At 52.6% G+C, this 58241-nt stretch overlaps 6 protein-coding genes across 11 annotated transcripts; 3 read left to right on the top strand and 3 right to left on the bottom strand.

Annotated features, from left to right (window-relative positions):
• Positions 1–3510: 3510 nt before the first annotated feature.
• Positions 3511–6759, top strand: CTSW (cathepsin W). Its single transcript, XM_068978328.1, has 10 exons — positions 3511–3597; positions 3870–3954; positions 4752–4865; positions 5236–5387; positions 5517–5613; positions 5704–5784; positions 5887–6012; positions 6209–6273; positions 6358–6567; positions 6649–6759. The coding sequence occupies exons 1-10, from the start codon at positions 3511–3513 to the stop codon at positions 6757–6759; spliced, it is 1128 nt and encodes a 375-aa protein (XP_068834429.1).
• A 326-nt stretch (positions 6760–7085) lies between these two features.
• FIBP (FGF1 intracellular binding protein) lies at positions 7086–11104 on the bottom strand. Of its 2 annotated transcripts, none has more exons than XM_068977718.1 (10): positions 10956–11104; positions 10558–10756; positions 10231–10357; positions 9206–9306; positions 8558–8712; positions 8179–8287; positions 8038–8101; positions 7718–7804; positions 7534–7631; positions 7086–7204 (listed from the first exon to the last, which is right to left on the bottom strand). In XM_068977718.1, exons 1-10 carry the CDS (start codon positions 11038–11040, stop codon positions 7135–7137), a joined length of 1095 nt encoding a protein of 364 aa, XP_068833819.1. In that variant the 5' UTR covers positions 11041–11104; the 3' UTR covers positions 7086–7134. The 2 variants fall into 2 exon arrangements, with proteins under 2 accessions (XP_068833819.1, XP_068833820.1); XM_068977719.1 differs by having other exon boundaries at positions 8579–8712.
• Positions 11105–13422: 2318 nt separating this feature from the next.
• CCDC85B (coiled-coil domain containing 85B) lies at positions 13423–14381 on the top strand. Its single transcript, XM_068978204.1, has one exon. It carries the CDS (start codon positions 13554–13556, stop codon positions 14160–14162), a length of 609 nt encoding a protein of 202 aa, XP_068834305.1. The 5' UTR covers positions 13423–13553; the 3' UTR covers positions 14163–14381.
• Positions 14382–15552: 1171 nt separating this feature from the next.
• FOSL1 (FOS like 1, AP-1 transcription factor subunit) lies at positions 15553–21349 on the bottom strand. 5 transcript variants are annotated; one of them, XM_068978539.1, is made up of 4 exons: positions 21216–21349; positions 18803–19000; positions 16465–16572; positions 15553–16048 (listed from the first exon to the last, which is right to left on the bottom strand). In XM_068978539.1, exons 1-4 carry the CDS (start codon positions 21303–21305, stop codon positions 15629–15631), a joined length of 816 nt encoding a protein of 271 aa, XP_068834640.1. In that variant the 5' UTR covers positions 21306–21349; the 3' UTR covers positions 15553–15628. The 5 variants fall into 5 exon arrangements, with proteins under 5 accessions (XP_068834640.1, XP_068834641.1, XP_068834643.1 ...); XM_068978544.1 differs by having other exon boundaries at positions 15956–16048; positions 16465–16567; XM_068978540.1 differs by lacking the exon at positions 16465–16572.
• A 12581-nt stretch (positions 21350–33930) lies between these two features.
• On the bottom strand, positions 33931–36359 carry C8H11orf68 (chromosome 8 C11orf68 homolog). The gene is made up of 2 exons (XM_068978203.1): positions 36238–36359; positions 33931–35277 (listed from the first exon to the last, which is right to left on the bottom strand). Exons 1-2 carry the CDS (start codon positions 36357–36359, stop codon positions 34521–34523), a joined length of 879 nt encoding a protein of 292 aa, XP_068834304.1. The 3' UTR covers positions 33931–34520.
• A 316-nt stretch (positions 36360–36675) lies between these two features.
• DRAP1 (DR1 associated protein 1) lies at positions 36676–38749 on the top strand. Its single transcript, XM_068978469.1, has 7 exons — positions 36676–36805; positions 37049–37121; positions 37230–37323; positions 37581–37700; positions 37821–37914; positions 38123–38211; positions 38551–38749. The coding sequence occupies exons 1-7, from the start codon at positions 36764–36766 to the stop codon at positions 38654–38656; spliced, it is 618 nt and encodes a 205-aa protein (XP_068834570.1). The 5' UTR covers positions 36676–36763; the 3' UTR covers positions 38657–38749.
• The last annotated feature ends 19492 nt before the right edge of the window (positions 38750–58241 follow it).

The following is a 58241-nucleotide window of genomic DNA, read 5'->3' as shown; positions in this document are numbered from 1 at the left end:
GCTCCCGGGTCCAGAACTGTCCATCTCGGTCCCTTCTCCCCTCCATCCCTAGGGCTGTAGTCAGCCAGGCGGTCCCTTCACTCCAGAACGGCCTCCTCCGAGACCTCAGTCCACGAGACTACATCAGTTTGGGGCGGGGGCGGCAATTCACTTTTGGCCCAGAATGAATGGAAGCCCCTGAGAAGGCGGGCAGGGCTGAACTCGGGCGTGCTGGACGCCAGGGTCCGGGTCCGGTGCCCTCGCCTGCCTGGCCATCCTCCCGCCAGCGTCCCCCGCTACCCACACATCCCGCCCCCAGTCCCCGGGTTTCTGCCTACTCCCGAAGCAGCGGGAGAGCCCTAAGGGGCGGGGCTTGGGCGGAGATGGCCCCCAGGAAGGGGCGGGGTCTTGCCCTGCCCACGTCTCAGGGCGGGGCCAGACGGGAAAGGGCTGCGTGTCCAGGGATTTCCCTCCTGGAAGCAGGCGGCGTGCGGGAAATGCCGAGTCCTCGGTTCCCTTTCCCACCCCTGTTTATCCTCACAGTCACCCTCATTAGCAGCCCTGTCCGGTGAGTAGGAGAGGACGTGCCGATGGGTCCTAGGATGAGCCTTCAGGATTCAGTGTGAACTGCAAAGCACCCTCCCACCTCCAAATACTTCCCAGCACCACCACCCGCCAGCGGTGGGGGAGAGGAGGCTAAAAATAATAAGTCTTTAAAACCCAAAAGACAGTAACAAGTGCTGGAGAGGATATGGAGAAATTGGAACCCTCACACTGTGAGTGGGAATGTAAGATGGGGCGGCTGCTGTGGAAAACAGTCTGGCAGTTCCTCAAAAATGTTAGCACATGACCCAGCAATTTCACTTCTAGGTGTATATACACAGGGGGATTGAAAACATATGTCCAAACACACACACAAATCTGTACACAGTGTTCATAGTAACACTATTCATAAGTGTTGAAAATATAGAACCAAAGGAATGTTCATCTATTGATGAAAGGAGAAACAAAAAATGACGATAGAATATTATTCTGCCATAAAAAGGAATGAAGTACTGATATGTGCTACAACATGGATGAATCTCGAACATGACACCAGTTGAAAGAAGCCCGACAGAAAAGGCCACGTATTCCATTTTTATGACACAACCAGAATAGGCAAATCTGAAAAACAAAGTAGGTTAGTGATTGCCAGGGGAGAGGAGAATGTGAGAATGACTTCTGATGGGTATGGGATTTCTTTTGGGGTGATGAGAATGCTCTGAAATTAGACAGTGGTGATGGTTGCACAGTTATGCAAGTTCATGAAAAATCACGGAATTATCTAAGCACTTTAAAATAGTAAATTTTATGGTATGTGAATTATACCTCCATAAAACTTATTTATTTAGACTGTGCTGGGTCTTCACTGCTGCTGGAGGGCTTTCTCTAGTTGCACTGAATGGGCTTCCCACTGCGGTGGCTTCTCTTGTTGCGGAGCACAGGCTCTAGGGTACGCAGGCTTCATTCAGTAGGTGCAACTCCCAGGCTCTAGAGCATAGGCTCAATAGTTGTGGCTGACGGGCTCAGTTGCCCTGCAGCTTGTGGGATCTTCCCAGGCCAGGAATTGAACCTGCATCTCAACCACTGGGCAAGCAGGAAGGAACCTAGCGCTGTTATTTTAAACCTCCAGCTCTGGGGCTGACGGGGGGCCCTTAGTCATAGGTCATACATGGCTAAAACCAGCTTGGGAGACATGACTGGGAACTAGAATCATGGAGCCAGGTACCCTTCTGTAGATAATCTGCCTACTGCAGTTTTTCAATTTATTTATTTATTTATGGCTGTGCTGGGTCTTTGGTGCTGCGTGCGGGCTTTCTCTGGTTGCAGTGAGCCGGGCTTCTCTTCTTTGTGGTGTACGGGCTTTTCATGGAAGTGGCTTCTCTTGTTGCAAAGCACAGGATTTAGGGGCACAGGCTTCAGTAGTTGCAGCACATAGGCTCAGTAGTTTTGGCTCCCAGGCTCTAGAGCACAGGCTCGGCAGTTGAGGTTTGCAGCGTTAGTTGTCCCTCTGCATGTGGCATCTTCCTGGATTCCAGGGATTGAACCCATGTTCCCAGGATGGGCAGACAGATTCTTATCCACTGAACCACCAGGGAAGTCCTCTACTGCGTTTTAATAAAGTCAGCATCATTCTCTTTTTTTTTTTCCCCAGGGGAGACCCTTGGCTTACTACATGGTATGTGTTTTGGGAGGATCAAAAAAGGGGATCACAATCCAGGATAGAGGATGCTTGGGGCTGGTGCACGGGGATGATCCAGAGAGATGATATGGGGTGGGAGGTGGGAGGGGGGTTCAGGATTGGGAACTCATGTACACCTGTGGCGGATCCATGTCAATGTATGGCAAAACCAATACAGTATTGTAAAGCAAAATAAAGAAAATAAATAAATTTTTTTTAAAAGGGGATCACAAAAGGGTCCCTTTTGTACAGCAAAAAGGGACCTCACGGCTTTGGGAAGATTCCCAATGAACGAAGAAATGAGGTAATCAGCACATGAATGAATGGATCCCTTCCCCTGGCTCCCATCCCCATGGAAACCCCAGAAAACCAGTTCTTTTTCTCGCCTGTCTCTGGTCTTGGATGCTGGTTCTCAGACTGAAGCTCCATGTGAGAGCCCCTGAACCCACTTCAAGGCACAAGTGACAGGTGTTAAACACCCCTGCCCAGGCCTCAGCCTCCAGCCTGGCTCTGTCTGAGGTGCCAATCCTGCTATCTTCCTGCTTCCTGAAGCCCATTCACATACCCCTTCCCCGTCCCCAGACTGTGACAAGAATGAAGAACAGAGGTCGGAGCTGCCACTTGCTGTCCCCTGGACCCTGAACTTTTTTAGTTTAAAAAAAAAAAAGGACTAATCACTAAGCCAGCAAATCCCCCCTTAGCCAGCTCTGCATGCGGCCCCTTCCTGGGTGCTGAGGATACGAGCAAGGCAGACACATCCGGTGTGGCTGGGATGCGGACGCCCAGTAGACACAGGCACACTGGGGGCTCAAGGGGCTGCAGGTTATACCACAGGATAGGCGAGCTTCATGGATGTGATGACCCCTGAGCCGACTGAGCTTTGTAGTAGGGTGAGCAAGAATGCTTCCTGGGGGGTGCTGACCACCATTCACACCCCCCCATCATTAGGGCCTGTGGCTCCCATAGCCCTGTTTCCCCCTCCAGGTACCAATGGCCCTATATTGTCACTGTCCACTTAGCATCTGTCTCCTCCCGTCTCCTTAAGGCCAGATCCATCTCCACATCCTTAGGACTGCCCAGGACAGGGTTGGCAGAGAGTCTCTGTTGAATAAAGACAACAGGTGGAGTGGGGTACTGGCAGGCAGGGGCTGTGCCGGGACAGAAGCCTGAAGCCCTCTTGTGCATGTGTGCGGGGGTCCTCCTCCCCCTCCTGACCTGGTTTCCCTTTTGTGGTTTCTCCAGCTCCACCCTCTCAGCCCCTCCACCTTGGTCTGCAGTTTCCTGCCCCAGACACTCTAGTCTGCCGCATCATGGCACCAACCGTCCATCTCTCCTGCCTCCTGGCCCTGCTGGTGGCAGGCCTGGCTCAAGGCATCAAGGGCTCCCTCAGGGGCCAGGTAAGTGTCCCCAACTTTCTCCCCATGCCTGGGGCTCACCCCGGCAGAAACAGGGCTTTGTTCCTATTTCTCAGAGGGAGTGACTGAGACTGAGGGGATGACCCACGTGCTCAGGTCCACACAGGGAGAGAAGCGGGTGAACCGGCTGCTCCCCTAGTCCAGTCCCAGCTCGGGTGGGAGCTGAGGTGTGGTCCCGGCCATGACTCCTCACCTCACCCCCTCCCCACTGCTCTTTTTACACCCCCCGCCCCCGGCCCTGCACCGCCACCCAGGACTCAGGTCCCCAGCCACTGGAGCTGAAAGAGGTCTTCAGATTGTTTCAGATGCAGTACAACCGGAGTTATCCAAATCCAGCAGGTATCCCGGGGCACGTGCGTCTCCAGTCCAAACCCCTGCTCTCATTTAACAGGCAAGGAAATTCAGGCTCAGGCTGGGGAATGCATTTGGCCAAAGCCACTCAGGACAGTGACGCAGGGCTGGGAGTGTACTCCCTGGTTTCCCAAATGCACAAGCGGGGACAAGATCCTCCTTGGCTATGAACCTGGAGGGAGGTGGTAGCTGTTGGGGGTTTGACTGGTCTGAGAGGATGGTCATGTCCAGAGCCACTTTCCTGTGACTGCAGCAGCAGGAAACTGCTAGTCATCCAGCAAGCACCCAGGGTTACCCATTTTGTGGACTCCCTCTCCACCCCCATGTGTTGCCAGCCCTGGTCCTGCCCTCTGGATCTCATCTCCCATGGGGGAGGTCTGTGGGCACCTTTCAGCCCGACTTCCTGTGCCAGGGACTTGCCCAACCCTCCCCTGCGATGTTCCAGCCACAGACTTGCGGCCAGAGGTGTGAAGTAGAGACAGAGATGACCTGGCAGGAAGTTGGTCTCTGACCACCCACCTTTCCTTTGTCACTAGCCTTCCGACCTTTCACTTGGCTTCTTCCCCAGGTGGGCAGATACTCTCTACCTGCCTTCAACAAAACCCCAACCCAGGGGGGCTGGGGAGCCACTTCCTTGGTCCAGGTGTCTGTAGCAGGGTCTGCAAGGACCATAGGAAAGGAGCCAGTGCTTACCTGGGAGAGTGTGGGGGGGAAGCCAAACTGATGGCCGCTTCCTGTCCCTGGGGGCTTGCGAGCCAGCCTAGGACAACCTCCTTTCGGTCTAGAGCACGCCCGCCGCCTGGACATCTTCGCCCAAAACCTGGCCAAGGCTCAGCGGCTGCAGGAGGAGGACCTGGGCACGGCCGAGTTTGGGGTGACTCAATTCAGTGACCTCACAGGTACTGGACTCCTGGCAATGGGTGGTAGGCAGGGAAGAGGATATTCCCCAGCAGATACCAGGCTGACTTGGCTTCTGTTCCCCAGAGGGACTCCCGAGGGCCAGAGGCCTGGGGGTTTGCCCTGAATCTGAGATCAGAGCAGGAACTCTGTGGAGGCCTGGGTGGTAGCCCAGCTCACAGAGACACTGGGTGCAGGACTGTGCACCCCAGCAAGGAACGTGGCCTCCCTCCAGGCCTCAGGGTCCTTATCTTTCTGCCTCCCAGGGCATTACAGGGACTCAAATGGCTCAGGATGTGGATGGCTGGGGTAGGAGGCAGAATGGGGGGGAGGGGTCAAAACAGTGAACTTCATGGCCCCATGTGTCCCCAGAGGAGGAGTTTGTCCAGCTTTATGGAAGCCGGCTGGCTGGAGAGGCCCTAGGTGTGAGCAGAAAGGTGGGGTCTGAAGAGTGGGGGGAGTCACAGCCTCCGACCTGTGACTGGAGGAACAAACCTAACACCATCTCACCTGTCAGGAACCAGGTATCTGCCTCCACCCCAAGCCCAGCAGCCTGGCCCAATCCAGCCCCAGGGCGGGGGTGGTGTGGGGAGGCAGGGAGGAGAGGGCCTGCAGTCTACCCACCCCCACCACCGCCATCCTTTCACCACCAGGGAAACTGCAACTGTTGCTGGGCCATGGCAGCAGCAGGCAACATTGAGGCCCTGTGGGCCATCAGCTCCCATCACCCTGTGGAGGTCTCCGTGCAGCGTATGGCTGGGGGCAGGGGTGGGCGTGGGGGGCCAAAGGAGGCGGGGGTGCCTGAGGCCTGGGCACACACATTGTCCCTCCTGGCACCAGAGCTGCTCGACTGTGACCGCTGCGGGAACGGCTGCAAGGGTGGCTTCGTCTGGGATGCGTTCCTCACTGTCCTCAATAACAGTGAGTGCCTGGCTGCTCTGGGCAGTCATGGTGGGGGAAGGATGGGGTGGGTACTGTTCCCGAGCTGAACTGAGCCTCCTCCTGGGTCTCGCTTATCTCTAGGCGGCCTGGCCAGTGAGAAGGACTATCCATTTGTTGGGAGTGGCAAAACCCACAGGTGCCTGGCTGAGAAGCACAAGAAGGTGGCCTGGATCCAGGATTTCATAATGCTGCAGGCCGGCGAGCAGAGTGCGGGCAGGATGGGGACACAGGCGGGCACAGGGGGGAGATGGACAGGGACAGACGGGGCTACAGACAGAGACAGAGGGATCTCTGGGGGCGGGGGCTAGAGGGTGGGAAAGAGGAAGGGATAGACAGAGATGCCCATGAGCCGAGAGCAGGGGATGAAGGAGCAGCAGGGCTAGATGGCACCTTCCACCCCCAGGCATCGCCAGGCACTTGGCCACCCAAGGCCCCATCACCGTGACCATCAATGTGAAGCTACTGCAGGTGAGATAAGGTAGGGAGTGGGGCGGGGGGAGAGGGGTGTATATAGGGGATGTGGCCCCAGACTCGGCCTCTCTGCCCCTGCAGCAATACCAGAAGGGTGTGATCAAGGCCACACCTACCACCTGTGACCCCAGACATGTGGATCATTCTGTCCTGCTGGTGGGTTTTGGTAAAACCAAGTCGGTGGAGGGGAGGCAGGGGAAGGCGGCCTCGTTCGGATCCTACACTCGCCCTCGCCGCTCCATGGCATACTGGACCCTGAAGAACTCCTGGGGGCCTCACTGGGGTGAGGAGGTGAGTGTGGTCTATTGGGGGCAGACAGGGCAGGACAGACCTCTCCCCGCTGTCTGGCGCTGATGGGCCCTAACTTCTTAGGGCTATTTCCGGCTGCATCGAGGGAGTAACACCTGCGGCATCACCAAGTACCCGGTCACTGCCAGAGTGGACATACCTAAGAAGAAGCAACAAGTCTCTTGCCCTCCCTGAGGCTGCCTGGCTGCCCCTTGGCTCTCTCCTGCTGTGCCAATTACCTTCCTCTGCCACCTGCCCCAAGGTTTTTGCCTAGTCTCCCAGTATTCTTGCTGGGGATTGAATAAAGCAAGACAAGACCCCTGTCTTTGGAGTGGACACGGCTGGGGTGGGGAAATGGATGGGGAGCGAGTAGATACTGTTCTCTGACATGTCCTTGTCCCTGTGGGGTCAACGGACACATACATCCTCATACACCGTGACACTCAAAGAGATGTACGTGTGCAACGGGCACACACATCCATGCGCGGACCCATGTGTGTACCCACTCACAGCCTCCTCCAAAGTCATGGCAACTTTATTGTCAGTGTGGCCAGGGTGGGGGGAGGGGCCTCAGTCATGATAGAGGCGCAGGAGGCAGCCACGGAGGGTGCCCATGTAGCGGTCCCAGAGCGCCTGGTGCCTGCAATGGTAACAGTTAGGGTGTTGGCTGATGTTGACTGGATCCCCATGACCCTGCTCCACGTGCTCTCAACACCTTCACTCGTTTAATCCTCACAGGATTCCTATAAGCCTTACTGCTGTCACCCCCAGCTTATGTCTGAAGGAACGGAGGCACACAGAGAGAAAGGAACTTGTCAAGATCAGGTCAGTTTCTCAGTGATGGAGCTGAGACTCTGGTCAACAGAGTGACTTCCAACCCCAGGACCAAAGAACAGGGAACTCAGAGTCTGCAGGAGGGCTGGGCCCCAGCAGGAGGCCAGCACGATAAAGAAGCCTGAGATCTCTCACCGGAAGCCATCCAGGGAGTGGACCGAAGCCGAATACTGATTCAGGAAGAGACGCACGTCATTCAACGGCCAGTGGTCGGAGCGGCAGGGTTCCACGAACTGTGGGTCCAAGGTAACATCCAGCACTGGTACAGCCCAGGGACAGGCCAGGATGGGGTCAGAGGGCAGCCAGCAGGACAACTCACCTTCTCCACGAGGTCTACAAACAGGTCTCTGACATCCTTATTGTGGGTCAGCTTGGCGGCCACATTCACCAGCCCCCGGGACAGGTTCTGTGGGGGAGGGAGCCTGGGAGTTCTGCCTGCTGTCTGAGAGGCTGGGGGCTGAGACCACATCTATCCACCTCCCTCAATCAAGTAATTCCCCAGCATTTAAGAGCTGGCTCCCCCCAGGGGCAGGCAGAGGGAACAGCAGCACCACCTAAGGCCAACAGCAGAGCCGCTGTGGGGCAGGGCTCTGGATGCTGAAGATGCCCCAGGGACAGAGGCTGGACTGGGCCACAGACCTTGAAGTTGGCTTCCATCTCTGAAAAGACACCAAGCTTCCCCCGGAGGGCAGTGCACACCAGGCTGAAGGAAGACAGGGTCAAGGCCCGCGCCGCCTGGGCGCCCACCTCAGGCCCCGCCCCACAGACCCCTAGGGTCACCTCTTGTGCAGGTCTAGAAGGTCCTTGTCAGCCACAAGCACCTTGAGCTCCTTCAAGTCCTGGAGAAACTCCTTGTCTAAGTCCATGTCCATGTCATCCACCTGGGAGTCTAAGTGAGGCCGATGAAGGGAATTGAGGTGCGAGATTAAAAAATGCCTCCTGTGATAACCTGAGCCTTCCACCCTACCACTTCATGGCATCCCACAAGACAAAAGAGCACGCTGGGTGTGAGAGAGCTGGAGGGACTGGCCCCAAGCCAGAGAGACGCTATGGGTCCCTTGTCTGCAGAGAAGCTGTGTGTGGCGGCGCTGGGCCATGAGCAGAAGCGGCTGGGCAGGGGCCCTGAAGAAGAAAGGCTGCTGGGAACGGGGGCCTGCACCTGGGTCAGTGGGGGCCTCACCGACGGCTCCGAGGGTCCAGTTCTGGATCATGAGCTCAGCACAGAAGGCAAAGTCCCCAAAGCTCAGATACTGCAGTTTTTTCTTCCCTGTCTCAAAGCGATTGTTGGCAAAGAAGACGATGGCTGCATAGTCCCTGCGGGGTGGGGAGCGGGGGGTGGGGTGTCCATCAAGGCTTGAAATTCCTTCTTACCAAGCAGCTCTCAGCTACAACATCAGCGGGACCTCTGTGTTCTGGCCTCTCTCTACCCTAACTCACTGTGTGACGGGTTTCAAGTCACATCTCTCTGGGCCTCCTCCTCTGGGCAAAGAGAAGGTTTCAGCCTGGGTCTCCTAAGGGACACGGTGGGAGACCACAGGGTAACAGCGACCATTTAGTGAGTACTTACTAAGCCCCAAGGGCTGTGCCATCATGAGCTTTACCCATGGCACCTCACAACAGTCCAGCTGGTGAGTGGCCAGGCTAGGATTTGAACCCAGGCCAGTCTGAACCAAAGTACAGCCCAAGAGAGGGATAACCATTGCCCCCCCTACAGCATGGAGGTCATGTGGCTTGGGGCAGAAAATAAAGGTCAGCTTCAGGGCACAAGGAAGGAGTGTGCAGGAGGGGGAGGCAGTTGGCCCCTCACCTGGCCAGCCGATCGGACAGGAGGAAGTGCTGCTGGATGTTATCCACCAGGGAGCCCCGCATTTCCTCCACCACCTTGAAGACGCGCTTAAAGTTGTCAAACTGCAGGGCAGTTAGAGGAGGAGGAAGGACTGGTCAGGTTGCTCACCCAATAAACTGTTTGGTGAGTATCCCTCTGTCACTGAACCACCTATCCAATCACCAGACACTGATGGAGTATTTGTTATTGCTTCAACAAACTATTACCTCCTGCATTGGCAGGTGGATTCTTTACCAATATGCCACCTGGAAAGCCCCATTAATTATTAATATCTCTTACCAATTCCCCAAATGTTCACCAGCTTCTACCATCTTGCCTTGGATAAATGTTTACTCACTCTTATCAATAAATTCACCCCTATTTTAGCATCATGCTCTCTAGTTCTTCACTAGTTTGTGCTGAAAATGGCCTTCCTGGCTAAGCCCTAGAAACTCGAAAAAGAGCAAATACTAAGCCATCTTGGGGAGCTCACAGGAGTCACAGAGGAAAATGCTAAAGGCCCACTAGAAGGGTTACTTCTTCCTGGCACCACTGGCAAGGCTTTTGGAGAAGGTGGTATATGACCACCCCCCTCAACCCCTGACCCTGCCTTAGATTTCAAGGGGTATATATGTCCTAAAATAATACCTTGGAAAAATAATACAGGTAGGGGCAGATGAGCAAAAGAAAGCCAGGGGCTGGGGAGTCTAGAGAAGGAGGCAGGGACAGGATGATAGGAGGGTCTGAAGGTCGAGACCAAGGAATGTGGCTGCTATAGGAAAGAATGGGAGCCATTCAAAGTTCGTGAGCAGAAGAAAGCTAAGGTAAAAATGTAGGCTTCTGAGAGGTCACTCTGGCTCAAGAGTAGGGGATGGCTTGGAAGGGGCAAAAAGAGAGGAGAGTGGAAATGAAGGCACTGCCACAGAAGTGTTGGAGTGGGCTGGAGGTGAGGCAGGAACCAAAGGGATGGCGCAGAGGGGCGGGCTGCAGATGGGTGCAGTGTCCACCTGTCTCCGGCAGCTCTTGAGGGTGATGCCTGTTTTGGTGCTGATATCATCCAGGTCTTTCTTGGTGCCCTTGGACAGCTTTTTGCCCAGCACCTCCCGCACGAAGGCCTCGTCAAAGGCATAATACCTGTGGGGAGTTGGGGACACTACTGACTTTCCATAAAAAGAGGGGAGAGGAGAGCTGGCAGGACCTGGGTTTGGCCCCTTCTGCTCTCAACTTTCTCCCGGCTTGGGTAAGTCCCGACCGTCCCCGGGCCTCATCGTCAGCCTGCAAAATGGATACATGGTCAGACTGGTTGGCGTCCCCACCACCCGCCAGGTGAGCACCTCTCAATGAGCAGCGCCTGTCGAGAGGGCGGGATCTGGAAAATGAGCTGGTGAAGCAGCTTGGGCGGCGCGTGGAGCAGGCGCTCGAGCATGTGGAAAGTCCGGTAGTGGTCCATGGTGTCGCTCTGCAGCACCGCTGCTGTGGCGCCGGTCTGCTCCAGAATTCCCGAGCGCACCCTCAGAGCCACCGCGTCGCTCACTGGGAAGCGAGCGCTGGCATCAGGCCCCGCCCCGCCGACCCTAGAAATTCTTCAGGGATTTCAGCCCCGAGCCCCAGGCATTTCATACTCCCAGGCCTCTGCCCACTGCCCTATAGGATGCCTAGTCCTGGTTCGGCCCCCTCTCCCATTCAAAACAACCGCTCCGCCAGACTGGCTACCCGTCAGCCCCCCACAGACCCGAATAACCGTCCAGCCAAAGGCGATACACGTCCTCGTCGATGAGGGTCGTGTTCCCCACGAAGATGTCCAGCTCGCTGGTCATGGCGACGCCCGGACCCGGGCGCTACCGCAGCGCCCCAGCAGGAGCGAGCACTGCCCGGGCCCGGCGCGCCGCCGCCGGGCCACTTCCGGGAGCACTGACATTCGTCTCCCGGCACCCGGAGCCAGAAGAGGACCACTTCCGGGACAGAGCTAGTCTGGGCAGGAGCCGCGAGGAAAGAGGCTGAAGCGGAGACGGTTGGGTAGCCCCTCCTCCCAGCGGGAGGGGGAGTCTCGGGTTCCTCGGTTCCAAGCCCAGCCCAGCCCACCCCACCCTCACGCCGGCCGGGTTTGCAGGAGGGCATCCAGAGCCAAGGCCTCTGGCTAGTTGCCCCTGTCCCGGCAACCTTCACCCTCAAATCCTCCTGGTTGTTCTGTGCCCTTTTGCGGGGAGCCCCACTACTTTGACCTGTATCCTGAATGTAGGAGCTCCACAGGGCTCTATGGGGTTCCTTGGTGGCTCAGCGATAAAAAATCCACCCGCCAATACAGGAGATGCTAGTTCGACCCTTGGATCGGGAAGATCCCCTGGAGAAGGAAATAGCTACCCACTCCAGTATTCTTGCCTGGGCAGTCCTTGGGGTCGTGAGAGTCGGACACGACTGAGGGACTAAACAACAGGGCTCTATCCTGAATCTTTTTTATGCAAAAAAAGTTGTCTGGCCCGTCTTCAAGGGCCCTTGCTGAGGGCCCCTGAGTCCATCCTGCAGATGAGCCCCTCTCCTGAACATGGGGTACCTACTCCCATGGTTTTAAGCCAACCGCCCCACCGCCACCCCTCCAACTAATGATCTCCCTGATACAGCTTAGAGCTCTGTCTGGAAGTCCACATCCACCAATCTGTAACTCTTTCCACTCTGTTCCCCACAGCCAGACCTGTTGGTTTCCTTATCTGTTCAGCAGCCCCTACATCCACCCTGTTCTCATACCAGAAATCTGGGCTTTCTCCCAGACTCTTCTCTCTCCACATTCAAGTCTGCTGATTTGCCTCCTGAATATTTCTAGTATCTGTTTTGTCCTCTCCACCCCCACTGTCGTGTCCAAGCCCAGTCCTTCTGCATAGCTCTCCTTGCCCACTGACACATTGTTCTCAGTAATCTTTCTGCCTACATCCCCTCCCTGTGGTCCATCCCCTCCCTGTGGTCCATCCCACACAGAGCAGCCCAATCAACCTTTTTTAAAAATGTATTTTCAAAAATGTTACTCCCCTGCTGAAATCCTTACTGGTCTGTGTAAATGCTCCATCTTAGTATTTAAAGCCCTTAAGAATTTGGCTTCTGACTGCCATTGTTGCCTTCCTCTCTTACCACTTTCTCTAAGAACTGCCTTTCCAAAACAAACACGAAAAACCAGTTTACTCTGGCTGTTCCTAAAGCATGGTGGCTCTTTCAGTCCCCAGACTTTCATCGTGCTATTCTCTCTTCCTCAAATAGCTCTCTCATGACTTGGCAAAGTCCTATACATCTTTCAGGGTCCCCTCAGGTAGCACCTCTTTGGGGAAAGCTTCCCAGGTGGCCTTAGAACCTGCCTGCCAATGCAGGAGACATGAGATGTGGGTTCCATCCCGAGGTCGGGAGGCTCCCCTGAAGGAGGGCATGGCACCCCACTCCAGTATTCTTGCCTCGAGAATCCCCATGGACAGAGGAGCCTGCCAGGCTACAGTCCGTAGAGTCGCAGAATCTGACACGTCTGAGGCGACTTAGCACGCACTTTGTGGGTGGGGGCAGCCCCTCAAAATGTGGTCTTCCTCCATTTGCTTCTTCATCGCAGCTTGTCGCCTCTGCCAGATCAAGACCTCTTTAAGGACAGTATAAGGATATGACTCAAGTTTATTTCTGCATAGCCCTTACACACAATAAAAGTTTACTGAACAAACAGATCCGTGTATGCCCCTCCCACCGGACAGGAAACGGTCTGTGCTCAGAGTAGGCTGATGATGTGAGCCAGGACGTTTGGACTTCAGTTTCCAAGGACTGAAAGCGATGCTCAGTGAGTGGAGACTCTACAGTTTGAGCAAAGCTGGGAAGGATGGAAAGGCGATCCGTCTGGATTTTGTCAGAGGGTGGGTGGCAGAGTCGCGGGTCGACACTGGAATCTTGGTTCTCAGTGGGAGCCGAGAGGCCTGGGCTCGAGCTTGATGCGGTTTAGAACTGGAAGGTACGAAGCGCCTAGTTTAGGGCTCACTGGCACCGAGGACGGGGACACGGATACTGAGTCAGCGAGCATCAGAAACACCGCGGTCCGAAGTGGGCGGGGAAAGGCTTCATTCTGGGAGCCTGGACCCCACCCCTTTCCGAGGGCGCTAGCCCGGATTGGCTGTTTGTCCTTGACGTCACGGGGCCCCTCCCCGGCGCGCGCCCCGCCGCGTGCCCGCCCCCTCGCGGGCGCTGCATCCTACGCTAGCTCCGCCACAGCTTGTCCACTGAGCGGGTGCCTGAGCCCCAGCGGCGGGGAGGTCGTCGTGGGGCTCCTGGGCCGCGGCGGCGGGCAGGCGATGCTCCAGAGGCTTAGGCAGCCATGGAGGCCGAGACGGGTGGCCTGGAGGAGCTGACGGATGAAGAGATGGCGGCTCTGGGCAAGGAGGAGCTGGTGCGGCGCCTGCGGCGGGAGGAGGCGGCGCGCCTGGCGGCTCTGGTGCAGCGCGGCCGCCTCATGCAGGAGGTGAATCGGCAGCTACAGGGTCACCTGGGCGAGATCCGCGAGCTCAAGCAGCTCAACCGGCGCCTACAGGCCGAGAACCGCGAGCTGCGCGACCTCTGCTGCTTCCTGGACTCGGAGCGCCAGCGCGGGCGGCGTGCCGCGCGCCAGTGGCAGCTCTTCGGGACCCAAGCATCCCGAGCCGTGCGCGAGGATCTAGGCGGTTGTTGGCAGAAGCTGGCCGAGCTGGAAGGCCGCCAGGAGGAGCTGCTGCGGGAGAACCTGGCGCTCAAGGAGCTCTGTCTGGCTCTGGGCGAAGAGTGGGGTCCCCGAGGCGGCTCCGGCGTCTCGGGGGGCTCTGGCGCTGGGCCGACACCCGAGCTGGCCTTGCCCCCCTGCGGTCCTCGTGACCTGGGCGATGGAAGCTCCAGTACCGGCAGCGTGGGCAGCCCCGATCAGTTGCCCCTGGCCTGCTCCCCAGATGATTGAGGGCACAGCTTCCCGCCGAAGCCCACCCGGATTGCTCCTCAAGCGACGAGACTGCGGTGGACCTGGGGACCCGGACGCCGCCCCAGCTGCGCACGAAGGGCCGATGGAATGGACTTAGAAACCCTAACACTGAGGAAGGCCCCTGGCTCTCGCTGGCGGGGCAGTAGGGGGACTGGAGGCTGGAGTGGTGGGACTTACTGGGGGCTGGGTGGAGGCTAATAAACTGAGGCGGAAGCAGAGCCCATGGCCCGGGCGCGTCTGTTTGGAAATCGCCGGAGTTGAGACAAGGGCAGGGACCATTGGGGGGTACCATTCCCATCTGCAGGGACTGTAGAACTAAGGTGGCTGACTCCCGCATATTACCTCGGTCCTGGGGCGGGATGTGGGACAGTGGTGAGCCATTGGCTCCCCCCATCAGGCCCCAGGACAGGCCGTGATCCGGCCCCAGAAGTGGCTCCAGCTCCCTTCCCGGTTCCTTCCTGTCCAAGACAATGGGGCAGGAAGCAGGTGCCGGGGGCCTAAAACCCACTCAGCCGCCTCTCGAGAGGCTGGAAGGGGCCTAACAGCGCCCTCCGGTGGCACACGCCGGAGCACTGTGGGTCCCCCACCGGAAGGAGGATAATCCTCTTGGCTTGGCACCTCACAGCACTTCTCTTCCTCTTCTCAGTCCTGGAGATGAGGCAGAACAGATGTAGCCTCATTTGTCAGATAAGAAAATCGAGGAGGTCCAGAAATATCATTTTGTCCAAGGTCAGGTAGTGAGTTGGTGGAGCTGAAATGGGAGCCTGAGGCTTCTGGTTCCAAATGGTCTCCCTTTAGCCTCTGGGTCCAACGAGAGCAGGCTAGAGCTTCAAGCCTTTTATTCCATTTTGGCAGGTTTGTATAAAAATACTCTTTTTAGGAAAATAAATAGCAGCTGCCCACGCTGTGGAGGCTTGGAGCTAAAGTCTTCTCAGAGCTGGGGGCTGCAGGTCAGCTCTGGCACTCTCCTGAGCCGTTCCTTTTAGGAGGCGCTGGCAGAGTGTCCTGGCTCAATAACCTGGTGCTGCTGGCAGTGGGGCTAGGTGAGTTAGTGTTCTAGGCTGGTAGAGTATCATCTTCTGTCAGGGGTAGGGTTGGGTGGATCACAGGAAGAGATGATGAAGACCATAGGGGTGATCTGCAGAGGATTAGGGCTCCAGAGGACCTCAGAATCTACAAAGTCCCTTGGGAGCTGCCTGGAATTTTCTCCAACAAATGGGAACTATTTTGTCTCGGATTTAGTGCAAATTGTGCTAGAGGCCAGCTCTGGAGAACCAGTGGGCAGCTTTGGCTCTACTAGGAAGCAAAATATGCTCAGTCTTGTCTGGAGGGATGGAGAAGAATCTGCTGGGGTTGAATATGGGATATGATCCAGGCCAGCTGGACCAATGAGCAGGGAAATACTGGTTAGGGTGGCACCCACAGGGAGGGGGAGCTGGGGTACCTCATAAGGCCAAGAGGGTTGGGGAGCCCAGGGGATCAGAAGAGGGGTCCCCACTGCTGCTGCTACTCTTGCGATGGGCTGAGGCACAGGGCTCTGGCGTGCTGGGGTAGGTGAAGACCAGACTGGGGGTGAAAGGAGTCAGGGAGGGTGTGGTCATGAGCGTGGGAGTGTGCAATGCTTCGGGTTCAAGTACAGGCCCTGGAGAAAGAGAGATACATGGCACAGGGCGGGAGGGGCCTGGCGGGCTGCTGGTGCCGCTGGCACCACCTGTGCAGCTGGTTTCGCTCTCTTTGGCCCCTTCTGGGATTTTGCAGATGGGGCGGTGGGCTTCGAGCACCAGCTCCAGGCGCTCCTTCTGCTTCTGCAGCTCCTCAATTTCTCGCTGCAGTCCAGATTTCTCATCCTCCAGTTTGTCGGTCTCCTGTGGATGATAAGGAAAGGAGTCAAGAAGAGGGCTGAATGTCGCAGAGCCTCCCGCGGTGGTAGTGATTGGCAGGTTGGGGCGGGGGGGAGGGGAGGCTGGGGGGAGTAGAGAGTCTCCATCAAGTCTGGACTACAATTCCCATGAGCCCATGGGAGAAAATGGGCACGGTTCCCATCAGGCTCGGGGGCACCTTCGAAGGGTATTGTCCGGCCTGCTTCAGCTCTGCTGTGTTCAGAGCGAGACACGCTCCAACTAATTTTTAACCACTTTTTCCTGGTCGCAGTGCCACTCCAACGGGGAGCTTGGGGGAGGGGATGTATCTAAAGGCGCCCCCTGCGGCCCTTGGGAACTGGGGACCCTCTGAGGTTGGGTGGGCCAGGACCAGGGCACCCTCTGCACTTGCTGGTGCTCACCGCCTGCAGGAAGTCGGTCAGTTCTTTCCTCCGGTTCCTACACTTGGCCGCGGCTAGCTTGTTCCTCTCCCGCCTCACTCGACGGCGTTCCTCCTCCTCGGGGCTGATCTGGGGGAAGGAGGGTTGCAGAGCAGTGAGGTGGACTTTGTGCTGCCGGCCCAGTGGTAGGACCCTGGCGGGTCCTCAGATTGCACTCTGGGGACCTCCCCAACCTGACCGGTTCCGTATTTAGTAAACTTGGATTAGTCAAATTTCCTCCTCGCTCCCCGCTTTTGCTTCCTGTGATTCCTCTGGGAATGTCTTCCCTGCTGCTGCTGCTGCTGCTGCTGCTAAGTCGTGTCGGTTGTGTCCGACTCTGTGCAATCCCATAGACGGCAGCCCACCAGGCTCCTCCGTCCCTGGGATTCTCCAGGCAAGAACACTGGAGTGGGTTGCCATTTCCTTCTCCAGTGCATGCAAGTGAAAAGTGAAAGTGAAGTCGCTCAGTCGTGCCTGACTTAGCGACCCCACGGACAATGTCCTCCCTGTCCCTCTATAAATCCTAAGCCTCCTCTCCCAGGACTCAACTGAGATCCCTCAGGCCACCACGACCCTTTCTGGAAGTCTTCTTTCATTCCACAGCTATAAGTGGCTGTTGCAGCCACTCTTTTTCAAAGGAACCTCATTCTTTTCAGTCACTCGATAACCAAACCTCCTCTTCCCCAGAGGATGTAAGCACTAAGAGGGGCTAATGAGAGCTTCTATGTAGTTATTTATTGGGAACCTACTGTGTGCCAGCTAAGTGCTTTACATGAATCCTTAACCCAGCTTCTCTTATAAGGAGCCAAAGGCCAGGGATGATGAATAACTTGTTTGTGGTTACAGAGCAGAAATTAAAATCCATGCACTCTGGGGTCCAGAGTGGTCCCCAGTGGTTCCCTGGTGGTCCAGTGGTTAAGAATCTGCTTTGCAATGCCAGGGACACTGGTTTGATCCCTGGTCCAGGAAGATTCCACATGCTGCAGAGCAACTAAGCCTGTGTACCACAACTACTGAGCCAGCGCTCTAGAGCCTGTGCTCCACAACAAGAGAGGCCAACACAATGAGAAACCTGCACAACCACAAGGAAAAGTAGCCCCTGCTTGCTGCAGCTAGAGAAAGCTTGGCAGCAACGAAGATCCACCAAAGCCAAAAAATAAAATACATAAGTCTTCTAAAAAATCGATGCACTCTATTTAACACTGAGAAAGGGGCCAGCTGATGGACACCACCTCTCCCGAAAAGGAGCCCATTCATAGCCCATCTAGGAGTACCCAGGATCAAAGAGACGGGGCTGAAGGAAGTCCAGGAGCCTGCCTCTGGGGCTTACACCATGGTCTCCTTCCATCTGGTCACAAAAGCCAGCCATTCTTTTTCTGAAAAGCTGCCCCTGACTAATCACACATCTTTCTCAGGATTCTAACTGTCTGTTCCATCCTCTACCCTGCTGTCAGAGCAAACTCATTAAGAGGCAGCCCTCACCTACTACAGTCTCAGATACTGAAATGCCCCAGGGACAGGAAAGAGGAACCAGTCCCTTAAAGACCCTCTTAATCATTTATTTGGGCAAAGACTTTATTACTAGCAGTGAGCAGCCAAAAACCCTGGTTTGGAAGGCAAGCTTTCCTAGTTCTTTCAACGTCAAGCCTTCTCTTACCTCCTGGTGAGACACTGTGGCTTGGTGGGTATGATCTGACTTTAGAATTGGAAAGTCCTGTCTCATTACTCACTCCTTGTGTGACTTTGGGCAAGTGACTATCTCTCTGTGCCTTCATCTCCTTAGCTGTAAAATGGGGGAAAGCCAGGGTTCATTCCCAAGAGGGTTTTTGTGAGGATTAAATGAGTTAGAGAAATGGAGAGAGTAGCTGAAGGAAACCCTTTCTATTCTCTTCTCAGCAACACAGACAGCATAAGCCCACCCTCTCCGTACCTGTCATCAGGTGGAGCCCCTCTACTGCCCCCACAGCTTTCCACATATACACCTTACATGTTCTCACCTCTACCTCCATTTCTGCTCCTGCCATCCCCTCTACCTGGAATGTCTTTTCTATCATCTTTCTCCCTATGCAAATCCTACCCATCCTTCTAGGCTAATATGCCTCCACCTCCAGGAAGCCTTCCCTGATCCAAAAGTGACTGCATTGTCCTCTGGGTCTCCCAGGGGCTCTCATCACTTTTTGTCTTGGCCAATAATAATCAGTGGACCTATTCTCTCCACACCCCTTCTCAGCTTGTGTTCTGCTTCTGGACAAGAGTTTATTTTCTGCACCTCAGCTCCCCTGTGGACTCGAGAACCTTCGTGAGCTCCTCTGCTTCTTACCTGTTCACAGGGCCGGCGACGTACCCCTGGAGTTGGGCCCAGGGCCCGGATGACTCCTGGCCGGGGCTGCGGGGGACTGTACGGGGGATAGGCCAGAGGCCTGGGGTAGCTGCTGGGTCCCAGGAAGTGAGGCTGAACCATCCACTGAAGCTCCTGGTTGCCACTCACAGTGTTGATGCTTGGCACGAGGTGGAACTTCTGAGGGATAAGACATGGAGGGCCAGGCATAAGGTCTGTGTGAATTGAGGGGCTTCCAGTAATAAAGTGTGAATTCCAGGTGCTGTCCCAGCCACTTTAAAAATACTGACTCCTTATAATTTGCACAGCAGTATCTTCATTTTAAGGGCTTCCCTGGTGGCTCAGCGATAAAGAATCTGCCTGCATTTCTGATGCCAATGCAGGAGATGCAGGTTTGACCCCTGAGTCAGGGAGATATCACTTGGTGGAGAAAAAGGCAACCCACTCCAGTATTCTTGCCTGGAGAATCCCATGGACAGGGGAGCCTGGTGGGCTGCAGTCCATGGGGTTGCAAAGAGTCGGACACGACTTAGTGACTAAACAACAACAAATCTTCATTTTCAGACAGGAAAACAGTTGTCCCTAGACAGACAGTCAATAAGTGGGAAGTGAGGTTTGGGCCCAGGTGGTCAGGGTCTTACCAACTCCTGCACCCTGCTTGAGTCCCATCTGCACAAAGAAGATAATGACAGCCCCAGGAAGACACCCTGGGGAAGGAAATGGCAACCTGCTCCAGCATTCTTCCCTGGGAAATCCCATGAACAGAGCAGCCTGCCAGGCTACAGTCCATGGGATCGAAAAAAGTCAGACACAACTGAGCAACTAAGCACAAGTTCAAGGGTGACTATGAGAATCAGGTAAGAGAATGTGTGGGCGACAGAGCCTGGCAAGTGGCAGGTACCCAACATACAGGGGCCATGGTAGGCAAGAGCCACTGCTCTGGGTTCAAGCTAGCCCAGTTCTGATCTTAGCTCAGCCATTTACTGGCTGTCAGGGTAAATTATTTATCCTCAATATGCCTCAATTTCCTTGTTTTTAATATTGTCATAGGTGAGGATCATTTCCCTGATGCCAAGAGGTACCCTTCAGTAGCTCTGAGGTCACAGTTTAATTGACAAATTAAAAAAAAAAATAGTGGCACAAAATAACAGGTTTTAAAATCAATGGGGTCTTAGATTCTGTGAAACAAGGTAAAAAATGAGGTGGAAAGTGCCCAGCACAATGCAAGACTGCACAATATGCGCTGCTACGATTCTTTCAGCCAGAAATGTGAGGAATGGGTTGAGATAGGGACTCAGTGTTCCGGAGGAGAACTGAGTTCAAGCCCTGGGGCTGGGCCCTGGGTGTGGGCACCCAGCCGTCCGGGAAGGTCCCTCAAGCCCAGGCAAGTCTAGACAGCAGTGTCCCCGGCTCAGCGCTGCGGGCCCAGTGGCCCAATGACCCTAGTTCCCGGCCTACGTACCGCCGGCGGCATCTCCCGCTCCCGACGTTGTCAGGGCCCGGGCCGCTCCGGGCCAGGAAGGGAGGGGCGCCCGGTGTGAGTCACCCACCGTGACTCGGCCGCCGTGACTCGGCGGAACGGACGCCGCTCCTTCCCTCCCCTAGCGACACGTGCTCAAGCCCCTCGACAGGAAATGGGCACCTGCAGCCTCCCGGGTCCCCCCAACCGGCAGCGGGCGCCGTTCGGTGTCGAGAGTCGGGGGCGCGGGAGTTGCCGGTTGCATGACCCCGCGCACGTCCTGGCACCTCGCGGCCTCCACGCGCCCCAACCCGTAAAGGAGTCAAGAGCCAGTCTCCCGGAGCCCACCAGCTCCACTGCGGCTGGACGGGAATGAGGACTTGGCGATGAGGTGGCGAGGGACAAACAGGCAGGCACACGGACGACCACAGACAGACTGCCCAGGATTCCCAGTCTGTCTGGGCAAGCCGGCTGGGGGAGCCAGTTCGTGGGGACCTCTCGGCCGCGGCTCAGACTCCGGACCTCGGAAATGTCGTCCGAGATGGATCGGACCCTCTCTGATCCGGTCGGGTCTGGGACTAATGCCGGGCCAAAGAGGTCCCCTTCCGAAGCAGATGGGACAAAGAAATTAACGGTGAACAGGAGGAAGGAGAGGAGGTAACAGAGACGGAGGGACAGAGAGACAACGGACAGAGGGGAAGGGGGACGCGCGCTTGGGCCGATGCTCGCAGAGATGTGTTCTTCCCGCCGAGCGTGCTCTGCTGAGCTGTGGGGCAGAAAGTGCCTTTGGACAGCGGAGAGTGGGCAGGATTCGCTGCCGCCGCGAGACCTGGTCCCTCCCCCGGTTCCCGGTCCCAGTCCCCAAGTGTGCCGGAGAGGCCCGCGCTCTCCTCGGCGCTGTCCACCTGTGGACTCCAGGTGTCTGGTTCCTCTCACCTGCTGGCCTGTGGCCGGGGGCTGCGTCGGGCCGCCGTACGCACCGCCGGCGCCGGAGCTCGGTCCGGGTTCCCCGTAGTCTCGGAACATGCCCTGGGTTGGCGGCTCTGTGGGGTCCGCGTCGGCGGCTTCGGTTCTGACTCACTCGCTCCTCGCGGAGTCTTTTCTTTTTATGAATGAAAAGTCCTCGGGCTGAACCACTTCTACTGGGGGGGTGGGCGGGGGAGGGCGGACTTTTCGCCGCGGCTCTGGTCACCTCCAGGCTCCACCTCTCCAGACGCGCCGCCTTTTATCAATCCGCCCTGAACTCTTCTGTCGCCTCCCACAGTCCAGTAGCCGACTGACTCTCGGTGGGGAAAAGGGGCGGATCTGGCGGCTCCCAGGGACAGCCGCGGGCCCGCCCCCTCTGACGTAGCTGCCCAAACATGGTGCGATTTCCTCGCCGCGCCCAGGTGGAGCGAAGGATTCCCCCGCGGACCTACGCACCTGCAAGCTGCCGGGCGCCCCGCCCCGCCCCGCCTAGCCCCGCCCAGCCCTCAAGAGCCGACTTAGCCTTCGCCGCCACCCTCCCTCCCCCACCGCGGTCCCCCCCGCAGCCCCACTGCTTGGTCTAGCCTAGTGTTTGCATGCGTAAAATGGGACAAAATAATCACGGAGCGACCTTGCCACGCGTGGGAAGTTGGAATGAAGAATGTGAAAGAAGTCTGGAAACTGTACATCGGATTATAAATGTGATTGATGTTACTAGTATTACCATCATCATCGCCTGCTGGGTGCTTATTCATGCCCGGAACCATGCTACTGCCATCCAAGTCGTGACATGAGTCCCCTTCACTGGCGCTGTTTTAAGGTTCAGGTATACGAAAAAGTGAACAAATGACAAACCAGAGTTACAAAAATGATGTGTATTTTAAATAATTACAAGGACATGTTAATACTTTGAACTACCCACAAATACAATGCAATACAATCGCCTTACTCTCAGGATAATTTCAGGAGCTGTAGCAAGTTTTAATTCAGAGCCCCTACCAGTAGTGATAGCCTGTCAACTGAACCACTGGACACAGTTCTGTGTTCTGATAAACGCCATCTTCCTTAAATAGTGTAGCTGCTCTTCCAGGACTGTGTTGTCATCAGCCTTGTTTGGAGATTATGTCAAAGGTCTGTGTGAATGTGAGGCCAGGACCAAGTGTCAACAACCAAAAACCAACAACTCTGGGAGGCAGGTGCCTTTATCAGCCCCATTTTGCAGATGGGGAAACTGAGGCCTGAACAGAGTAAGGAGCTGCTGGAGTCACGCAACTACAGAGAGAGAGAGAGCTGGGCTGTCCTGCTTTCCACTGGTGCTTCCTTTTGATTGGCTCCAATTTTGTCCTCACAGAAGGGAGATTTCAGGAAGATGGGGTCCTGGACTGCCTTCCTCAGGGACAGAGGCCGCGGTTGGTGGACGTATCCAGGACTGAGAACCAAGAGGCCAGCTTGGCCCTGGGCTTCCAATCCCAGAGCTACCATTTTCTGTCTCTGTTACCCTGGGCAAGTCACCTTCCTTCTGAGTCCTGCTCCCAGTGGGAATAATTGAGCCTCCTGCTGACCTCATGGGGCGGCTGTGGGATCAAATGAGATCACCAAATGTGAAAGTGCCTTGTAAGCTGTAAAGTGAGGCACTCTCAGAAGGTGGTTACCAATCTGCTGCCTCTCCCTTTTCCTTATCCTGCTCATTGTCATTGTCTAAAAAGAAAAGAAACCACCAGCAGTTTACCAGAATGAGAAATACATGGGTGTGTGTATGTGTATGTGTGTGTGAGTGTGCATGCATGCATATGTGCACGCATGTGTGCATAAGTGGCGGGGAGAGGCAGTGTGATTCATGGAAAAGAACGTATGTGCTGGAATCATACACCTGGGTTCTGAGTTCGAATTCTGCTTAGGCTACTTGCCAGCTGTATGACCTTGGTGAGGCGCACAATCTCTCAGAGCCTCATCTGTGAACTGAGAACATCTGATAACTACAAAATGATAAACATCTCAGGGTTGTTGGAGAATAGATATCAAATAATGTCCCATGCTGCGTACAGTATATAGTAAGAATTTGACAAATAGAAACAAAAAATGCATGTTGAAAAAAAGCCCCATGGGTGGAAGCTTTGGGGTTCTGATCACATGCTAAGGTACTTGTGCACACGCACACACACTGATATCTGAAATCCTTGGCTGAGCCCAAGCAGGACAGGTCAGAGTGACAGAGGCAGACAGTGGTGGCACATGGGAAGCCTAACAAAGGTCAGCCTTGACTGCATTTGTCTGCTGGCTCCAGAAACACAGCCTGGGACAGTGACTGAGCAGGGGCTCAGGTCTCAAGTATGTGTGTGTGTGTATATGTGTGTGTGTGTGTATGATTACATGGCTCTGAAAGTCCCTTCCTGCTCTAACCGTCGGTGGAGCCACAAGGAGGTCTTTTCAGAGGCTGCACATTCCAAGCTTCTCAGTCACTAACTCCTGCCTCGTGGCTGCAGTAACGTTCCTGGCCCTTGACCTCACTAGCCCCCACCCAGTGAGGCCTGGTGAGAATCCCAAGGGGCCACAGCGATTTCAGGAGTCTGGGGGCTGGGAGGTCTGAGAGACCCAGGCCTTGTCCTTTGGCAGCTGTGTGAGCCTGGCTCAATCAATTTCCCTCTCTGAGCCCCAGACAGTCCCCACCTCCTGGGGCTCCAGTGAGGCAAAAGGAGGTAGTGGATGAGGCTGTTCTGCACCCAGTAGGTTCTGTCAGTGTCCCCAGGGCACTGAGGTGATGTTTATGTTTTCCAGTTTCCATTCACTTCTTACACTGAAGTTTACTTTTTTAAATTGAGGTGAAATTCAGATAACATACAATTATCCATTTTAAAGCATACCCTTGAGTGGGATTTTGTGCCTGCACGAGATTGTGCAACCACCACTTCTCTCTAGTTTCAAAACTTTTAAAATCGTTCCAGATTTAAAACACTCCACGTCCAGTAAGGGCTAGCGCTCAGTCGTGTCTGACTCTTTGCGACTCCATGGACTGTAGTCCATCACCCTCCTCTGTTCATGGGATTTCCCAGGCAAGAATATTGGAGTGGGTTGCCACTTCCTCCTCCAAGGGATCTTCCTGACCCAGGGATCAAACCCACATCTGCGTCTACCTGCATGTCTGCCTGCGTTGGGAGGTGGATTCTTCCCTGCTAAACCACGTAAGAAGCCCATTGAGTAATGGCTCCCAATTCCCTGGTAACCATGCTCCCATCCTCTGGTAAACACTAATCTGCTGTCTATCGCTACAGATTTGCCTGTTCTGGACACTTCATATAAAATAAATTATACAGTTTGTGACCTTTCGTGTCTGGTTTCTCTTACTTAGCATAATGTTTTCCAGGCTCGTCAATATTATAGGCTATATCAGCACTTCATTCCTTTTTATGGCTGAATAATAGCCTATTACATGGCTATACCACCATTTATTAATTCATCAGTTGATGGAATTGGGTTGTTTTTACTTTCTGGCTATTATGAATAATGCTTCTATGGACATTTGTGTACAAACTTTTGTGTGGACATATGTTTCCATTTATCTTGGGAATATACCTAACAGTGGAATTTCTGGGTCATATGGTAACTGTATGGATCACAACAAACTGTGGAAAATTCTTAAAGAGATGGAAATACCAGACCACCTTACTTGTCTCCTGAGAAACCTGTATGTGGGTCAAGAAGCTACAGTTAGAACCTTACATGGAACAACTGACTGGTTCAAAATTGGGAAAGGAGTATGACCAGGCTGCATATTGTCATCCTTTTATTTAACTTACATGCAGAGTACATCATGGAAAATGCCAGACTGGATAAAGCACAGGCTGGAATCAAGATTGCCGGGAGAAATATCAATAACCCAGATATGCAGATGATACCATTCTAATGGCAGAAAGTGAAGAGGAATTGAAGAGCTTCTTGATGAGGGTGAAAGAGGAGAGTGGAAAAGCTGGCTTAAAACTCAACATTCAGAAAACTAAGACCATGGCATCCGGTTCCATTACTTCCTGGTGAACAAAAGGGGAAAAAGTAGAAGCTTGACAGATTTTATTTTCTTGGGCTCCAAAATCACTGCAGATGGTGACTGTAGCCATGAAATTAAAAGATATTTGCTCCTTGGAAGGAAAGCTATGACAAACCTAGACAACGTATTAAAAAGCAGACATCGCTTTGCTGACAAAGGTGCATATGGTCAAAGCTATGGTTTTTCCAATAGTCATTATGGATATGAGAGTTGGACATAAAGAAGTCTGAGCACTGAAGAACTGGTGCTTTCTAATTGTAGTGTTGGAGAAGACTCTTGAGAGTCCCTTGGGAAGCAAGGGGGTCAGACCAGTCAATCCTAAAATAAATCAATCCTGAATATTCATTGGAAGGACTGATGCTGAAGCTGAAGCTCCAGTACTTTGGCCACCTGATACGAAGAGCTGACTCATTGGAAAAGACCCTGATGCTGGGAAAGATTGAAGGCAGGAAGAGAAGGGGACGACAGAGGATGAGATGGTTAGATAGCATCACCAACTTAATGGATATGAATTTGGGCAAACTCCAGGAGATAGTAAAGGACAGGGAAGTCTGGTGTGCTGCAGTCCATGGAGTTTCAAAGAGTCAGACACAACTTAGCGACTGAACAACAACAATGGTAATTTTCTGGGTAATCTTGTGAGGAACAGTCTCAGTGTTTTACAAAGTGCTTGTACCATTTTACATTCTTACCAGCAGTGCCTGAGGGTTCTAATTTTTCTGCATTCTTGCCAACATATTATTTTCTGTATTTAAAATACATCCTAGAGTGTGTGAAGTGGTGGTATCTTATTGTGTCTTGATTTTCATTTTCTTAACAGCCACTCGTGTTCCTTAATGACCAGTGAATATCTTTTCATATGCTTCTTGGCCATTTGTATATATTTGTTTGGACAAATGTCTACTTAGATCCTTTGCTATTTTTAATTTTCTTTTTTCTTTTTGTTGTTGAATTATATGAGTCCTTTGTTTATTCTGGCTACCAAACACTTATCAGATACATGATTTGCAAATATTTTCACCCATTCTGTAGGTTGTCTTTTCACGTTCCTCATGATGTACTTTGATACACAAAAGGTTTTATAATTTTTTTTAAGTCCAATTTATCTGTTTTTCCTTTCATTGCTCATGCTTCCAGTGTCCAATCTATGAATCTGAGGGATTCATTTACATTGTTGGGTCAAGCAGTAGCTTGGTCTTTTCCATTACTGTGTAGTATTCTATTGCATAACTATCCCATAGTCCTTCTCTCCATTCTCCTTCTGCTGATATTGAGGGCTTTCTGAGTTTGGGCTTTTATGAATAAGACCTCTGTAAGCATTCTTTTTTATTTTGAAGTCATGCCCAAACTCATGCGAGATCTTAGTTCCCTGATCAGGGATCGAACCCACGTCCCCTGCAGTGGTAGTGTGGAGTCCTCACCACTGGATCACCAGGAAGTCTGTGCATTCTCGATATGTCCTTCCATGGCCAATTGCACTACCTTCTCCTGGCTGTGAGCCCAGGGGTGGAACTGCGGGTCACAGGGTGCTCATTAGGCCTTGATTCTCTCCAACAGTTCCCATCCCACCAGCACTAGGTTCCAGTCTCCCTACACCTAGAGGTGACACTTCAGTTCACGTCCACAAAGATTTCTTCCCCTTGAGCCTGGCCCCATCCTGTCTAACCTGGATACTACCCACAGCCTCCAGCTTGCTCCCATCCCTCCACTTCCCACCCAGCAGCCCGAGGGATTTTCTATTTTATTTTTATCTACTTATTGTTGGGCTTCTGGCTTGTGAGATCTTAGTGTCCCAACCAGGGATCGAACCTGGGTCCCTGGCAGTGAAAGTGGCAAGTCCTAAACACCCTGAGGAAGTCCCCTGAGGAATTGTTAAAACCCTGACAATATTCACAGAAGAATCTTTCATAGTTCTGACCACTTCGCCCTCAGACTTGGACCTTTCCAAGCCAACCTTTCAAATTGCTTCTTAGGAGGGTCTGGGGTCTGGAAAGATGTAGGGTCCAGATGTTTGACATATTCTGTGTTGCTTTAGTTTGTGTGTTGATTGAGGGGCTCGAAGGGTCAAGAGAGTCACACACTAGTATCTCACACCCATGTATGTTGTTGTTTAGTCTCTCAGTTGTGTCCGACTCCTTGCAACCCCATGGACTGTAGCCCACCAGGCTCCTTTCTCCATGGGATTTTCCAGGCAAGAATACTGGAATGGGTTGCCATTTACTTCTCCCGGTATCTCTTATAAACCAGCCACTATTCAAAGTAATTCATTAATGCTCACAACGATCCTGTGGAGAAAGATGAAAATGTACACTCATTTTACAGATTAGGGAATGGAGGCATAGAGAAATTAAGCAGATTGCTAAAAACTGCACAGCAAGGAAATGGTGGAGCCAGGCTGTGAATGTAAGCAGTCAGTCTTCAGAGCCTGAGCTCCTCACTGCCCTGTTAGTCTGTCCCTTGATAGTTATGCAATATGGGATAGTTATGCAATAGAATACTACACAGTAATGGAAAAGACCAAGCTACTGCTTGACCCGACAGTGTAAATGAATCCCTCAGATTCATAGACTGGACACTGAAAGAAGCCAGAATCCTGAACATGGCGACAGGCTGTTCCCTCTGCCCAGGATGCCCGCCCTCACCCCCTTGCCTGGCCAGTTCTCATCCTGAAGTTGTCAGTTTCCCCTCCACTTCCTCAGGAGGACTTCCTCGAGTTCTTAACCTAGATTAATCCCTCATGCAACAGAGCACTATGCAGGCTATTCAGTTCAGTTCAGTCGCTCAGTTGTGTCTGACTCTGTGACCCCATGGACTGCCGTACGCCAGGCTTCCCTGTCTGTCACCAACTCCCAGAACTTACTCAAACTCATGTCCGTAGAGTCAGTGATGCCATCCAACCATCTCATCCCCTGTAGTCCTTCTCCTTCCGCCTTCAATCTTTCCCACATCAGGGTCTTTTCCAATGAGTCGGTTCTTTGCATCAGGTGGCCAGAGTATTGGAGTTTCACCTTCAGCATCAGTCCTTCCAATGAATATTTAGGACTGATTTCCTTTAGGATGGACTGGTTGGATCTCCTTGCTGTCCAAGGGACTCTCAAGAGTCTTCTCCAACACCACCACCGTAATGCAGGCTATTATGTGTTTTTAATCTCAGAATAATTTTTAAGAATTTTATGTTTGGGGGATTCTCCTTATCTCTTGTTCTGTGTGTGTGTGTGTACATGTGTGTGTGTGTACATGTGTGTGCAAGAGAAAAAATATTTAAAAACTCGATTTTTTTTTACTTTGCCTTATGTTTTTAAACTTTCATCGCATTTGTTTTTCAACTAGGAAATACATTTACACACTTACAGATCCAGAAGTCACCCAAGCGTTTACAGGGAAAAGCATCCCTCCGTGTTGTAAGCGGTCTCTTGTGTATCTTTTTACCCAAAAGTTAAACTGCTCTGCGCCCTGTTGGTTGCTGTTTTATGTTTTGTTTATTTGGCTCGAGTTATGTGGGATCTTAGCTCCCCCACCGGGGATAGCACCCGAGCCCCCTGCAGTAGAAGCGTGGAGTCCTTAACTGCTGGGCCACCAGGGAAGTCCTCTTGCTGTTGTGTTTTGTGTCACGTGGACCGTTTCCTCTGAATGCCGGACACCGGGGGCTCTGCTGTTGGAGCCCACAAGGCTCTGCCCGCTCAGCTTGGCCCCTTAGGTTTCTTAGAGTAGCTCCTGTCCCTTGTAGTCCCAGGCCTGGGGCGGTTAGGGCCTGTCACAGAGTTCTTGGACTCTCCTACCCTTCTAGACTGAGGCTTCCCCCCACCCCCGGGCTCTGGGTGCCAGCCTCGGCTACAGGCCAGCCCAGGGATGGAACTCTTATCCTGGGATGAAAGGCCGGCAGGCCTGGGCTGGGCCTAGTAAACGCTAAACCCTCCCTGAGAGGACCTCAGGGCACCAGTGTAAACTGAGTCATGTGGGGGGCGAGGGGGTGAGTCATCCTGCCCATGAGTGGGTCCAGATGAGGCAGAGGCTGTCTGCATGGAGCCCTCTCTGGGCCACGCTTCCCAGAGCCACGTTCTCAGCTCCCCTCCAGCCCCCAGGGGGACTCTAGCCCAGGGCAGAGGGAGCAGGGCCCACCGGGACCAGGGCCTGGAGGCCAGACTCTCTGCGTGCAGAGTGTGCCTGTGTGTACAAGTGTGCCTGTGTGTACGTGCGTGAGTGTGTGTGTGGGGTCAGGGAGGGAGGAGGCAGACAGGAAAGCAGGCTCTGACTCGGGAGGAAAGGATTGGGGTTTGGAATCGAGTCAAAGCCTCCAGAGGCAGATTTTGGCGGGAATGCCTCGCTGCTCTCTCCCGACCTCTGCGGGTTCCGCCGAGTTTTCTCTGCAGGAGCCAGCTCTCTCTCCCTTTGGCCTGGAAGGAACCAGGGCCCCATGCATGACCTGCCTGATCTCAAGGGTTTCCAGGGGCCTGAGCTGGGACCTGAGGGTAGAAGGTCTCCAGAAATCCTTCCAGACTTCACCCCAGGGAGGCCTCTGCTCAGGGACCGGGGGAGAGCGCCCCGCCTCAGGGGGTGTGTGCAGGGCTCTTGGGAGTTGTGGAGAGCCTCCGGACCGTTTTCAGCCTTGACCGTGGCCAAGTGACTTAACCTCTTTCTGCTCAGTTTATGCCTCAGGAAAACGAGGGCTGAAACGAGTGAATGTGTACACATTGCTTAGAGCAGTGCCTGGAGCAGAACAGAGCTGCGTGTGTGTTTGCTCTGGGAGCCTCAGTTTTCTCATCTGAAAAATGGGTGAGGGGGGACACCTGAGGAGCCCTTCGTCCGCTTGTTGCTCTGGTTGCAGTCTCCGTTATTATTTCCTAGGAAGCTGCCCCGGGGCCCTGTTGCCCTGCCCAACTCTGTCCCTGGGTGGTTTTCAAGTCCTGCTGGGAGGCCAATAATCAAGGAAAGATGGGTTTGGTGGGTTTCTGGGCTAGATGCCCTTGGGTTACCCCTCAGCATCTGGGGGAGGCGAGTCAGAGAAAATGGGGAGTTTCCCTCCTCAGATGAATCAGCTGTGTGACCCAAGCCGGGTCCCTGCCAGGGCCCCTCCCAGTGGGCGGGAGTGGGGCACAGTTGCCCTTCTGGGAAAATCCCCAGAACCTCGCCAAAGCTCTGGCTGAAGCTTTCTCCCGACTCAGCTGTTTCCTGTCCTCCCAGGTTCAGCCCTTAGCCCCAGCTGGAATCAGGGGTCGACAGGGCCCCCTCACTCACAGCCCAGTCCCTCAGGAACCCTCTCTCCAGGGCTGGGGGTTCGCCGTGGTGGGACTGGGAGTAGGTGGAGTGGGGATGTCATCCTTTTCCTGGCTCAGTCGTCCTTCTGTGGTTTCATAAAAGGGAGCAGAGCACAGGGCCTGTCCAAGTTTACCCAGCCTAACCTGCCCCGGGTCTGGGCTGCTTCCTGAGTCCCGTAGAGGAAGCCCCTGCCAGCCTGAGCAGCGGGTCCCACTCAGGGGAGCTGCTGCCACTGCTCCTGGCAGAGGAGCAGTCCCCACTGTAGGCAGCTAGATCCTTGCTGCTCAGTAGGCTTGGTCACTATACTCCCTGGGCCTCAGTTTCTCCATCAGTAAAATGGGAATCTTAGTCTTGTCCCAGCCTCTCTCAGGTGGTTCAGAGGACCAAACCTATGTGCTTTACACATCAGATTCTAAGTCCTTCCTGGGTCTTGTTTATCTTTGCAGTGCATCCCTTCTCCCCAACAGCACTTTCGTATAGTAGGGGCTCAGCAATGCATTGGGCACTCTGGCGTTGGATGTGTGCTCTGTTGCGTCCTACTCTTTGTGGCCCCAAGATTGTAGCCCACCAGGCTCTTCTGCCCATGGAATTTTCCAGGCAAGAATATAGAGTGGGGTGCCATTTCCTACTCCAGGGGATCTTCCTGACCCAGGGATAGAACCTGTGTCTCTTGTGTCTCCTTCATTGTCAGGTAGATTCTTTACCACTAGCACCACCTGGGAAGCCTGGAGTTGGATGACCTGGATTCACATACTGAACTTTGTAGCCTTGAACCAATTAGTGAACCTCTCTGGATCTGTTTTTACAGAGCTGAGCAAGGCTTGGATGAGAAACATAGGGACATACTTAGCACAGTGCCTGGCTCTTGTTATGAACAGAATGAGGAATTTGAGGCCCACACACAGAGAGTGACTTTCAGTCAGTCACTCATTTATTCAGTTTTCTTGGGCACTTAGCTAGGACACCTGGCGACAGGTGGGGACACCCTGGGGATAAAGTGCAGCCACTGTCCTTGAGGGGCTTCAGATGCCCAGATGAGAGCCACAGGTGAGTGAGCATTACGGGAAACTGGGGAGCAGGTGGATGAGGGAGGGGAGACTCTGAGAGGACGAGATCTGCCTCTGAGATCTGGGGTCAGCCAGGGAGGCAGGCGAGGGTCAGGCCTACCAGGCAGAGGCAACAGCCTGAGAAAAGGGCACCAAAGCGGGGAAAGCCAGCGTGTGAGCAAGAGAACCACAGGCGCCGGCAACTCCCGATTCTGGAGCAAGGAGTCGTCAAGCACAGAGTGGAGGAGGTGAGGCTGGAGGTACCGGTAGGGGATGGGTTTGAGTCGTTCATTCATTCAATAATATATGAAAAGGTTGCTCTGGCCACACACTGCGCAAGACTCTCTGGGGACAGGGCTGATTTAGGCATTGTTCCTGCCTTCACGGAGCACAGAGTCTGGGGGGCTAGAGAGAGACAGACAGTGATTACATAAGGAACCATTCGATCCTTGGTGCAAAGCAGGTTGTTCAAGCAGAAGGAAGAGCCTGAAGCCCAGCACCGTGTGCCAGGGGGTGAAGAGACAGCCAGTTGGCTCCAGCATGGCGAGCATGGGCAGAAAGGGGAGACTGAGGGAAGCTGGGGGCGGGCAGCTAGGTTATAACGGGGGCAAGAGTGGACTCAAGTCATAGGCTGTGGGGGGGTCACAGATGGGCTTTGGGGAGCGGACAGACATTGGACAGAGGCTGCTCTGCAGGACAGCTGGCATTGGGGTAGAGGGGAGAATGGGGCAAGTGGCAATGGTTTGGGGGAAAGAGTGCGGAAAGGGCTAAAGCGGGGCCGTGAGGGAGCACAGGGACTAAGTGTGTGAAATGCTTAATTGTGGAAGAAGAACCAGGTGATATTGGTATCACCTGGGCATCTTCGTGGGACCCACAAAGGCCTAGTCAGGAGCCCCCCACGCCTTGGCTCAGTTTGGGCAAGTGCAAGACACTAATTGTCTGAGGGAGGCAGGGCATGGGGCTCCGACCTGGAGACCACTCAGCGCTGGGGACTTCCCAGGGTTGGGCCGAGGGGGACTCAGCTCAGGGCGGAGGAAGCTGGGAAGGGGGCCGAGCCAGCATGACTCACCTACTTCCACCCAGTCAGCCTGGTGGCATCTCCGCTCCCCTGCTCCAAATTCCAATTCGATGAGGCTGCTGGAGGCTGAGTCAGTTCCAGCACGAGAGCCGTATCCCTAGGGGCTCCCTGCCAGACGCCCTGGCCTCCAACCAAGGCCAAGGCCAGGACCAGGGCTGTGGCCAGGGGTGCGGAGCCAAGCTTCCAGAAGCTGTTGCAGCCTCAGCAGAGGGCATGGCCCAGGAAGATCAGTGTGAGTGAACGTGCCAGCTGCGTTGTAAAGAGCTCACTGTAGGTGAGGCTGGAGACCCCCATCAGCCTGGTGAGGCCTAGGGTGACTTTTTAAAAAATATTTACTTATTTTTAGTTGTGTTGGCTGGATCTTAGATGTACCACGTGGGTTCTCTAGTCGCGGTGCCCCATGGCACACTGGATCTTAAGTTTCCCAACTAAGGATTGAACCCATGTCTCCTGTATTGAAGGGTGGAGTCTTAACCACTGGACCACCAGAAAAGTTCCTAGGGCAAAAGTCTTTTAACTCTCTCTGCCCATGACTCAGGTAACTCTCTTCCCCTTGGTCTCTATTTTCTTGACTATAAATTGAGTCAAAATCTTCTGATGGGTTGTGAGAATTAAATAGTCTACATGGAAGTGCCTTGCAAACTGGTGGCCTCTGATGGTCTGGGTGGTAGGAGGTGAGTATAAATGGGAAGGCTTAGAAGGCTTTTTAAGATTGAGTACTGCACAAGGATATTTCAGCCAAGCAGATAGAAACCCAATTCAACCCCTACTCACCGGACCGTGTGTCCTGGTGGAAAAGCAGGGCAGGACCGAGGTACCTTTTTCTAATGGGAAAGGTTCACTGCACAAGGATATTTCAGCCAAGTGGGTCAAAACCCAACCCACCCTCTACTCACTGGACCGTGTGCCCTGGTGGAGAAGCAGGGCAAAACCAAGGAGGTACCTTTCTCTAACTGGCATGAACACACCCTGTGGGCTAGCAGTAGTCCCTCAGACTTTACTGGGCCAAGTCCTTGAATTTATGGGAAATCACTGAACAACTGATTGTGATTCTTGGGATGGAGGTGAGATAGGACTGACTTTGAAGAGGCTCTCAGAGACATTCCCAGCTTGGCCGTTGAGGGCAATCAGGACAGAGGGGGGCAGTCTCTCCTGGCCCTGCCTCTCTCCGCCAACCAATGCAGGTAACCACCAACACAGTATTGTAAAAAACACTCAAGACACAGACCCAGGCTGGGTTTATTGAAATGCCAGGAGTACGCATGTGACAAGGGAGCCAAAGAAAGGAAGAAGGTGGTGTCGGCTGTGAGGTGGCAGGGACAGGCCCTGTGTCCTTGGCCCTGGCATCCCCTTTCTGTGCTGGGGGCGGAGTGGGAACAATTACCCACTCTCCGCCAACAAAATGGCATGCTCAGGCCCGCAGGACCTCTGCCCCCTGCACTGTGAAGGCCCCGAGGAGAGGGGCTGGAAGCACTAGTTTTCTCTCTTGTGAAAGAGGAAGAGAAAAGGGGGATGCAGGAGGAGGGGGAGGTGCAGCCAGGGATGAGGGTGGCCAAGGAAGGTTCTCCTGCTGGCGTCTGCACCCCGCCTGTGGTTCTGGATGACCGAGGGGAGGCAGCAGCAAAGAGAGGCTGAGGGTCCGGCCCTCAGGGAGCCATTGCCTCCAGCCAGCAGGGACTGGAGCCAGCCCAAACACAGGACAGAAGTTCAAAGGGATCGAAGATGCAGGCAGTTCCCGAGTGACCCAGTCCTCAGAGCTGGAGGGGCTCAACCTCCATGGGACAAGGAGGGGGAAGACAGGCGGAGGCTCCAGCCCCAGTAGTGGGGGCAACGGCCGTCTCCCTCATTCGGCCCTATTAGGTCAGTTCCACATTGTTGGCACGGTCCAGCACACGGGAGCCACGGGCACTGCCCCCCAGCTGGAAACGGCTCTCATAGAGAGTGGGGCAGAGGTGCCAGCGGTTGGCCCGGTAGATGCCCAGGTAGGTGTAGACGTCAGGCTTGTAGGTAAGCAGACACTTCACGCCTGCCGCACGGATGGCTGCATCTGCCTCCAGAACACCCAAGCGGTCCGTGAAGTCGTCCGTATAAACGCAGATGACCTGCCGCCCCCCCTCCTTGGCCCGTGGGCTCACCTTGGCCACCTGCAGCCGGCCCTCAACCACGGCCCGAGCAATGCCAGCCCAGGCGTGGTCCAGCTTGAAGCCAGGTGCCAGGTGTATCAGCCATTTGCCAGAGAGCACTTGGTGGGTGATGGCCAGCTGGCGCAGGGTACCAGGCGTTATGGGCCGCCCGCTGGTCTGCAGAGCTTCCCAGGCAGCCTGTAGGCCCTGCACATCACCCGAGTTGGGGATGTAGCCCTGCCCGTATGCTGCAATCCAGCCCACGGGCTCAGAGTTGGGCGAGCCAGGGTCCCCATAGCGGGTAACTTGGGACGGCGGGTACTTGGCCAACCAGGCATCCAGCTCTGTGGCAGGTGTCACGCGGGCATCAAACACCAGCCAGGGGTCCATGTCGGCTGCCATGGCCTCTGCAGCCAGGTGCTCAGCAGTGAAGCCATCTTCACGACCACCTGGAGAGTCCTCTTCCTCCAGCTCCTCACCTGGTTCCATCCTGCGGGAGGGAACCGAATCAGGGCAGGGCCAGGACAGACTCAACTTGCTGAGTCCTAGGGGGTGCCAGGGAGAAGGCGATGGCACCCCACTCCAGTACTCTTGCCTGGAGAATCCCATGGATGGAGGAGCCTGGTAGGCTACAGTCCACGGGTCACTAAGAGTCGGACACGACTGAGCGACTTCACTTTCACTTTCATGCATTGGAGAAGGAAATGGCAACCCACTCCAGTGTTCTTGCCTGGAGAATCCCAGGGACGGGGGAGCCTGTTGGGCTGCCGTCTATGGGGTCGCACAGAGTCGGACACGACTGAAGCGACTTAGCAGCAGCAGCAGCAGCAGCAGCAGCCAGGGGGTGCCAGGCACTGAACTGAACAGTGTGGGCCTGGGCCTCGGCTGCCGCGTCTCCACAATGGATAACAACTTGTTACTGCCTCAAGCAGTTGTGCAGAATTAACCACCTGAGATGGAACAAAAGCTATATAAATGTAGTTAGTGTTATTACTGCTCTCCTTGACCTACAAACGAGGAAACCGAAGCTCAGAGAGAAGGGGCTCACTGCAGGTCACACCTTCAGTGAGTGACAGGGCCGAAACGGCAATTCAAATGTGGGAACCGCCGGCCGAGCTACGCCTCCTGGCCCTGCCAGAGCCTGGCCGCTCTCCCGGGCGCTGGGATTTAATGGAGGGAGGCAAAGCACACGTCCTCGCCGCACCGAGGCAGGGCCCATGGGGCCAGGCCTCCGGGCGAGCGTTATCCAACCTACTTAAAGACGAGGGCACTGAGGCGAGAAACGGGCAGTGTCCGATCCGAGACCAACGGGGCGGTGCCTGGACTCGAACCCCGGCTGGATAGAGGCTGCAGGAGAGCCTGCCTCCCGCCCCGCCGCGCCCGCCGCCATTAGTGCCCACGGCCCGAGCTGCGCCCCCGTCCTGCCCCCTCCCGCCAACCCCAGCGTCACCTCCGGCCTTCGCTGCGCTCGGCGCCGGGCCAGCCGCGGGCCCGGCTCCGTTGCTGCCGGGGCTCTGCGCCGCTGCCACCGCCGCGCCCCGCCCCCGCCACGGCTGCCGCCGCCGCCGCCATCTTACTACCCCGGCGCCTCAACAAGAACTTTATAGACAAACGCAGCACAGGGCGGGGCCGGGAAGGGGCGGGGCCACAGGGGCGGGGCCATCAGGGAAGGCGAGGAGGGGCGGGCCCTTGGGGGGCGGAGCTAACGTTCGCTCTTCAGGTCTTGGGGGCGGGCGGGAGTGGCGGTTCCGCCCCGGACGGACGCGCAAAGCCCAGGAGGCTCTAAGGGGGAGGGCGCTCGGGCCCTGCCGGCGGCGTCCTGACCGGCGGAGCTAGGACCCTGTAGGGAGCGTAGGGGGCGGAGCCGGCGGCACCAGGACCCGGGGGAACCGCGGCGGACGGGCTACGAGCAGGCCCGGGGGCCGGGAGGCTGCGGGCGGCGGCGCTGGGTCCGGCGCGGCGGGAGAGGCCCCGAGATGCCGAGCAAGAAGAAGAAGTACAACGCGCGGTTCCCGCCGGTGAGCACGTGAGCGGGCCCCAGAGGAACGGGCCGGGCTCTCGGGAGGCTCCGGCCCAGGCCGGACTAGGGAGGCGGGCGCATCGCCGTGTTCGGGGCCCCGTACGCCCCGCCCCCTTCCGTGCCCTTCCAGCGTGGGTGCCCCCCGCCCCCTTTCTCCCGGGATGCTCCCTCTCTCTGCCCGGCTTAAGCACCCTTTCTGGGACGGAGGCGACGGAGTCCGAGCTGTCTGCCCCCTCCCCAGGCACGAATCAAGAAGATCATGCAGACGGATGAAGAGATTGGGAAGGTGGCGGCGGCCGTGCCTGTCATCATCTGTATCCTGTCGGGAGCTGTTGGGATGGGGGAGTGGGGGAGCCCGGCAGCCCCGGGGTCGCTTTTTGTGGACTGGGCCACCACCCTGCGTTCTCCTTGACCCTCCTCAGCTCGGGCGCTCGAGCTTTTCTTGGAGTCTCTGTTGAAGAAAGCATGCCAAGTTACCCAGTCCCGAAACGCCAAAACCATGACTACATCCCACCTGTGAGTGGCTCTGATCCTAGAGGGCCCAGTTGGGGGTCTTCCTCCAGTTCACACGCCTGGGGGAGGCTGTGCCCTGATAAGGAATTGGTAGGCTGCTGTGAGATCTGTGGATTTGAGGAGGAGGATTAGGATGTTCTGGCCAAGGGGGAGGGTTGGGGTGGAAATTTTCCAGGTTCCATTCCCCTGACATCCACAGAGTCCGTACTGTCCCTTGCTGAGGGCCCATCCGAGTGCCATCCCCTTCCTACTTCTTCCAGGAAGCAGTGCATTGAGCTGGAGCAGCAGTTTGACTTCTTGAAGGACCTGGTGGCATCTGTGCCTGACATGCAGGGGGATGGAGAAGACAACCACATGGATGGGGACAAGGGTCCCCGCAGGTAGGGAGCCAGGGACCAGTGTCCAGGTGGGGAAGGCCAAGGCCCCTGGGCTTGGGGATGGCTGGGGAGTGGTGAAGGAGTGGGGAGACCTGTGGGCAGATGTACTGTACTTTCCCGAAGGGGCCGGAAGCCAGGCAGCAGTGGCCGGAAGAACGGTGGGATGGGAAGCAAAGGCAAGGACAAGAAGCTGTCAGGGACGGACTCAGAGCAGGAGGTGAGTGAGGCCCTAGGCTTCTGGCCCATAGGGTGGACAGGGCAGCCCTATACCAGGCCAGGACGAGCTGGCTGGGGGCCTGGTCCCTCACCTGTGACCTTTGTATTGGTTTCTTTGTAAATTGGGGTTAGTGAGGTCAGCCTCCTGTCCCTGCTTTCCAGTGATGGGGCCATGCCCTTCTAGTCTCTAAGTCCTGCCTTGTTCTCAGGATGAGTCTGAGGATATAGACAGTGACGGAGAAGAGGAGACACCACAGGTCCCACCCCAGGCCAGCCACCCCCCTGCCCACTTTCAGAGGTAAGCAGTTCAGTGGCACCAAGGGGGCCCACTGACCCCAAGACTGACTCTGGCCTCCCTCCTGGCCTCCCTAGCCACTTGGTTCTGTTGGTCATGGCAGACTGGGGGGATGGAAGGGGAGGAACTAAGAAGGACTTCAAGGCTGGGGACTGTGCTCTCAGAAGGTACCCTTCTGCTAGGTGGGGCTGTGTGACCTGCCCTGGGTCCTTCCCTTCTCTGGGCTTGCTCCCTGTTGGTACAGAGGGTAGTGGGCTCTGGGGATGCCCAGGTGGGGCTGAGTGGGCGGGGATGGGCACCAGAGAGTGGCCTGATCTTTCTTTACTGCTTTCTCCCCTGCAGCCCCCCGACACCCTTCATGCCCTTCACCTCGACCCTGCCTCTGCCCCCAGCACCCCCGGGCCCCTCAGCACCTGATGCAGAGGAAGAAGAGGATTATGACTCCTAGCGCCCTCTGCCCCCCAGGCCACACCCCCTTTAGTTTGTTTTAGTTGCTCTGGGGGGAAGAGAGACCATAGAGCTGTTCTTAAATTTATTAATAAAATAATAATAAAAGGGAACACTCACGTCTGTCCCGGTTTTTGTCCAGGGTTTGTGGCCTCCTTCTCTCCTTCCACCTCCTTCCTGATGCTGAGCTGGGACCCAGAGCCCCAGGGGGCTGGGCAGCAGCTGACTGAAGAGGGGGGGCTGGAGGCCACAGTTCTGCCAGCGCAGGGCCAGGGGTGCCAATGGAAGGAAGGCCGGTCAGAGCGGCAGAGGGTCTGAGCCAGCTGGTGCCGGTCATGCTGGGGGACAGCCTGTCTCATGGTGCTGTGTGTCCCTGGGTAGGTTCCTCTGCTCTGAATGACTTCTTGGCTCTCTGATGTCGACCATTCTGTTCACTCTGGGTTGCTGCAAAGGGACAGGTAACAGAAATGAGTCTGGGAAACTAGAGCTTGGGCCACTTGCCTTAAAGGACATGAGGAGGGGCAGTGGGGGCAGAGGTAGGTGGTGTGGTGGGGGCCCCATGAAGGCTGGCTGGTGAGCAGGCAGTGACTCTGAGCAGACCCTGGAGCTATGCGCACGAGGCAGACGTGTGTCTTCCAGGAGAAGCGGCTTGGTGAGGCGGGCGGGAGGTGTGGAGTGCTGCGGGCAGCCTGGAGGCCTGGGTTAGCAATAGACTCGAGTGCTGATGACTAGGAGGGAGGGGATCTTCAAGGACTTTGGGGTTTCTTTGGGTAGGGACATGGGAACATAGAAGAGGGATCTCAAGATCAATAGGGATCTTAGTAAGACCTCAAGTTTGGCTGTGATGAGTTTGGGGTGCCTGTGAGGCCACTGAGGAGAGGCATGGGGTGGGCACTTGGAGCTAGTGGGCTAAAGACAGGTGTGTGAACCTTGAGAGTCAGGGAGAGGAGAGGGCTAGGGTGGCCCACCAAAGGGGACTGAAGAGCAGCCAGCCCGAGGGCCCCTGGGAGCTTCTGTGGTGCCCACCCAGGGGCGTCTGGGAGGAGGAGAGGCCAGCTGTCAAACGCCTTGGTGAATTGGTGGTTGACGAGACAGGAGAGCTGGAGGTGAGAGACTCAGAGGTGAATGGAAGCAGCACTCAGAACCATGCAGTGGAGATGGGAGAGGACAGGGGCTCAGAATAAGGACAGAGGAACAGCTTTTGTTTTTTAAAGTTTTATTAATTTATTTATTTTGGGCTGTGCTGGGTCCTCACTGCTGCTTGGGCTGCAGCGCCCAGGCTTCTCATTGCGGAGGCTTCTATTGTTGCAGATCATGGGCTCGAGGACACGCGGGCTTCCGTAGTTGTGGCTCCCAGGCCCTTGAGCTCAGGCTCAGCAGTTGTGGCACACGGGCTTAGCTGTGCCATGGCATGTCGAATCTTCCCAGACCAGGGATAGAACCCATGTCTCCTGGATTGGCAGGCAAATTCTTTACCACTGAGCCACCAGGGAAGCCTTGGTTTTGTTTTGGTTTGTTTTGTTTGTTTTTTAAGATGGCAGAAGTGCAGGCTGAAGTGGCTGAAGGGATGGGAGAAGATGACTAATGGAGTGAGGTGGGGTTGCCTGAGGCCAACCCCAGCCCAAGAGGGGGAAAGGTGAGTAGGTTTTTGGTGGGATGTTGAGATATTCAATTTTTATCTGGTAGTGTGTGACTTCTTTATGAAGTCAGAGGCAGGGGGACAGCCTGGATGGGCCCAGAGCAGCTGGAGCCTGGGGACACGTGGTCCCGTCTGCTGCTCATCTGTTCCCGCTCCAGGTGTTAGAAAAGAAAGCCAATTTCTTTAGGGGGGGCTTCCCTTGTGGCTCAGCTGGTAAAGAATCTGCCTGCAGTGCGAGAGACCTGGGTTTGATCCCTGCGTTGGAAAGATCCCCTGGAGAAGGGAAAGGCTACCCACTCCAGTATTCTGGTCTGGAGAATTCCATGGACTGTGTAGTCTATGGGGTCGCAAAGAGTTGGACACGACTGAGCGACTTTCACTTTCTTGAGGGGAAGCATTTCTACTCAGCCTGTGGTATGTGCAGCTGACCTCATTTTGAGGGGTGGGATTGAGGCATGGGAACCGCCAGCCTGGTCAACCAAACAGGCCCGCAGGCGGGGTCGAGACTTGGGTGGGCAAAACACCTGAGCCCTGGGACTTCGAGTGGGACTCATGGGAAAGGGTTCTGACAAGATCACTGGCTTCCCCACGGCGCTGGGTGGCAGCCGGAAGCCCTCTCGGAAGTCACGGTGAGGATGGCCGTGGCCACACTGGGGGAGCAGGGCTGGCGGAGTGGAGGCTGGTGGCGGCCAGAGGCCACTTGCCACCCCAGGGGGTGATCCCGACTGAGCACAAAGCCAGCATGGCGGCACCAGGAGGCTCAGAGGTGGAGACTCCAGGCGAGCCTCCAGGCGACCTCAGAGCACCTTGACCCTGATGCCTGTACACCCTGGACTTCTTAGTCACGTGAGCCATTAAAAACAATTTTCCTCCTTGAAGCCAGTTAGGTTGCTGTCACTTGTCACAGAGAGCTCTGGCTGGCAAGGACCCTGAATGGGAGGTGGTTCCCATCAGCCTCAGAGAGGGAGCAAATGGTTTTCTCCAGCTGCAGGTTGGACCCAGTCCCAGAGAGGGTGGGCAGCTGGGATCCATGGAGTTGAAGGCCTGCCAAGCTGTTCAAGGAGTGGAGGCAGGAGAGGAATAAACCCCAGAAGCCCGTTGCTGGGATCTGTTCACAAGATGAGATTCTGTACCGAGGGTATTGATGATGGTTGGGGGACGGCAAGGAGGCCAGGCTGCAGGGGGCAGCCTCCGTTCCCCAGGGAGGTGCAGGTGGGAATGAGGCCCCCAGGAGCTGCTTGCCTGGGCTTCTGTGTTTTCAGGCTCAGACTTGGCAGAACCCTGTAAGGCCCGGATTCAGATCCTAGCTTCTTAGCTTATTAACCTTGAACAAGTTCTCAACTTCTCTGTCTCAGTTCTCTCACTTGTATAACAGGGCCTAGTTATTACCTATGTTAGTTATATATGCTGAACTATATATTCTAGAAGAGAAACTAAGGGGCCTCTTGATGAGGGTGAAGGAAGAGAGTGAAAAGCCAGCTTAATACTCAATATTAAAAAACTAAGATCATGGCATTTGCATACAGTCCCATCATGTCATGGCAAATAGGAGAAAAGGTGGAAACTGTGACAGATTTCATCTTGAGCTCTAAAATCACTGCGGATGGTGACTGTAGCCATGAAATTAGAAGACGATGGCTTCTTGGCAGGAAAGCTGTGACAAACCTGGACAATGAGTTAAAAAGCTGAGACATCACTTAACTGACAACAGTCCATATAGTAAAGGCTATGATCTTTCTAGTAGTCATGTATGAATGTGAGAGCTGGACGATAAAGAAGGCAGAGCACCAAAGAATTGATGCTTTTGAACTGTGGTGCTGGAGAAGATTTTTGAGAGTCCATTGGAAAGCGTGGAGATCAAGCCAGTCAATCTTAAAGGAAGTCAACCCTGAATAATCTTTGGAAGGACTCATGCTGAAGCTGAAGCTCCCAATGCTTTGGCCACCTGATGGGAAGAGTCAACTCATTGGAAAAGACCCTGAAGCAGGGAAAGATTGAAGGCAGAAGGAGAAGAGGGCGACAGGATGAGATAGTTGAATTGGCATCACAGATTCAATGGATGTGAACTTGGGCAAACTCTAGGAGATGGTGATGGACAGGGAGTCCTGGTGTGCTGCAGTCCATGGGGTCACGAAGAGTCAGACATGACTTGGCAAATGAACAACAATAAAAATATGTACTAGTTGTACCTGTTAATTAGGGTGAAGGATTCTCCAGGCAAGAATACTAGAGTAGGTTGTCATTTCCTTCTCCAGGGGATCTTCCTGACCCAGGAATCGAACCCGAGTCTCCTGCATTGCAAGCAGACTCTTTACTGACTGAGCTACAAGGGAAGCCCCAGGGTGAAGGACTAATGTAAGAAACTCAAAATGTATAGGTTCAAATAAAATGCAAGTTTATTTCTTGGGCACATAAGGTTCATAATGAGATCTATCTGATCAGTGGGCTGTGCTTCTTTAAGAGGGATTTCTGGGCTCAAACTCCTTGCATGTTGTGGCCCCACCATCCTCAGTTCATGGCTTTCAAAATCGCTGTAGAGGGACTTCCCTAGCTGTTCAGTGGTTGACTCTGCACTTCCATTGCAGGGGGCGTAGGTTTGATCGCTGGTTGGAGAACTAAGGCCTGGTGTGTCGTATGGCGTGGCCGAATGAATAAATAACTAAACAAAAATACAAGGTCACTGTGGAAAGAGAAATCTCAGAGGCCAGAGAAGTCTTCCTCGGCCAGGAGAGGCAGTGGCCCCACTGCCTCCGTTTGTCTCTCCACTGGACCTGTCACAGTGTCCCACCTGAGGGATGCTGGGAAAGGTGGTTGAGTCAACCTGGGTGACGAGCCAGTTTCAGCCACAGGACCTCACACACCTTTGAGAAGGGTCTGACCCAGCTTTCAACAAGTGTTAGGAGTGCACCCTTCTCAGTCAGAGGGCAGGGGCCCAGGGAGACAGTGCTCCTGGCTGGGCCTGGCCTCTGGGTATCTCCTGGGAGTGGGGAAAAGATGGCTCTGCCCTGCTCTGTGTATCAGTGGGCATGGGGAGGGGGCACCTGTCAGCACCCCATCTGCAGAGCTCTTTTTGGGAACCAGATGATTTTCATTCTTTATCCACTGGAGAGCCTTGAGCCTGAATGCCTTAGCCCGGCGTTGACTGTGCCCCAGGTATAAGCGTGATCAGAATGTGAACAGAGGAGCAGCTTCTGGGGCCAGCATGGCAGCCAGGACTGTGATCCTCAGGTGAGGAGTGTGGGTCCACCTCTTCCTGCCACTCCCTCGCTCCACAGCCCATTTGGGGATCCATTCAGCAAACATTTATTGAGCACCCAGCATCATCATCCAGCAAGGAAATGAGGTTCCACAGTCATCCATCAGAAGCCTGAAACTAAAGTCTTATATCAGGAATTCCCTGGTGGTCCAGTGGTTAGGGTTCCATAATCACTGCCGAGGCGCATGTGTGCGCAGTCCTGTCTGACTTTGCAGCCCCATGAACTATAGGCCATCAGGCTCCTCTGTCCATGGGATTTTCCAGGCAAGAATACTGGACTGGGTTGCCATTTCCTACTCCAGGGAGTCTTCTTGAACCAGGGATCAAACCCATGTCTCCTGCACTGGCAGGTGGATTCTTTACCACTGAGCCACCTGCTTAGTTGCTCAGTCATGTCCAACTCTTTGCAACCCCATGGGCTGTAGTCTGCCAGGCCCCTCTGTCCATGGGGATTCTCCAGGCAAGAATACTGGAGTGGGTTGCTATGCCCTCCTCCAGGGGATCTTCCCAACCCAGGGATTGAAGTCAGGTCTCCTGCTTTGCAGGCAGATTCTTTTACCATCTGAGCCACCAGGGAAGCCAATCCCTTCTCCAGGGAATCTTCCCGACCCAGGAATTGAATTGAGCTCCCTGGGTAGCTGTTAAAGCTTCCTCACTGTTGAGGGCCTGGGTTCAATCCCGAGTTGAGGAGCTAAGATCCCACAAGCTGTGTCACGTGGCCAAAAATAATAATAGTAAATGAATAGCTCCTTTATTAAATAAATAAAGTCTGATATCACCAATGCTAGGGTTGGAAGTGGTGACACCAGAATTCACACTACTGAGGGGAAAGGCAGTTGGTGAAACCACCTTAGAAAACGGTTTGGCAGATCCTCGTGGAGTCCATGAACATGCACTTCTGTGTGACACGGCAACGCTACCCCTGGGCACACATCCACTAACAGACACACACGAGAATGTCTGTATCCCAGCTGGAAACAACTTGAACAAGAGCACGAGTAAAGAAATGATAGAATATTGTTTAACAGAGCAGCAACACAAAAGAGCAAACCACCGTGACACACAACATCAATCTTGAAGATGTTATGTTGGCAAAAGAAACCAAACAAACAAATTGCAACAGTTCATTTAAATAAAGTTCAGGGACAGGTGAAACTAACCGATGGTGATGGAAGTCAGTGTAAGTACCTTGGTGTGGGGACTGATGGGGGGCACACAGGAACCTTCTGGAAATTTTCTATAGCTTGAACTGGTGGTGGTTATTTATAACAATGGATCAAGCTGCCCACTTGAAATACACACACCTTTATGATACCTGCTGAAAAATTTTATGTATGTATCTATTGGGGGTTTCCCTGGTGGCTCAGACAATAAAGAATCTGCCAGCAATGTGGGAGATCCGGGTTCGATCCCTGGGGCAGGAAGATCCCCTGGAGAAGGGAATGGCAACCCACTCTAGTATTCTTGCCTGGAGAATCCCACGGACAGAGGAGCCGGGTGGGCACAGTCCACGGGATCGCAAAGAGTCAGACATGACTGAACGGCTAACACACACACGCACGTCTATCGAGAACCTGTTGCATGCCAGCTGCTATTCTAGGTAGTGGTGATTATATGAACAAAGTGTTTGCTGGAATTTATTTCTGATGGGAGGAGGCAGACAATAAAGAAGATAAACAGTGTGTCAAATGGTGATACATGTGCTGGGAAAGGAAAGTGTAATGAAGAAGTGGGGAGTCCCGGGCAGGATGCTGGCCCAGTCACTCTATGCAGTGCTCAGGGGAGACTGATAAGGTGAGATTTCAGTAAAAAACCCTACTAAGCGAGGAGTGTACAAGCCACAAGCTACCTGCGGGGAGAGGGCAGAGGGAACTGTGAGAGCAAAGGCAGGGATTGAGACTTGATTCTATCAGGTTCCCTGTGGTCTCGCCGCCGCTGGCTCTCATTTCCTCCTCCACCACCCAAGGACCCAATGCAGGAGCCACCAGCCCCAAACTCGGCTCACTTCAGGTAAGGGGGTGTCCGGGCGCTGGCCGCCCCTCAGGGTCCCAGAAGCTTCATGGAGGGAGAGAAGGCAGCGGTGTGGGCTCCTCCCAGACACCTGCCCTTGTTGCTTCCAGATGTGCAGGCCCAGGGGCTGAGGAGGAAGGGAGGGGCCGTAGAGATTCGGGGTGGGAGTGACCTCACCTACCACCCCGGCCTGGAGGAAGGACCCGCCGAGCTGCGTGACACGGGTGACTTCACCACTTCACCTCTCCAGCCTTCCACGTCCATCATATGGGGCGATTTTTTTTAAGTTCTTCCTTCCTCTCTTGCTTTCTTCATGGCCGCCCTGGGTCTTCGTGGCTGCGCGGGCTTTCTCTACTTGGAGCGGTGAGGGCTAGTCTCTGGTTGCGGTGTATGGGGTTCTCCTTGTGGCGGCTTCTCTTGTTGGAGCTTGGGCTCCAGAGTACAGGCTCAGTATTTGTGGCACATGGGCTTCGTTGCCCAGTGGCATGTGGAATCTTCCTGGACCAGGGACTGAACCCGTGTCCCCTGCATCAGCAGGCAGATTCTTAACCACTGGACCACCAGGGAAGTCCCCACCCAGAGCTATTGATACCGCCCCTCATGGTTGCCAGGAGACCAAATGCGTGGCAGTAGCTCATCATCCTGCTCTTGTTTATCTGAGTCCACGCTCTCAGAAAGGTGGCCCCGTCACCACCCATTTCACGGAGGAGAAGACTGAGGCTCAGCAAGTGAGATGAATGGCCTGAGTTTGTTCATTGGCACAGAGATTGTACACAGGCTTGTGCAGGGGTCCAGAGTGTGGAGAGGTGTGGGGTTCATGAGGTTCCCCCCCACTCCGTTCTTTCTCTGGTGTGGTAAGTTTGTCTCCAGGATGTGGATGGGACCAGGTTCCCACTCTTCTGGGCTATGGGCACTGCGGCGGGGGCACGGCAGCTGGGACCCAGGCACTCCACCAGGGGCCTGGTCCCTCCTCTCCTTGGGCAGAGTGTTGGTGAGAGTGGCAGATGGCTCTGGACTCTCTCAGGGGGCTCCATGTTGCTGGGGAGAGGGGCAGGACATGGGTGACACTCAACTCCCATGATTATAGTTGAGCTATCTTTGTTCTGAAATCATGTCCTTTCTATTTTGTGTGCTCATGTGTGTTCAAATGCTATTTTTAGGAATGGAACAAGGGCTAACACTTCTGCACCCACTCCAGTAATCAGAAAGCAACAAGGGAAAACAAGATCTCACACAAGACCCATCAGATTGGCAAGAACAGAAAGTCAAAAGGAAATTCCCCGGCAGTCCACACTCCCAACGCTGGGGCCAATCCCTGGTCGGAGAATGATGATACTGCAAGCCCTACCCCCTCCAAAAAGGCAAGTAAGGTAAAACAGATGGCTGGTGGGAGGTGGGTACATGGAAGTCTGGTGCTTCTGGTGAGAGTGAGGGGCATGTTTGAAAAGGCAGCTTGGCAGCTAAGTGACCTCCAGCTGTTTCACTTCTGGGTAAAACCTCTCACAGGAAGAAAGACATGTCATAGGCGTGGTTAGAGGTGGCAAAGAGTCAGAGGCTCCAAGTTATCTGCTGCTGCTAAGTCGCTTCAGTCGTGTCTGACTCTGTGCGACCCCATAGACGGCAGCCCACCAGGCTCTGCCGTCCCTGGGATTTTCCAGGCAAGAGTACTGGAGTGGGATGCCATTGCCTTCTCTGATGGCTGGTAGCAGTGTGACCAAATCTTCACCGCATCATAAAAACAGGAAAATGTAGAACAGATCTATAACACAGCAGTGTTTATGGAAAGTCAAAACGCAGACAGCACAACAATGCTATATATTTCTGTCATTTACTCTGTGACCTTGAGCCAGTGACTTAAGCTCTCTGTGCTTCAGTTTGCTCATCTCTAAAGTGGGGACAATCATAGCACCTCCTATGACACATAGAGTGCTTAGCACAGTATCTAGCACGTAGTGATAGGGACAGAGTCAAGGGACAAAGTAGGTGTTTAAATAGTTAATCCCACTAGGGTATTATAAGTAGAAAAACTGTGGGAGACCCCTGTAAGTTAATGATTACTCAAGAAAGCAGTGTTTAACCACAAAACCAAGCAGGCTTAGAAGCACAAGACGTGCCCCCAAACAATGAAACAATGGTCGCATGAGATCCACATCCTGCCCGGTGAGCTCAGTAAGTTAATGATCCCTGGGACGTGCTCTCTGCACACATAAAAACAATAATTTTGTGGACTTAGCTTGACCATGTAGGGACAGGAAAACTTCCCTGCTCAACGTGGAGGAGGAAATGATAATGGAAGCATGATGTCTACTCAAGAAAGACAAATTCTTCTCCTCCTCCCCACTCTTCCTTTGGTTATAAAACCATAGCCCAGTAAGTTCTCAGGGCATGATACCCCCTCGCCTGTCCACTTGTAAGCTTCACAAGCATCTATTGTAATAAATCACTTTTTAAAAATTTATTTATTTTTTAGTAAAAGACAATTGCTTTACAGAATTTTGTTGTTTTCTGTCAAACCTCAACATGAATCCGCCATAGGTATACATATATCCCCTCTCTTTTGAACTTCCCTCCCCTCTCCCACCCCATCCTACCCCTCTAGGTTGATACAGAGCCCCCATTTGAGTTTCCTTAGCCATACAGCAAATTCTTGTTGGGTATCCATTTTACGTATGGTAATAAATTACTTTTTATCTATCACTTGCTCTCAATGAATTCTTCTCTGCCCTGAGACATAAAATACTATGGTACCAGAGCTCTTCAGAGCCCCAAAATGACAGCAACCTGTTTGTCAGCTTAAAAAATAGTCACAACCTAAAAGCTGAGAGATATGTTTTACTTGGTGGGAATTTTTAGGACTTCAAACTGAGGAGATATCATCTCAAGTGACCCAAGAGAACTGCTCAGAGGAAGTGGGGGTGGGGTGAGGTCAGGTTACATAGACGTTTGCAGCCAACAAAGGGCAGGTAGTCTGAACATCAAAAGTATTTTTGTGAATTAAAGAAAACCAGATGTATCAAGTTAAGGAATTTAGGGCTTTTCTATGTATGGGAAGATGCAGGAGTTTGGGCCCACTGAGCTCATTCCCTTCATTATGCATCTCAGCCATCTGGGGCCAGCATCCTGTGTTTTTCCTCAGTGCTCACCTTACGGAGCGGCTACAGCCTGGTTCCTTTGCCTTTTCTAAAACCAGCCTTGAACATCTGGAAGTTCACGGTTCCAGAGATCAAATTGCCAACATCTGCTGGATCATGGAAAAAGCAAGAGAGTTCCAGAAAAACATCTATTTCTGCTTTATTGACTATGCCAAAGCCTTTGACCGTGTGGATCACAATAAACTGTGGAAAATTCTGAAAGAGACGGGAATACCAGACCACCTGACCTGCCTCTTGAGAAACGTATATGCAGGTCAGGAAGCAGCAGTTAGAACTGGACGTGGAACAACAGACTGGTTCCAAATAGGAAAAGGAGTACGTCAAGGCTGTATATTGTCACCCTGCTTATTTAACTTATATGCAGAGTACATCATGAGAAACGCTGGACTGGAAGAAGCACAAGCTGGAATCAAGATTGCCGGGAGAAATATCAATAACCTCAGATATGCAGATGACACCACCCTTATGGCAGAAAGTGAAGAGGAACTAAAAAGACTCTTGATGAAAGTGAAAGAGGAGAGTGAAAAAGTTGGCTTAAAGCTCAACATTCAGAAAACGAAGATCATGGCATCTGGTCCCATCACTTCATGGGAACTAGATGGGGAAACAGTGGAAAGAGTGTCAGACTTTATTATTTTGGGCTCCAAAATCACTGCAGATGGTGACTGCAGCCATGAAATCAAAAGACGCTTACTCCTTGGAAGGAAAGTTATATGGGGGGAGCCTGACCATTTGAGTGAGGGGCGGGGGGCGGGGGAGGGGCGAGTGCCGCTCTTGTTTCCAATCACAGTTCTCTCCCACCCTGCCCTGTGCTGGGGCTGGTTTCACTTTCCTATTCCCCTAAATTCTCTGAGTTTTGTTTCTGTGGGTTCCCCGCCTCCACCCACCACTTTTGTCTGGAGCCACAGCTGAAGTCAAGCAGGGAAGCTGATCAGTTTTGGGGTGGGGGCTCCATTCCTCCTCTAAAGGGCCCATTTCATTCCTGACCTGGTCCCATCTCCACTTGGGATCCACCTTCCCATCATTCTCAAGGGACTAGAGTCCTCCCAGGAAGAGTCTTGGCTCTGGGCTGATACTCCTTGCATGTATTAAATATTTTGGTTATAGCACCACTGCTTACCAGCCTTGTGGCTTTGAGCAGATAGCCCAGCCTCTCTGTGCCTCAGTTTCCTTATTAAATGAGCGTCGTATTAGGGTTGTTTACGGAGATATTTGGTCTTCCCCGGCAGCTCAGTGGTAAAGAATCCACCTGCGATGCAGTAGACGCAGGAAATACGGGTTTGATTCCCGAGTTGGGAGGAGAGCAAGGCAACCCACTCCAGAATCCCATGGAAGAAGGAGCCTGGCGGGCTACGGCCCATAGGGTCGCCAAGAGTTGGACATGACTGAAGCCACTGAGCACACACGCATGCACGGAGATATTTATTGATATCTGCCAACCACCTACTTTGTGCTAGGCTATTCTAGACTCTGGCCTTAGGCTGTGAACAAACTCAGCTCCTGGCCCCCGTGTACGTGACCTTTGATGAGGACAGGGGTCTCACCTTTGACCACATATTGGAATCACTGGGGATCTTGGAAGGTGACTGATGCCCAGGGTCCATCTCCAGAGATTCTGATCTAACTAGATGAGGGCCCAAGGCTGGTATGTCTTAAAGACTCCCACATTGTTGTTGTTCAGTCTCGCAGTTGTGTCCAACTCTTTTGCGACCCCATCGACTATGACCCAGCAAGGCTCCTTGGTCCATGGGATTTTCCAGGCAAGAATACTGGCCTGGGTTGCCTTTTCCTTTACCAGGGCTCTTCCTGACCCAAGGATCGAGCCCGTGTCTCCCGTACTGTGGCAGATTCTCTACCACTGAGCCACCTGGGAAGCCCATTGTATTTTAAATACTACTCTTTTATCAGATATATGATTTGTAAATATTTTCTCCCATTTTTGTGGACAGTCTTTTCACTTTTTTGATGGTGTCCTTTGAAGCACAAGTTATTTAAAATTTTATTTCATTGAAGAATAGTTGATTTACGATGTGCTAATTTCTGCTATATAGGAAAGTGATTTGGTTGTGCATATATATATAGAGAGATAGATATTCTTTTTTATATTCTTTCCATTATAGTATAAACCAATAGAATGGGAAAGACTAGAGATCTTGTAAAAAAAAAAAAAGTTAGAGATATCAAGGGAATATTTCTTGCAAGGATGGGCATGATAAAGGACAGAAATAGTAAGGACCTAACAGAAGCAGAAGAGATTAAGAGTAGGTGGCAAGGATACACAGAAGAACTATACAAAAAAGGCCTTAATAGCTTGGATAACCACGATGGTGTGATCACTCACCTAGAACCAGACATCCTGGAGTGTGAAGTCAAGTGGGTCTTAGAAAGAATTACTATGAGCAAAGTTAGTAGAGGTGATGGAATTCCAGGTAAGCTACTTCAAATCCTAAAAGATGATGCTGTGAAAGTACTGAACTTGATATGCCAGCAAATATGGAAAACTCAGCAGTGGCCGCAGGACTGGAAAAAGTTAATTTTCACTCCAATCTCAAAGAAAGGCAATGCCAGGGAATGTTCAAACTACCGTATAATTGCACTCATTTCATATGCTAGTAGACTATGCTCAAAATCCTTCAAGCTAGGCTTCAGCAGTATGTGAACCAAGAACTTCCATATGTACGAGCTAGATTTAGAAAAAGCAAAAGAACAGAGATCAAATTGCCAACATCTGTTGGATCCTAGAAAAAGCAAGGGAATTCCCCAAAAAACATCTACTTCTGCTTCATTGACAATGCTAAAGCCTTTGGCATTGTGGGTCACAACAAACTGTGGAAAAATCTTTAAGAGATGGGAATACCAGACCACCGTAGCTGATTCCTGAGAAATCTGTATGCAGGACAAGAAGCAACAGTTAGAAACAGACATAGAACAATGGACTGGTTCAAAATTGGGACAAGAGTACGTTAAGACTGTGTATTGTCACCCTGTTTATTTAACTTATATGCAGAGTACATCATGCAAAATGTCAGGCTGGATGACTCACAAGCTGGAATCAAGATTGCCGGGTTATATAGATCGGTTTGCACTAAGTTTTCTTTTTTTTTTTTTTTTAGGCTGTGCCTGCAGCATGCGGGATCTTAGTGAAATGGAAGTGTGGAATCTTAACCACTGGACAACCAGGGAAGTCCCTGCACTAAGTTTTCAAATCAGGAAATGTAAGTCTTCTAACTTTGTTCTTTTTCGAGATTGTTTGGCTATTCTGGGCCCTTTGACTTTGCATGTAAATTTTAGGATCAGCTTGTCAGTTCCTGTAAAAGGCAGCTGAGATTTAAATAGAGATTGAGTTGAGTTGGTGTGGAGAGTATTGCCATCTTCTGGGTTGTTTTAATTGACAGATATTTTCTCCTGGTTATTAATCAGAGTATTCTTCTTTGTATATCTGTTAATTTTTTATTGGATGCCAAACATTGCATTGCGAATTTTACATTATTGATCTGGATTTCACTGAATTTCTTTCTTTTTTTTTTTTTCACTGAATTTCTTTAAAGAGTGTTGGACTCTTCATGGCAATTTGGTTGTTACTCTTGGGTTAGCCTGATCATTTTGAGATTTGGTACAAGCTCCTGAATAGTGAGTCTAGAGTAGCCTTCATTAGGGGCTGATTTAGGCTCCCTTCTAAGACATGGCTCTTCTGGGTTCTCTACTGAATTTTCTGTGTATTCAGTGAAATCTCCCTACTTTAACTGGAGAGAATCTTATAAGGATTTCTAGACCCGTGTGAGCTCTGGGAATTATTCCTGCTTCCCTTTCCTCAGGGATCACAGTCCTGTGCTCCCAGTTTTCTAACATCTGAAAGCAGGGTTGTTTCTTATACTCATTGGAAAAGACCCTGATGGTGAGAAAGACTGAGGGCAGAGGAGAAGGGGGCAACAAAGGATGAGATGGTTGGATGGTATCACTGACTCAATGGACATGAATTTGAGCAAACTCTGGGAGATGGTAAGGACAGGGAAGCCTGGCATTCTACAGTGGACGGGGTCATGAAGAGTGGAACATGACTGAGCGATTGAACAACAACAACCCAGTTTCTTAGTTGTTTGCAGCCAAAGGATCCACCTGACCTGTTTGTGGCCAGAATCAGAAGTCCTCTCTCCTTTGAACTCTGTGCGTCTTTTGCGCATCCCTCTTCCAAAATTCTGCCCATGCGGTGGTTTGGTTACAACTGCGTGTGCGTGTTTTACCTTCCTTCACTGCTCTGTGGCCATCTCAAGGCAGGCAGGCTTATCTTATTCATATCTGCGTCTGTAGGATATCTGCTATAGAGACATGATAAGCACGTTTTTGTACTAAGGTCTGCCCTGACCCTCCGCCCTCAAGTCACCTCACCTCACATCCCCAACCTTTTAAAAATTAATGCAATTAAAATTTTCTCTTTTTAAAATTTGAAGTATAGTTGACTTACAATATTATACTAGTTTCAGGTGTACAAGATAGTGGTTTGGTATTTTTATAGATACTTACCATCTTAAGTTATTTATAATATTGTTGACTATATTCCCTGTGCTATAGATTACATCCTTGTGACATTTATTTTATAGACTTTCTTTTTTGTTAACTGGCCATGCCTCAGTATGTGGGATCTTAGTTCCTCACCCAGGGATCAAATCTGCCCCCTGCATTGGAAATGTGGAGTCTTAACCATTGGACAGCCAGGGAAGTCCCAAGGTTTTTATTAACTTTATATATGTGTGTATGTGTGTGTACATATACATATACATATACATATACATATATAACTGGTTGTTTGTACCTCTTGCAAGCATCTGTGCTCAGCTGCTTCAGTTGTGTCTAACTTTTTGTGACCCTATGGACTGTAGCCTGCCAGGCTCCTCTACCTATGGGATTCTCCAGGAAGAATACTGGAGTGGGTTGCTGTGCCCTCCTCCAGGGGGTCTTTCCGACCCAGGAACTGAACCTGCATCTCCTGAGTATCCTGCATTGGCAGGGGGATTCTTTACCACTGCACCGCCTGGGAAGCCCAGTTGACACTTGTTAATCCCCTTCTATCTGCTTATCCCCTCTCTCCACTCTCTTCTGGCAGCCACTAGTTTGCTCTCTTTATCTGTGAGTCTATTTCTGTTTTGTTGTATTAGTTTTGTTTTGTAGATTTCATGAAGTAAAACATACGGTATCTGTCTTTCTTTGTCTGACTTATTTCACTAGCATAATACCTTTCTGTTCCATCCATCTGGTCACAGATGGCGAGGTTTCATTCTTTTTTATGGCTGAGTAATATTCTAATATCTGGCTAAGGAAATGGCAACCCACTCCAGTATTCTTGCCCGGAGAATCCCGTGGACAGAGGAGCCTAGTGGGCTACAGTCTATAGGGTCGCAAAGAGTTGGACACAACTGAAGCGACTTAGCAAATATTCTAATATCTATCAATATCTATTTATGTATCACATCTGCTTTATCCATTCATCTATCGATGGGCACTTAGATTGCTTCCATATCTTAGCAATTATAGATAGTGCTGTGTTGAACACTGGGCTGCATATATCTTTTAGAATTAGTGTTTTAGTTTTCGTTGGATAAATATCCAAGAGTGAAATTGCAGGATTGTATGGTAGTTCTATTTTTAATTTTTTTGAGGAAACTCCATACTGTTTTCTATCCTTAGAACACTGTTCCTCCCACTCCACCCAGAAAGTGCCACAGTACAGCGGGTCACAGTCCTTGTCCCACTAGGTCCCTGTGATTGGTCCAGGGGTGGCCATGAGACTTAAGGCAGGAAATGTCAGAACCCACTTGGGAAGAGTCCTCTCGCTACTCTGGTGGCAAAGGGCCAAGGACAGAAATCTGGTGCTGCCTGCAGCCGACACTCCCATTGGAGAAAATGAAGCCAACACAGAGAGAGAAATGACGATGAAATGAGGGAGAGAGAAAGATACACACATGCACACATGTGCGCACACACAGACACACATACACACGCACACACAGACGCACGTACACACACACGCAAAGGGGCTCAAATCTTTCAATCCAGGCAAAATTGAAGTCAGGCCCTCTTTATTCATTAGTAAAATAAGCCCATTACTTATTTTATCCTTTTGGCTTAATTTAGCTCTGTCAGTTGCAAACCAAAGAAACTTAACTGGTATAAGGCATCTCCATATATTTGCTAAATGGTAGAATTAATTTGCATACCTGCCTCATTCCCAATGTAAGTGAGGTAACTTCTGATAAGAACAAAGAAGATAAAAATCTCAAAACAAAAATGGAGGCTCAGGAACGTGAGAAGATAGTTGAAAAGAAAATGTGAAGATCTGGAGCAAGAACATAAAGATATAAATACGCAGGTCTATTAGTAAGTAAAGCCCATAAGACACTCTGGGCTTCCCAGGTGGTGCTAGTGGTAAAGAACTCACCTGCCAGTGCAGAAGATGAAAGAGACGCTAATTCGATCCCTGGGTTGGGAAGATCCCCTGAAGGAGGGCATCACCACCCACTCCAGAATTCTTGCCTGGAGAATCCCCATGGACGGAGGAGCCTGGGGGGCTACGGTCCATAGGGTCACGAAGAGTTGGACTCGACTGAAGTGACTTAGCGTGCACACATGAAGCATTCTATTATCTGCAGATCAAATTTGGTTTTGAGCTTCCAGGGAGCCAAAGAAAAAAGGGAGATGTAGTAACTCAGGTTCCCCCTTCCAGAGATAACAAAGGGCACAAGTTCCTCGGGGGAAAGAATATTCTTCTGAGGCCAATTTCAGCCACATTAAATAGCCAACATCTGTAATACATTTTATTTCTCTGGTTTTTGGAGTCGGGCCTAGGGAACAAGTGAGGTTGCCAAATTCAGTTCACTCAGTCAGCCTTGCCTTGGCCTCTCCGTGCCCCTTGTCTGAGCTGATCGCCCACTCCTGTTTGAAACACACACTTCACTTGGCTGGGAGCCCTCCCTCTCTGGGCTGACCTCCTCCCTACCAGCCTCTCTTGTCCAACGTCCATGGCTGAGTTTCCCTGTCTTCTCCTGATCTCTAAATGGTGGCGGGCCCAGGCTCAATCTCCAGACCTCTCCTCTTCTTTCCTCTCTCTGCCTGCATGGCCCAAGTCCTCCTGTCTCTCTCCTGGACCACAGTCCCTCTTTCCACCCTGGGCCACCAGTCTAGTCTCTACACAGCAGCCAAAGGGAGATTTTAAAAACCTCAATCAGGGTGACTTTCCTGGTAGTCCAACACAGGGGGCTGGGGTTCGATCCCTGGTCAGGGGATTAGATCGTGCAGCTAAAAGTCTGTATACCTCAACTAAAGGTCCCGCGTGCCACGGCCAGTCAAAGATCTCGTGTACCGAGACTAAGACCTGGGACAGCCAAATAAACTAAATGCATTAAAATAAACAAAAATGTTAAAAGAAAAACCCTGAGCCAGCTCCTCTCACCGCCTCTGCCACCTGTGTGCTCAGTCATGTCTGACTCTTTGCGACCCCATGAACTGCAGCCCGCCAGCCTCCTCTGTCCATGGAATATTCCAGGCAAGAATACTGGAGTGGGTTGCCATTTCTTTTCTAGTCCAGGGGATCTTCCTGACCCAGGGATCGAACCTGTGTCTTTTGCATCTCCTGCATTGGGAGGTGGATTCTTTACCACTAGCGGTATCGGAGAAGCCCATTGCCTCTTCTCCCTGACCAAACGAGATGCATTTTTGTCTCCCAATGTCCCTGGGAAATCCATAAGGAAATCTGTCTCTGCCCCAGATGAAGTCTTGACTTCCTGTGCCATGTTTCCTCAGAGTGCTGGCCATTCTGACCATGGCTCTGAAGTCTTTCTGGAAGTCTCCTGTACGCTTGACCCATGGGCCTGCCAGGATCTCAGGGAGCCCGTCTCAAATTCCCCAGATTTAGGATTTGAAAGCAGCCCCCAGCCCCAGCCCCAGTCTCATCATAAAATTCCCTTTTTAGAATCCACCTTCCAACCCTTCATAATCTTGAAGCAGACTGGGAGTTTTGTGTTGGCAAAATGGGTTCTTCTATAACAATATCCTTTCACCCTTTCCATCATGTTTAGGGCAAATCCCAAGACCTTCCCACAGCCACTGGGCCCTACATGATCCAACCTCTGAGCCCCCACAGAAGTTTAAAATGTCAAAATATCAAAGAATATTACAAATGATTGTATGTCAGTAAAAATAAAAATTTAACATAAAGGCCTTTTCAGAAAAAATAGATCAATAGCCAGTAAAGAAAATTATAATCTAAGACTCCAGTGCAAAAGAGTCCCAGTGGAAGGGGAACAGATGGTCCTTACCTTATACTAGTTGTTCCAGAAAACAGAATGAGAAGAGGCTGCCCACTTCCTCATACGACTCCCAAACCAGATAAGGACAGTATCAGAAAAGGAAAAGTATAGAGCATTTCAATCTGAACCTGGAAGCTAAATTATGATCTACTAGAATAAAATATAGGAGAAGGCCCCACCTCGGAGTAGGGTAAGGAGTTAAGACATTCAAAAGGCAGACCCTCATGCAAAACCTTTGTGGATCTGACTACATCAAAATTCAGGATTTCTCCGAATCAGGGATGCAGAGAATAGACTGCTGGTTGCCAAGGGGGAGGAGGGTGGGAGAGGGTTGGATTGGGAGTTTAGGATTAGCAGATGCAAACTGGCATGTATAGAATGCATAAGCAACAAGCTCCTACTATGTAGCTCAGGGAACTATATTCCATGTCCTGTGGTAAACCATAATGGAAAAGAATACGAAAGATGATAGAGATACACATGTATAACTGAGTCACTTAGCTGTACAGCAGTAATTAACACATCGTAATTCAACTATACTTCAATTTAAAAAAAATGAAAAAAATTAAGGATTTCTGCTCCACAAAGGCCCTCAGAGATAATATTGACAGACAGGTGGTTGCAATCTAGTGAATACAGAACTCCTGCACAAGTTAATAAAGAAAAGCCCAGAAGCATAATACATGGCTGTGAACAGAATCAAGCAGCTCACAGGAAGGGCCCAGAGGCTAAAAAGTAATGCAGAGCGGGTCGAAGAGGTCATCAGCACAACTCAGTTAAACTTACACTGAGGGGACGTCCCTGTCTGCCCAGTGGTTAGGGCTCCGTCCTCCCAGTGCAGGGGATACAGATTCGATCCTTGAAGAAAGTGAACGTGTTAGTCTCTCAGTTGTGTCTGACTCTTTGCGGCTCCATAGACTGTAGCCCTCCAGGCTCCTCTGTCCATGGGATTTCCCAGGCAAGAATGCTGGAGTGAGTAGCCATTCCCTTCTCCAGATCTTTCCGACTCAGGGATTGAACCCAGGTCTCCTGCATTGCAGGCAGATTCTTTACCATCTGAGCCACCAGGGAAGTCAATTCTTGGTGGAGGAATTATGATCCCACATGTGGCATGGCCAAAAGATTTTTTTATTTTTAATTATAATGAGATATCTCTTTTTTTTTTAAAAACCAGGAGGCAGATAGAGGGAGAGGGACGCGGCAGGTATTATCTGCTGTCTTCACAGGGT

Source organism: Capricornis sumatraensis, chromosome 8, assembly GCF_032405125.1.
Source record: "Capricornis sumatraensis isolate serow.1 chromosome 8, serow.2, whole genome shotgun sequence".
In the NCBI taxonomy this organism is placed as follows: Eukaryota; Metazoa; Chordata; class Mammalia; order Artiodactyla; family Bovidae; genus Capricornis; species Capricornis sumatraensis.
This window is presented reverse-complemented; position numbering and strand designations above follow the sequence as displayed.

What these genes read in the sequence shown, in the direction of transcription:
- CTSW (XM_068978328.1), top strand. Translation starts at nt 3,511, where the DNA reads ATGGCACCAACCGTCCATCTCTCCTGCCTCCTGGCCCTGCTGGTGGCA. An exon ending in TCAATTCAGTGACCTCACAG is followed by an intron (nt 4,866 to 5,235) that starts GTACTGGACTCC and finishes ATGTGTCCCCAG; the next exon opens with AGGAGGAGTTTGTCCAGCTT. An exon ending in GCTGCAGGCCGGCGAGCAGA is followed by an intron (nt 6,013 to 6,208) that starts GTGCGGGCAGGA and finishes TTCCACCCCCAG; the next exon opens with GCATCGCCAGGCACTTGGCC.
- FIBP (XM_068977718.1), bottom strand. Translation starts at nt 11,040, where the DNA reads ATGACCAGCGAGCTGGACATCTTCGTGGGGAACACGACCCTCATCGAC. An exon ending in CAGGCGCTGCTCATTGAGAG is followed by an intron (nt 10,358 to 10,557) that starts GTGCTCACCTGG and finishes AACTCCCCACAG; the next exon opens with GTATTATGCCTTTGACGAGG. An exon ending in TGAGGCCCCCACTGACCCAG is followed by an intron (nt 8,288 to 8,557) that starts GTGCAGGCCCCC and finishes GGCCTCACTTAG; the next exon opens with ACTCCCAGGTGGATGACATG.
- CCDC85B (XM_068978204.1), top strand. Translation starts at nt 13,554, where the DNA reads ATGGAGGCCGAGACGGGTGGCCTGGAGGAGCTGACGGATGAAGAGATG.
- FOSL1 (XM_068978539.1), bottom strand. Translation starts at nt 21,305, where the DNA reads ATGTTCCGAGACTACGGGGAACCCGGACCGAGCTCCGGCGCCGGCGGT. An exon ending in CCCCGGCCACAGGCCAGCAG is followed by an intron (nt 19,001 to 21,215) that starts GTGAGAGGAACC and finishes CTTATCCCTCAG; the next exon opens with AAGTTCCACCTCGTGCCAAG. An exon ending in GTCGCCGGCCCTGTGAACAG is followed by an intron (nt 16,573 to 18,802) that starts GTAAGAAGCAGA and finishes TCCTTCCCCCAG; the next exon opens with ATCAGCCCCGAGGAGGAGGA.
- C8H11orf68 (XM_068978203.1), bottom strand. Translation starts at nt 36,359, where the DNA reads ATGGCGGCGGCGGCGGCAGCCGTGGCGGGGGCGGGGCGCGGCGGTGGC. An exon ending in GAGCGCAGCGAAGGCCGGAG is followed by an intron (nt 35,278 to 36,237) that starts GTGACGCTGGGG and finishes TCCCTCCCGCAG; the next exon opens with GATGGAACCAGGTGAGGAGC.
- DRAP1 (XM_068978469.1), top strand. Translation starts at nt 36,764, where the DNA reads ATGCCGAGCAAGAAGAAGAAGTACAACGCGCGGTTCCCGCCG. An exon ending in ACAACGCGCGGTTCCCGCCG is followed by an intron (nt 36,806 to 37,048) that starts GTGAGCACGTGA and finishes CCCCCTCCCCAG; the next exon opens with GCACGAATCAAGAAGATCAT. An exon ending in ACCATGACTACATCCCACCT is followed by an intron (nt 37,324 to 37,580) that starts GTGAGTGGCTCT and finishes TACTTCTTCCAG; the next exon opens with GAAGCAGTGCATTGAGCTGG.